General features: G+C 39.9%; 1 protein-coding gene across 2 annotated transcripts; it reads right to left on the bottom strand.

Moving 5' to 3' along the window:
* Window positions 1-12,923: 12,923 nt before the first annotated feature.
* Cd28 (CD28 molecule) lies at window positions 12,924-45,417 on the bottom strand. Of its 2 annotated transcripts, XM_075951813.1 has the most exons (5): window positions 45,272-45,334; window positions 29,612-29,829; window positions 26,676-27,032; window positions 24,527-24,642; window positions 12,924-19,423 (listed from the first exon to the last, which is right to left on the bottom strand). In XM_075951813.1, exons 3-5 carry the CDS (start codon window positions 27,001-27,003, stop codon window positions 19,295-19,297), a joined length of 573 nt encoding a protein of 190 aa, XP_075807928.1. In that variant the 5' UTR covers window positions 27,004-27,032; window positions 29,612-29,829; window positions 45,272-45,334; the 3' UTR covers window positions 12,924-19,294. The 2 variants fall into 2 exon arrangements, with proteins under 2 accessions (XP_075807928.1, XP_075807927.1); XM_075951812.1 differs by lacking the exon at window positions 29,612-29,829 and having other exon boundaries at window positions 45,272-45,417.
* Between the last annotated feature and the right edge of the window lie 26,672 nt (window positions 45,418-72,089).

Below are 72,089 nucleotides of genomic sequence, written 5' to 3'. Positions count from 1 at the left end.
CTGTTTGGTCATAACTGCTCGCAGTTAAGATGTCTTGAGCACCCATATGTTATACTCAAGATATAATCAACTATGAAGAATTCAGTAATCACTAGGCTTGTTAGGGAAATATTGAACTTTTAAAAACAATGAAATAGGTTTTCATGCTATTACATGATGGTGATTTTTAAACTAAGTCCACACCAGAAAACCCACTAATGTCACAAATATTTCTAGTCTAAATCCACAAATAATTGACTATTTCCTTAAGAAAAAGTGACTCATAATTTTTAAAAAGATTTATTTATTTAGTATACTTTGCTCTGCCTGCATGTATGCCTGCAGGCCAGAAAAGGGCACCAGACCTCATTACAGATGGTTGTGAACCATCATGTGATTGCTAGGAATTGAACTCAGGACCTCTGGAAGAACAGTCAGTACTCTTAACCTCTAGTGAGTATTATGTGTACAAGAAATTATAAGCTTATTTAAATAATCCCAACTGAAAAATCTCAAAAACATATGTGTATATAAGTCATAATATGAAAAAATAAGATAAAGCAATTGTAATATGGAATATGAAAAGTATTAGGACCAGAACTCACTTTGTCTAACCCTTTCATACACAAGTAAGAAAAAAATAGAGATCTGCCTTTGTGCCACAAGTTAACCCCTAACTTGGTGTTCTACAAAACACAATAGCACTAATTTTCCTTCTGAGATCTAGACTAGGAAGTTTATTCTTACATTTCTAGCCTCACTAGATGGCAACAAAAAGCAACACTCTGAAAGAGGGCAGAGTTAAGGGGCAGGGAAGATAAAAACAACCCAGGAGTGAAGTGTTTATAGTCGTCAGGACCACTCCATTTCTGTTTTGTTTTTAGTGGTTTTCATCCTAGGTCATTTCCATTGGAGGATGGTAGTATGCCTCACGCTATAAAGCTCATTAACCAAAGGGTAGAAGTATCTCACTGGGCACAACATGAAGCACTAAGGATAAGTATGCTCTTTTTTCATAGCTTCCTAAGAGGAGGCTGAACAGATTTCAGTCTATCTTATCCTTTCTCTAGAGAGGTCCCTGTGCGGGAAGTATATAGTAATCCTACATTACATGTAAGAAAAGTCTTGAGTTCCTGAGGCTGTTCACCTGAACTTTAACTTGAATGTGTGTACAAAGTCGGGATATGCCACTCTTACAAAGGCATATCCACTCCTGAGATTCTAGACTGTTAGCATAATAAATCATAGGTTTCTGACCTTTAGGTGGCAATTTCCTATTCTTGGCTGCACAAACGAAGCTGAATCTTACATTTGACCCTATTTTTAAAATGTCCAGATAGCACCAAAGGGTGGGTGGCTCAGAATGCCCCATAGACTATACTGTTTCCAGAAAGAACTATTTGTACCTTGGGTGTAACCAGCAGTTGTAGACAGGCAGGGTGGGGTGATGATAAGGGGTGGCAAAGGTCAGACCAGTGCATTGTTGATCTGTGTAAAACTGACTTTGCCATTACCTGTGAAATGCTAAGACTTAGTTTGGACTTGGGGTGGGGTGCTACTCCTGGTCATCTATAAATAGTAGCTAAATTTTGATTGAAAAACTCATGGAAAGTGGTGGGAGGCTAGTCCTGGGGCAGCTACTTCTGCTCCCGTCCCACCCACTGTACACTGGAGAGGAGCGTGCTCCATGAGGAAGGATTTGCAGAAGAAAACAATCTTTTTCATTACTTTGGACACAGGCCATATTCTCCCCCTCCCCCAGCCGACTGTGAATACAAATTTACTTTGTTTCCTTGGAGATTACAAAGATTTAGACACAAGAGAAAAGAGCAAGGGAAATGCAACAATAGTTCCTAAAAATTTTTAGACTTTTAGCACTCATTTCCAGAGGAATCTCCTTCCCTTTACCTCTGAATTTCTGTTTCCTCGCCCCAGGACAACTTTCTGAGAGGTGAAGTTTCTCCTTCATTCTCCACTGATCTTTCCAAACAGTTACTTGGGCACTTACCACTCTCCAAAGATCTTTGCACAAATCCAGACTGGTCCCTTTCTAGATGGTGGCTGGTGTTCAAAGCTTGAAGCAGCTTGGTTCTATCTTAGGGGCCACCGAACTGCACCTACAGGCCAAGTCCAGCCACTGTCTGACTTTGTACAGTCCATGAGTTTAAGAAAGGATTTTACATGTGCATATGGCTAGAATGAGTGCTGAGGAATCAAGGGAATCATAATATCTGATAAGAAAATTACATGGAAATCGAATACCAGTATCCACAAATAAAGGTTTGCTGAAATGAATAGATAAGGTAATCCCACTAATTTATGTCTATGTTCATAATACAATGACAGACTGAAGTAACTACAAGAAACTATGCATTCACCAACCCTATTATATGTACTACCTGTTCCTTCAAAAAAAATCCAATTTCTGGTCTGAGAACATGAAGATGTTAGAGATATTAAGCAAGACCATCTCAGAAAAATAAATTTCAGGCAAACCAGGAAAGCAAAGGTGAACAAGTATACTCACAGGGTCTAAGTTCTACAGTTGAGACTAGGCGTCTGCCGGAAGAGCAGAGAATAATGAACAGGGAGTGGGATGTGAAGAGTTATAAAAATATACTCTGTTTAGTAAATGCAGAGATAAGAAAAACAGTGCTGCTTTCTATTATAGCTCCTGGACCCAGCTCACTTTTCAGAAATGGGAAAATGGTCCTTGAAAAGTTGTTGATGAATGAAGAGGAAGACAGGAGAAAGAAGCATAAAGCAGATGAAGCATGAGTTGCACACTGTTGGAAATGAAAGAGCAACCTCCAGTTAGTCTGCTATGTAGAACATACATCACTGGTTCCCAGAAGTTAGCAAAAATCCCCACTTTGGAAGCCAACATATCAGATGTTCAGTGTGTACACAGATTGAAAAAATATCCATATGACTCTGGCTAACTTCACTGATGCTAATTCAAACTCACTTATTGTACCCTCTCCCTCCCTCCCTCCTTCCCTCCCTTTCTCTCTTCCTCCCCCCCCCTCTCTCTCCCTCCCTCTCTTCTTTCCTCTCTCTCTCTGCTTGCAGGTGACACCCACACATACCCTTCAGCTCTGGCAGAGATGCTCACTCAGATAATAACTGGATTTTCATCTATGTGTGTCACCATCGCCGTGTAAAACCACAACTATAGGAAAACAAAGCTGTTTGCTGCTCTTCTGTCTCAACTGACATTTCCACCCAGCTCACAGTTTGCTCTTTGGAGACAAAGGAGATTATCTGTCAGTGAGATACCTTTGACTGAAATGCAAATTACCCTCTCTTACAACTTTTTGTCCCCTTGAGTTTGTAGCCCATCAAATCCTTTCACAGAGTCAAATGGGCCAATGGAAAGGCATGGCCTGTCCAAAGCATGGATTCGATTTTGATTTGGCCCCAAGAATGAGGTCAGCTCAGGAAATCTAGCATATTCTTGGACCCCTTAAATTTCAACGCAAGTGATTTCAAGCATTTCGTTCGATGTGAACCTTGAAATGAGCAAAAGGCACATAAGCTGGTGCCCCACATCCTGCTCTGAAAGTGATCTGGAGTTTAAGAGCCAGAAATTTGTGAATCTTAAAACAAAGCAAACAAAACAAAACAAAATAAAAACACACCTTTCTTTCAGGATGCCAGATGGGGAAAAATGTGTTTTTGAAGAACCAAACTCCTGAGGACCACTGCCAGCAAGTCAATTGAGCCTCAGTGGAGGAAAGCTAAGAGGGCTCAGGAGAAGCACAGTCCCAGCAAGTTTTAGAGATTGTTCCCGGGCCATTTCTATGCTGCTTTTTACTGTGGTGATCAGACCTCCGTCGCAATGAGTCCAGATATTTCTTCCATTTGTCTTACCTATCCATTATCTCTGTTCCAGATACAACGAAAGAAGACAAACAATATTGTTTAAATAGGAATGTGGGTCTAGGGATGTGGCTCCGTCAGTGGGGGACTTGCTGCACAAGCACAAGGATCTAAGCATTCACATAAAGAGTCGGGAATTGGTGCTTCCCTGTCTGTCATACTAGGGCTGGGAAGGTGGAGGCAGGAGCCTACTGGAGCTCACTGGCATGAGTTCCAGATTGAGTGAGAGTCTGTCTCAAAACATAGAGTGCAAAATAATAGACCAAGATAGTCATCATCAACGTGTATAGGCACACACATGTGCTTATTCATTCACCCACACATGCAAGTACATGAAGATATGTATACACTTTACTCTCCCCACTATCAAAGGAAATTGATCTGGGTTGGACATGTTACTCAGCTGGTTGTGTCCTTGCCTACATGAAGTCCTGGACTTAATTCCCAGACAAAGGAAAAAAGTGCACTTGGGACTGATATTTGTAAATTGGCACATTTGTACAGTTAAGACATGGCAGAGGGTTCTGTCTGGTGATGTCATAAAATCTGCATTGTGTTCCACCTTGAAGAGGAATTTGAAGGTACTTGAACTTTTCTTTTTTAACAGAGATGGGTTAAAGGGGTTAAATCAGCTCCCTTTAGAGGGCGGGGTTTGCCTCAGGCAAATCCCTGCCAATAAAGAGTGCGCGGAGAGGCGGTCGGCCCTTTTGTTCCTCGCTACCTGTGCTACGCTGGAACTTTGGTTCAGTAAGTTTAACAATAAACTGGTAAATATTCTTTGATATCTGCATTGCCTTTATTCTGTGCCGGTACATCTGGCGCCTCCCCCGTGGGGCTTTGCCGAGAACCGGCCCCGAATTGGAGTCTCTTGCACCCCGAGCCGCTGCAGCGGTCTCTCTGGGCGCACGCTGAAACGGCTGAGATTCTGAGCGGCCAGATTTCCCGTGCGCAACCGCCCGCCGGCGCGCGCGCTGCCTGTGTCTGCTCCCCCTCCCACCCCCACCGCCGCCAGCGCTCAGGTCACGTGACAGCGGCCTGAGAGCCCCGGCAAAAAATACTTATCAGCTTGGTGTCTGTTTCAATTTTGTTTTTGAGTCCTTTTATTTCAGATTTAGGACACGTGGATTCAACTGGGCTCTTTCGCCACCACTGGCAGGAACCAGTTATTACAGGTAAGAGAACTTTTTCTTTTCTAAATAATGTCTGACAACGTGACCTCAGCCTATTTCAATAGTTCTTTTGAATGCACCATTTGGGAGATCTTACAAGAGGTGTCTACCACACCACATATATGGATATTCCTGGGATTCTTAATTTTCCTTAGCACTATTTGGTTTGATAATAGGAAAATGATCAAATCTCTTAAGGCAGAGGTTGAACGTTTAAAAACTATTGAGAATGACAACAATCTTCTCAAGAATCAGTTTGAAGTTCTCCAGGAAGAAAACAAATCTTTGTTTAACATGACTCGGTTAACTGAGAAAAATCTAAAAAAAGTACAGGTTGATGTTAAGGAGAAATTCATTACTATGGAAGAAGGAACAGCTGAATTGGATCGTAAGTTTCAGCAGTCCCTTTCTGATGTTAAGGAGAAATTCATTACTATGGAAGAAGGAACAGCTGAATTAGATCGTAAGTTTCAGCAGTCCCTTTCTGTAGGAACTGAAACGTTAACTGAGAGAATCAAAACTGCTGAATGTGACAATCGAATTTTGTCTAAAGCGTATGACAGATTGGCGGAAAGATTGTCAATACAAGAAGGCACGGTTTATGCCATAAAAATTATGTCCAAAGATGACAAGTTATCTCTACTGGACAAATTTCATACTCTAGAATCCTCAATGAAGGCTTTAGAACATAATTCTGGGCAGGAGATTCAGACATTACAAAAAGCAATGGTGAATAGAATTGAAAAGATTGAGGAATTTCTAAATTCTGAAGAAGAAGAGCAAAGGGTAGAAAGGCAAATTTTAACTACATCTGTGGATAAATCCCTCCGGGACAATTTTCACAAAGCTCTACCTACAGCTCTACATGCCTTTCCTGTAATAACAACAGAAAAGGTGGTTGGTTCCAGAAACCCTAGGGTCATCAAGGAAGATACATGGGAGCCTGTCCGTATGAATGATCTCAAAGAAATTAAACAGGCCATCATGTCTTTTGGGATGCACTCCCCTTTTGTTAAAGAGATGCTAAAATCTTGGGCCACAACAAGCAAAGCAACCCCCTTGGACTGGCTCCAGCTGAGCTCCGCGGTCCTTGAGAGTGGACCGCACTTAAAATGGAAATGCTTATTCAGGCAAGAGGCTAGACTTTTAGAACAGCAGGAAAAGGCGAAGGGAATTGATGTTTCCCTAGATAAAATTCTAGGTGAAGGGCTCTTTTCAGACCCTCAGGAACAAGCTAATTTGGATGAAAACATACTTTCTATGTGTACTACAGCAGCCTTAAGGGCTTGGGACAGAGTACAAGACCCAGGACAGAGAATGGAATCATTTGTCACAGTTAAACAGGGTCAGAGAGAACCCTTCAGTGACTTTTTACAAAGATTAACTAAAGCTGTACAAATGGGGATACCTGACCCAGAAGCAAGACGTATAATAATTGAGTCTTTGGCCTATGAAAATGCTAATGTGGAATGCAAAAGGATCTTGAGGCCTTTAATGTTCAGATCAGCGTCCTTGGAAGAATGGGTCTTGCATACACTAGATGTTGACACATTTGACTATGGCACTGAAGCATGGGTAGAAGAAGCAATTTCCAATGGTAAAAGGAGACACCAGAATACCAAATGTTTTAATTGTGGCAAAATGGGTCATATGAAAAGGAATTGTAAACAACGGGTTTTCAGAAATAATAATAATGCGTCTTCTAGAAATAACAGGAATAGAAGGAATCAGCCTTCAGGTTTATGTAGAAGATGTGGGAAGGGCAGACATTGGACGAATGAATGCAGGTCTACAAGAGATAGACAAGGCAACCTGATACAGACGGGAAACGTGAGAGGGGGGCCTCTCAGGCCCCCATGGCAAACATGGTTCAGACATTCCCAGTTTCTGCAGAGAACATGCCTCGTCAGGACAATTAGAAAGCCACATGCCTACTGTTACAAGCAATAGTAATCAGAAAGATGAGTTACGTGTGTTTTGGCAAACTTCTATAAATGATCAAAGACCTAAGCTGAGAGTGTGTGTAAATGGCATTTTTATTACTGGCCTACTGGACACAGGTGCTGATGTAAGTATCATTACCCCAGAATCTTGGCATCCATATTGGCCTCTTCAGAATGTAAATGTTCAGCTCCTGGGAATTGGAACCCTATCTCGAGTAAGGCAGAGCACGAGATGGGTTGAATGTATAGGGCCTGAGGGACAAATAGGAAAATTAAGGCCTTATGTAGCCAATATTGCAATGAATTTATGGGGTCGTGACCTATTACAACAATGGAATACTCAAATTAACATTCCTGCTACTTCTAGAGCCCATATTTCTGAAAGGAATATTAAAAGTTATTACAAAAGGACAAAACCGGCCATTAGGGCTGTGCAGGAACAAGCAATTGATGTCCCTTCAGAAATACCAACAGCCTTGCCTCTAAAATGGTTGACTGAGAAACCAATATGGACAAAGCAATGGCCTTTAGCTGAGGAAAAGCTACAGGCTTTAGAACAGCTGGTACAAGAGCAACTAGATGCTGGACATATAGAAGAATCTACCAGCCCTTGGAATTCTCCTGTATTTGTGGTTAAGAAAAAATCAGGTAAATGGAGAATGGTGACAGATCTCAGGGCCATCAACAAGGTTATTCAACCTATGGGCCCTCTGCAATCTGGAATTCCGTTGCCCTCTTTATTACCAAAAGGATGGCCTCTCATAGTTATTGATTTGAAGGATTGTTTTTTCACTATACCTTTGCAAAAAGAAGATAGAGAAAAATTTGCCTTCACAGTGCCTACTTATAACAATTCTCAACCTTCGAGGAGGTACCACTGGACCGTCCTCCCCCAGGGTATGTTAAATAGCCCCTCCCTGTGCCAATATTTTGTGAACCAACCATTGCAAATAATACGCAAGAAATTTCCCAAATCTATTGTATACCATTACATGGACGACATATTGTTATCTGATTCAAACATAGATACCTTGAACAGGCTGTTTGAAGAAATACAGATACTGTTACCTAAATGGGGATTGCAAATTGCTCCTGAAAAGATTCAGAAGGGAGATTCTGTTAATTATTTAGGTTATAGAATAGGTTTGCAAAAAATTAAGACACAGAAGGCACAAATTCGGAGGGATCGCTTACGGACTCTTAATGACTTTCAAAGACTGTTAGGAGACATTTCCAGTTTACGACCAACTATTGGGATAACACCTGATCTAATAATTCATTTGAACAAGACCTTGGATGGTGATAAAGATTTAAACAGTCCCAGAGAATTAACAGCTGAAGCAGAAAAGGAACTGACAATGATTGAGGAGAAATTACAACAGGCACATGTGGACAGAGTGAATCCAGAGCTCGATTGTATTCTCGTCATATTACCATCGAAAATTTCTCCTACAGGAATTTTAATGCAGAGAGATGATATTATCTTGGAATGGATCTTTTTACCACATAAACCAAGTAAGAAACTGAAAACTTATGTGGAAAAAGTCTCTGAGTTAATTATAAAAGGCAAGCTGAGACTTCGTCAACTAGCAGGCATAGACCCAGCAGAAATTATAGTGCCTTTCACTGCTGATGAACTAAAGAAATTATGGGAAGATAATGAACCATGGCAAAGAGCTTGTGCTAATTTTTTGGGAGACATTAATAACAACTATCCAAAAAGCAAGCGGCTCAACTTCATAAAGAGAACTTCTTGGATCCTTCCTCGAATAGTCCGTGATGCTCCAATAACTGGAGCCCGTACATTCTATACTGATGCCAATAAATCAGGGAAGGCAGGTTACAAATCAGAAGACTTGGGTAAGGTGGAACAAAGTCCTTATGATTCTGTCCAGAAGGCAGAATTATATGCCATTCTTATGGTACTAAGAGATTTTAAAGAACCTATTAATATAGTTACTGATTCACAATATGCAGAAAGAGTTATTTTACATATTGAAACTGCTGAATTTATACCTGATGATACAGAACTAACCTCATTGTTTATCCAGGTTCAAGATTTGATCAGGAACAGGCTTTGCCCTATGTACATAACACACATCCGATCCCATACGGGTCTGCCAGGTCCTCTAGCACAAGGTAATGCAGAAATTGATCAATTATTGATTGGTAGTGTGCTTCAAGCCTCTGAATTTCATAAAAAACATCATGTTAATAGCAAAGGTTTGAAGAAAGAGTTTTCTATTACATGGCAACAGGCTAAGGAGATTGTGAAGAAATGCCCTACCTGCTCTTTCTATAACCAAACGCCACTGCCAGCAGGAGTTAATCCAAAGGGCACTCATAGAAATGAAATCTGGCAGATGGATGTGTTCCACTTTCCAGAATTTGGCAAATTGAAGTATGTTCATCACACCATCGACACTTATTCAGGCTTTCAGTGGGCAACTGCTTTAAGTTCAGAAAAAGCTGATTCAGTAATCACTCATTTATTAGAAGTCATGGCTATCATGGGTATACCTACACAAATAAAGACAGATAATGGTCCTGCTTATGTCTCTAGGAAGATGAAACGGTTTTTTGATCATTACAATATCAAGCATGTTACAGGTATACCATACAATCCTACAGGTCAAGCAGTCATAGAAAGATCAAATCGAACTATAAAGGATATGTTGAACAAACAGAAAGGGGTGGAAAACACCCCTAGAAATAGGTTACATAATGCTTTGTTAACCTTGAATTTTCTCAACGCTAACGAGAAGGGAACGACGGCTGCAGAAAGACATTGGATAATGGAAAAGTCTGCTGAACTAAATCAACCAGTTTATTTCAAAGATGTACTAACCTCACAATGGAAGCCAGGAGATGTGCTGCGTTGGGGAAGGGGTTTTGCTCTTATCTCCACAGGTGAGGAAAAATTATGGATACCGTCAAAATTAATAAAGGTTCGGTTTGAGGAAGAGAAGTCACTTGGAAAAGATAAATAACAATTCATTCACAAGGATGACCGACATACAGATGGTAAGGATTACTAATAGGATGGGGGCAGGGTTCTTTTCTTATCTCCACAGGAAAATATTCATCTCCAAAGAATTTGAGGGACCCTGAATATTTAATTACTGATGGATGGAAAATAGATACGACCCATTAAACATCAACAATAAAATTCTATACGTATAGTAAGTATTGGTTTTATATATATTTATGTATATTTATATGTTTTATTGAACACTTCTTTATAAATGTGTAGAGCTGGTTTTGGAGTTGGACTATGGCTCAGTCCTTCTTCAATTCCAAGCCTGTTGATAAGAGATATTTCAAAGTTTCTGTCTCAGGTCAGGAGCCATGAAATGGGACAGAATAAGAATAATTTTATACTTGATAAACTTTCTTTGCTTTCCCTCACATCTGTGTCTTTCTTTATACGTCAGTATAAGTCCTTGTTGTTAATGTTTAAATTTCCCATAACAAGCAACATATTTTCCTACAGTAATTTTTGAAGTTTCCAGGATGAAGATGGGGCCCCACAACATCAACTCAATCTGGTTTTTATGACGTCATGAATTTTTTTTTTTTAAGCACTAATTTTGGATCTGTTTTTTGGTACCAATTGCAAGAGACAATTTCATATGATGCACATTTTTGACAACACTCTGGCCGGACCTTCTCGAAACACACAGAGACTAGTTATAGTCTTCTTAAGTCAAAGGTTAATTTGGAAATTTTACCATCGTTTGCTTTCACAGGGGCCCCTAAGAAGAACGTCGCCCCCATGTCAGCTAGAAGCAATCTAAGAGGACGACGTCCCCTCTCCCAACAGAGTTTGCCCACAGGGTTAGGGACATCTTTTAGTGGTTGGTTTAGGGGTGAGGGGATGGGGAGATATTGTATGGAATTAGGGATATATATATAAAAAAAAAAAAAGAGGGGGATTAACTGGGTTGATGGGATGATTGGTATTTGTGACTTACTGTTTTTAGAAAATTATGTTGGTACTGTTTCTTGTATATTGATATATTGAATATTGAATGTGAGTGTTCCTACCTCTATTTTGGTATAAGAGTATGCTTATATTGTATGGATACATCTATCATATCACAATGTACATTTCTACCTCTGGTCCTATTTATGTAATAACATTGTTTACATTTGATAAGTAATGACATTGTTTACAAGTGAAGATCATTGTCTTCATACATTGCACAATTGTTTATTCCCTTAGTTTTCAAATTAGATAGGTATTGAGAATTACATGTTTGTCATATTATTTTTAGGTTAATCAGGTTTTTTAGATACATAGAGATTATTTTCAGTATAGATAGTATAATCTTCAGCCTCTTTGAAGAGCTGTAGAAAATGGCCTTTAATCTAACCTAAAATTATGTGCCATTGAGACACAATTTACTCCTGGAAACACCACTCTACTCCCGAGAGAACGTTGAGCACCAAAGACACTCCACTGGGAGCTTGTCTTCCTGGCAGAACTGGCCTTTGGGTTAAGAAAAACCCATACCTCAACTACTGACTAAGATATAAACAGGATTGTCTTATCTTGCCAAGACAGGGTAGGATAATCCTAAGAAAGTTCCTTGCATTTGAGAATGGTATGTCAGTTATGTTAGGCCTTAGCCAAAGTTGGTTGACTCAACATTGCAAACGAGATTTTGGGTGATTGCCCAGGCAGTCAGTTGTCTCTGTCATTTGTTGCACATTTTGGATATCTCTTTTTTGTTAAGTAATATTTACTCCCTTCTCAGATCTTTGATGGAGTTGAAGATTATTTAATTGTAGTTACTCTTTAGCAAAACTTTTGCTCTCAATATTGTTTGTTATATTTATCATTTGTTATTATTGTTATAGTTATATTTGGTTTAGTTGTGTCTTATTTAGACAAAAGGGGGAGATAAAGGGGTTAAATCAGCTCCCTTTAGAGGGCGGGGTTTGCCTCAGGCAAATCCCTGCCAATAAAGAGTGCGGCTCGGCCCTTTTGTTCCTCGCTACCTGTGCTACCTGGAACTTTGGTTCAGTAAGTTTAACAATAAACTGGTAAATATTCTTTGATATCTGCATTGCCTTTATTCTGTGCCGGTACAATGGGTTATATAATTTTCATCAATACAATAAAGATTTCCTTGCTGAGATTTGTAGTTGAATTTTTCACATTTATCAATCTGGTACCTTTTCAGTTGATCTGATTTTCTGCTGAAACATCTGTGAAGCTAGCTGAGTCTTTCTTGAATAGTACCAGGCATGTGAGCCCATTTTTTTCTCAAGATTTCATTACATTTACTATATTTAATGTCTTGTTTCAAGAAAAGAAAAAGTGTGTTTAAAGATGAATTAATTATACACCTTTTTTTTACTCCAGGTCATCTTCAAAGTAAAACTTGAGGCCAAGCAGAAACAGCTCCACGGATTATCAGGCACCAGACAAGCTCTTGTGTCTGTGGTTCCAGGCTCTGCCTACTCTACGCACATTCTTCCTCCCCCAGCTCCCCTTTCTGGTGACATGTGTGTTAAATATTGATTTGGTATAAATTTTAATCTTGCTCCAAGTTTTATTTGTTTGTTGTTCTCTTTTGTTGAAGCTGCTGCAAGTGTTTCAAGCATCCACTATGCCACAAACACGACAGGTGAAGATATTGGCATTTTGTGTCCTCACCAATGAGATCTTTTTGAATCAGAGCCAAACAAGGCATTTACAGACTTCATTGGGATAAAAATCACTTCATAGAAAAGAGTAGTAATTCAGCTGTAGGGTGAGTTTTAACTACAAAAGCCATATTTTCAGAAATAATAAGGAAAAATAGGTTTAAAGCATTGACAAAATGCATTCCCCAGAAAGCATGGATTCTCAGTGAAAAACCTCAGTGCTAGGCCTGGGATATGTCTCTACAAATTACTAGTCACGGAGACTGCAGAGGCCCACAAAGCAACACAGGCTGTTGTCATTGTTCTTGGTTGCTTACCTTAACCACATGGTAAAGTCCTATTGCTGGACATACAACATGCTTTGATCACGGAACAGAGAAATCAACCCAGAACTGAGCTGAGAACTTCTCTCTGGTTGACTAACTTTCATAGTGCTGAGAAGTGCTTTACAAGTGACTGGGGGTTGGGGGGGGGGAGTTATAAATGGTCTCACTTAGAACTGGATCCTGAAGGCTACACTGTCAACCTGCCAGACAAGATGTGCCCACAGATGTAATAGTGGCAAGAAGATTATGGGAGCTATCAGCTGCTTTTCTTATTTGAGTCCTACTTCACAGAAGGAAACTGAGGCCTGACACTATAAACTCATGGGTTACAACAGGGAAACTACTACTATTGTTTTTCCAAATGGACATGAGGACTGCCTTCTAAATATTTCCATTTTTACCCATATCTTAGTGCTGCTCTCAGCTTGGGTAAACAAGCCTCTATTCTGCACTGGGTAGCAATGCAAAGATTCATAACTAGTCATACTGGTGAGAATGAGTGACTGTTGAGTGCTCAGGGACATTTAATCAACCTTTCCCCCAAAACTCAGGGCACATCATAGACGAGGGAACTAAGAGAGTGTAAGAGCTGGAGTGTGTGAGGAGTGTGTGAGATGCTGTGCTCCAGACAGGGCACTCGTGAGCTTATAGCAGCTATGATCCCCTGCATAAGACCTGGACAAGGTCAAGCCAATAAGACTGGCAAGCATTCCAGCAAGTAGCAACTAAATGGATTTAGTGGACTACCAAAAAAGAAAATAAAGAAAAAGGGGAGGACATGAAAATGAAAGGGAGATGCCTTGAGGACTATCCAGGGGACATGGTGGTGAGGAGTTTATCAAGATACATCATATACATATATAAAATTGTCAACAAATGAATTATTTTTATTTATTTGTTTATTTTATGTATATGGATGCTTTGCCTAAATGTACTTCAGCTGCACTACAAGAATTCCTGGTGTCCATGGAGGCCAAAGAAGAGTATCAGATGGAGGTGTTTGGAATTAAACTCAGGGTCTCTGGAAGAGCACCCCATGCTCTGAGCCACTGACCTATCACTCCAATCCTATTAACAAATAAATAAAATGTATCCAAAAACCCATTAATACCACTCTTGAGCATATACCAAAGGATATTCAGTCAACAAGGACACTTCCTCAACAATGTTCATAGCAACATTATTTATAATAGCCAAAACCTAGAAACAAAGTAGATGTTCCTCAACTGAAGAGTGGATAAAGGAAATGTAGTACATTTCCACAATGGAATATTACTCAGCTGTAAAAAAAAAAACAATGACATCATGAAGTCTGCAGGCATATGGATGGAACTAGAAAAAAAGACATCCTGAATGAGATAACCCAGATTCAGAAAGACAGACATGGTATGTACTCACTCCTAAGTGGATATTAGACATAAAACAAAGGATAACCAGACTACAATCTACAGCTCCAGAGAAGCTAGGTAACAAGAAAGACCCTAAGGGGGACACATAGATTGCCCTTAGAAGGGGAATTAAATGAGATCACCTGAGAAACTGGGGTGAGGGGAGTGGTAAAGAGGAGAAGAGATGAGAACATGAGAGAACATGAGGGCACTGGATGGTCGAGGGAAGAGAGGGACAGAGTGAGAGAGTAGTGAAAGAGATTTTCTTTCCTTTTGAGACAAGGTTTCTCTATAGCTTTGGTGCTAGTCCTGAAACTACCTCTTGTAGAGTAAGTTGGCTTCGAACTCACAGAGATCCGCCTGCCTCTGCCTCCCAAGTGCTGGGATTAAAGGTGTGTGCCATCATCACCTGGCTTGTAAGAGAGATCTTGATATAGAGAGCCATTATGGGGTTAGGGAGAAACCTGGTGCGAGGGAAATTCCCAAGAATCTACAAGGATGACCCCAGCTAAGACTCCTAACAACAGTAGAAAGGGTGCCTGAACTGGCCTTCCCCTGTAATCATATTGATGAATACCCCAACTATCATCAGAGAGCCTTCATCCAGTAACTGATGGAACCAGATGCAGAGATCCACAACCAAGCAACAAGCCAAGTTCCAGTAATCCAATCAAAGAGAAGGAGGAGGGGAGGTATAAGCAAGGGAGGTCAAGATCATGATAGAGAAATCTACAGAGACAGCTGAACCAAGCTTGTGGAAACTAATGAACTCTAGACCAACAGCTATGGAATCTCCACGGTACTGAACTACATATATAGGAGACAGTGATGAAACTTGGATTGTCTGAAGGGCCCTTGGCAGTAGGACCAGGATCTATCCCTGGTGCATGCATGAGCGAGTTTAGAGCCCCATACCTATGGTGGAATGCTATGTTCAGCCTTAATGCAGGAGGAAGAGGCTTGGTCCTGCCCCAACTTAATGAGCCAGACTTTGTTGACTCCCCATGAAAGCCCTTACCACTTGGGAGGACTGGATGAGGGGAGAAATGGGGGAAGGTAAAGGGAGACAGGAGGAGGAGTGTGATGGAAAATTGTGGTGGGAATGTAAAATAAAATTTAAAATTAAATAAATAAATATTACAAAAATAGATAAAATACAAAAGCCTTATTTGCACTTGACATTTGTCTATGAAATAAACATTTATTTCAAAATGTAAAGATAAAAGAAAATAAAACATTATCAACAACCTATTAAGAGAGAATTTGAAAATTTTAAATGGAAAATCAACTTTCTCCTAATAGGTTTGTTTAGAATACCATTTTTAGAATGATTATAACTGTACTTTTTCAGATTATACAAAAATTTCTAAATTGTAAATTAACTTATATAAATTAGATGTTATTCCACCAGATTTTTTTGCATATGCTTTACCTCTCACGTTTCTAATAAGAAGCGGAAAATAGAATTGATTCTTTCCCCCTCAGAGTGTGATTAGATCATTTAGAGTCACCATTAATTCATAAGCCCATGGGAAATCCGTTTATTCAGCCAATAAATACTTATTGCACACTAAGCATTATTCTAAGCACTGGGAAAACAGCAAAGAAAAAAAACAAAGAAAATGGAGTTCTTTCTTTATGAAGAGTCAGTCTAGATTAGAAAGAGAAACAATAGACCAGTGAATAAGAAAAACATCTAGTATAAGAGATGGTAACATGTTATGGAGGAAAATAAGGCAAGAAAACAGGATGTATTGGGTAATTAATTACAGTTGAAAGTTGAAACATTTAAGCTAATATGTAAGGAAGTAAGAGGAAACCAAATAGATATCTAGGGAATAACATCCTAGACAGAGAATGCAGTATATCTAAAGTCCCTGATATTGAAACATGCTTTTGATATTTGCATAGGCATATCATAGCAAGAAAGATTTAAGCTTCAACTGACTTTTTGGATAGGAAAAACTCCCTTCTCCAAGTCCTGAAAGAATCCACCCCATTTTGTATGACCTGGGTTAGTGGTGGCTAAATGGAAGTAAGTATGGTGGTTTCAGATCCAGCTCACGTAGTTGAATTTAACATTTCTAGGTGAGAACACAGTCAACTGTAGTTCCCATGTGCAGTACAGAGACTGGGATGAGGGATCAGACATCGAATTGACCCTCAGTGTGCCCATTCAAACAGTCATGCAGATTAGTGGCTCAGTTAGTTGGCTAAATGATTGAAGAACTAAATGTCTGAAGGCTCAGTCAAGCTGTAGGTGTCCCATGGCAGACACAGCAGACAGAGCACAAGTCAGCCCGACATCTCGAAGAGTCAAAACATTGGCCTGTTGACACACTGCCCTTGAAGCCAAGCCAAGAAACCACAAGTTGCATTTTTTCCAACAGAAACCAATATTTGAAAATCTTGATAGAGATAGAGTTGAGGAGGAGACGAGAGAGAGAGAGACAGAGAGAGAGAGACAGAGAGAGAGAGAAAGAGAGAGAGAGAGAGAGAGAGAGAATAAAGAGATGTAAAAAGATTTATGATACACTCTTTCAAATAGCAAAATATCTCCAGATTCATTGCATAACCGTCCTGGGGACAACATTAAAGCACGAGATTAAAAACAGGCACATGTTAGTGTGGTTATTTTATCATTGGATGCAGATATAAGGTACACCGGGCCTCTTTAAATTGGCATGCTCAATCCCAAACAGGTGACCTCACAATTAAAAATTATAGGCACACCTTTAATTTCAAGACTCTTGCAATAATAGCAGCAAATGACACAGTTTTCCTCATAAACACTACATCCAAAATGGCAAAAAGCATTACTCTAAACCAGTGTTTTTAAACCATTTGTTGGTTCATTTCAATAGTGAAACATCGATGACTCCTGTACTTTGGTTCTTTTCAGAGAGTTATGAGAAATCTTGGGTATGATTCACCTTCAGTCCTTTTCCAGTAAGAAAATAAAGTTATTGATTACCAAAGATTAAATCTTTCCATTAAAAAAGTGTTTGTTATTTGCTCTTGCCCTTTCTAAAAACTCTCCAGTGATGTCATCTTCAAATATAATTTTGTAACTTTGATTCAAGAATGCCACATGTCAAAGGCTGGCTGTGATCACAAGCGCCAGGGGCAAGCCAGCAGTCTTTCATCACACAAGTCAGGCTGATCTTGGCCTTTGCTGGCTTAACTAAAGGCACAGAGTGGAAGCCAACTTAAAAGAAAATCTATCAGAGCACAATGTCATCTGTCTAGAATGAAAAGATTCCTATCCCTTCCTCCTCATGATATTTAAGAATAATGTTTAAAGACTTCTTTATATACAAAGACAGCAGTAGGGGGAAATGCCTTATGTTTGATTGCAAGAGAATCTATTCTAATTGGCTAGAAAATTATTGAAGCTGAGAGATCCTCATGAGTTTGGGTATAAATTTATATTACAAGATGAGCATGATTGTGGGCCCCTGAAATCCCAACACTTGGGAGGTAGAGGCAGGAGGATCACAGCAAGTTTCATTATGTTCATTTTACAAGTTGAGGAATCGTAGTCTTAGATGAACAGTAATTTGCCTGAGGCCATTCAACTAGTAAAGAGATTTTTACCAGGCCTACTGGGCTCTAAAACCTCTGAATAATTCAAAGCATTAAACAAATGAAAGATGGCTATAGACTCATTCTTTAAGGTCCATAGATGTTTTCCAGTTGACCCAAACTGGAAGCAAAGAAAAAAATGTTTGTAGATGCTCATGAGAACTTTGATGTCCCTAAAGACACAGTCCAGAATGATTTTTCATGTCAATGAATCCACAGGGTACAAAGCAGCTGGGCTCACAAAATTCTGCAGTTCTGAGCCCTGGTGCAAATACATTGCCTCTAAACTTTTGAGTCTAAAGGAACACATAGCAGGGCTCTCTAAGATGCAGTCTTGAAAACATCCATCTCTTGAGTACATACCAAGAGTTTCCTCATCCCCTTCCTCAGAGGAAGCTCCCTGGAACTCATCCTGACTGCCTACTAAATGCTAATATCCCCTTTTCACAGTATCATGACTAGCACTCTATAGATGCAATTTCAGTACTCCACTTCAGGTCCCAATAAAGACAACAAGGAAACCATGCTTTAAATGGTTTGCCTGGAACAAGCTACTAAACAGATAATCCTCCACAGCATTCAGGATATATATAGTGACCTTATTTCCTCTCACACGCTTCCTGGTGTGGGAGGGCTGTTTAGTTTTGAAATCATCTTGTGACTATTAATAATATTGAATTCCCATGACAAGGAATGAGAAAAGCAAACCCTGGGGGTGCTTTGAGGGCATTCCACTGGTCAAAGTGGTTAAAAGTGGTCAGAATTCATTAAATATGTGGCTACATCTTCCTAAACTAACAGAAAAACACTAAAGATGGAACTAAGTGGCTCATTTTGTGGGTGGGAAACAGTGTTTTAGTTATTTTCAAATACTTCAGTCTATGCTCTGTAACTGTACCCTTTCCCCACATTAAACACCAGCTTAGCTAAGAGAAGGCTGCTCTGGCCTTTCTACTCCATCTAAGACATCTTTAGCTATCACACTTCACATGACTGAAATGAGCCAGTGAGTGAGACACGAACCAGGCTCAATGCAGCCTGAAAATGGACTTCCACAGCTGAATGAATCCTCTTGCTTTTTTGTTTTCTCTACTCTAACTTTTCAATCAAGTCAATAAATATACTAAGCTTGAATATGGGTCAAGGCATGCAGAATTTAACCTGCCATAAAAGTTTCTTTGAATTCATTCCAGAGTCTCCAGATGTTGGTGATGTTGGATCTAGACACTCCAAAACAATTAGCAAAGGTGACCCAGGAGAGGTCCAAAGTGGCCGGCTGAAGATGAGACAGTCCTTTCCTATCCAGAGCAGTGGTGTTGAGCAGGTGGAGGGGCACCAGCCGGCTGGCTTCTGGATAGGGGTCCCTGTCAGGGACGGTAGGCTGCGAAGTCTCTCGCTGGAGCATAGGGCTGGTAATGCTTGCGTGTGGGCCCCAGTCTCCGGGGAGTCATGTTCATGTAGTCACTCTGAAGGAGTCTGTTCCTTCTGCTATTTGTCTGCAGAGGAAAGAAGTCAATACGGAAGAACTTAGAGGAGCTATTATGGGAGAGGTCCTAAGACTTTAGGGTTAGTTATTCAGAACAGCAGCTGCCAAATGACCCTAAGAATTAGCATTGGATTGTGATAGAGATTAAGCAAAAGCTGGCTGCCAGTCTACTAAAAATCTAGAGGAAGCTGATTTATAGAAATGGGCCCATTTACTCACAACGTTGTCACCTAATCAAAAGTCCAAGAGCATACTTAAGAACATATTACCATCGCATTGATCTAGCAATGATGCTTTTGATCCCCAGTCAAAAACTTGGTCAAGATTTGAAGTAAGTAAACTCCAGGTTCAGGGTCATTCCTTTTTCTCTGCTCCTGGTAAAATTCAACCAGATGTTGCTAAGCCTGGGGAATAGTGGTGACAATTAAATATCATTGATATTTAAATGCCCTTCCTTTCGGATAAGTTAAGCAATTTTACTTTAATCATTCATTAAGTAAGTTGTTTTTCCATAATTAACCAGAAAAATCTTTCATTCCTTTCAGGATCTGAAATAATAATTATAAATTTATGTCAGCAGAGACCAAATGAATGAGGTTTTCTAGTTCTGAATACTATGTTCCTATTCCGTGTGTGTGTGTGTGTGTGTGTGTGTGTGTGTGTGTGTGTATTCTTCAGAGGCAATAATGTCACCCACCACTATTCCCCAGGCTTAGCAACAAAAGCAGGAAGCCATGTGGATTGTCTATTATGGAATTCTATTATAGATTTTCTACTATGAAAAAAAAAGAATGCCTATTTCTAAACACATAGGTCCTATGCACTAAGTATGAGTAACAAGCTTTCCCAAACAGATAAATGAGAGAGTGGCGATAGCCTTGGCTTTCTTTCTACACCCAGAGGCTTTGGGTAAGCAAAGAATGCACTGATGCTACTCAGGTAAGCATCTCAGCACTGACGTTAACCTTTAGGGTTTCCTTACCGACCCCCAAACGCTAATAGAAACTATAACTTAAAGAAAGAACTCAATGAGAGAGGTGCCATGACTGAAGACCTCCAAGTTACACACAAAGATAAAGAAAACCTGTTACAATCAATTCCCATGCTTACCACAAAACCATTATCAGATAGAGGGTTTTGTTTGTATCATCCTGACTCTAAACTAGAAATGAATGGGAACTCAATCTGGAAGCTACAGTGCTCATGTGCACCCACAATGTGTGTGTGTGTGTGTGTGTGTGTGTGCGCGCACGCGCACGCGCGCGTGTGTGTAGAGTACCCACCTCCTGTGTCTGCACATGGGTGCCCCTCTACCTTTGCCCTTACTTACAACTCTACCCACTTGTTTCCTAGACAAGGCAGCAACAAACAGGGCATAGAGAAACCATGTACTCCAATGGTCACGAATGTAGTAGATTCCAACCCTAAACACACATTATCCACTCATTGTAGTTCATGCTGCCAAAGAGCATGCTAAAAACAACCAAACAAACATAACCTTCCTCTAAGCTCAAGAAGGGAAAGAAGTTTGACAGCTCCTCAGAGGGAATCCAGAACTGAGAGCGACAGGCGGCAGCCTGAGAAGCATTTTCTTTACTTAAATGCCCACAGCGGGTCAAGTACAGAGACAAACTGAAGCTGCTCCTAGGAACCCATACAGCCTAGGAGCATGTCATGGGCTCTCAGGAAGCTCTGGGAAACAGTTGACACCTACCAAGACACACTACTGAGCAGCCAAAATAGGATCGCAGAAAGTGGTTAAGCTTACTAAGATTCTTATTGATCAAACAGTAGAAAGAGAGAAAGATGAACCCAAGGTAAAATTGTTACATTGTTCTGTGAAATGTAAATTATTTTTACATGCTCTATTTGGTCAGAGAGTACAACGACCTGGGTTTGAGGTCCAAATAAGTGATGTTCTTATTAGACAACCTGGGTTGACTCGCAAAAGCCACCGATGACAAGACACTTCAAGGACTAAGACTATCCAAGTCACAGTGACCTTGTGAGATAAGCCAAAAACATCTCTCTCAAGGCAGAAATGAAACTTACAAGGAATTATGGGACTGCCAGAGAAAAACTCAAAACATTTCTGATGTCTGTTTTGAAATGTGAGTTGTTTTAACTCATTGAAAGTGAGAAGCTTCTTTTGTTATTTTGATGATTCTAGTCACTCAGTAAGTTAGTGTCTCATTTTAGGAGCTTGTTTCTAATGCATATTTACCATCAGTTTTAAAGTGGTTCCTGTGAGACCACTGAGAGCTAAAGCAGTTCCCAAAACTACTGCCCACGAAGCTAGTAAACTCCTTTGACCTAGGTCAACATACAACAAGGGAACCCCTTTCCTGGAAGAGTACCCATAGGGCCACTGCACCCGGCCTTCAAATTAGAAAATTGAAGTTCTCAGAGACTTTGAAAGCCACACAGCAAGCAAGAAAGCCAGGGGTTGAGAATTAGTAAAACCAAGCCAAACCTTAGGATTCTAAAATCATTGGTAACCACCGTAGAGCTACAAGATAACAAGGAATGCACATTCAGAACTCCAGAAGGGAGAAACTGCTAAAGAAATACCAGAGGTAGGACTTGAACAATATTTTCCTGTAATTCATATCATAATTAAACAACTTATAGAAGCCAAACTAGGCAGATTCCAAAGACAATAGAAAGAGTTCTCAAACACTATGTTCCCTTACTGTGTAGAAGTTATTGATCAGTCAAAAGGTAACAGACAAAGATCCATCTGTTCTCTGTGGTCTTGTGAATACAGAAATATGTGATGAATACTAGATATGAAAATAATTTAAACCGAAGACTGGATTATAGAACTTGGTGACTTAACTAAGGTTGTCCTGTCCCCATTCCAACAATATAGTAAAAGTAAGATAGCATTACAGGGCCTGACTTCCAGAAGTCTCTGACTGTACATTGCTCAATTATATATATATATATATTATATATATATATATATATATATATATATTATATATATATATATATATATATATATATATATATAGCCTTGAAATGGGTATCACATTTCAAGCAGGCTTATTTAGGTCTTTATTTGGTTTCTATGAGGGTTGCCTATTTAGTATCAGGTCCAGCCCAACTTGGCCATACGTTCCTGATAAGGGGAGTGCAGGTTGAGGAAAGAAATAGAAAAGAGACAGAAGATAGAGTTGGGAAGCTTCCAGTAAATACAAAAAGCCACGAGTTCATTGCTCACAGTCCTTCTATGCCCCAATCAAAAGGGGAAGGCACAAGACTCCCATGATACAAAGAATAAACAAGCATAATAACCTCCTTACATCTCAAAACACCCAGTAACCTCACCCTAAGTCAAACATCCTATTGTCTGACTTTTGAGGGGCAAAGCATCCAGTAGCCACACCTTTGGTCAAATGTTCTGCTGTCCATTCTTGAGGAGAAAGAATAGGTTTGAACTCTCTGACCTTTAATCAAGATGGAATGAAAAAGCATGTGATAAAACCGGACTCGCTGAACATAGCAAACAATGAGGACTACTGAGAAGTCAAGAACAATGGCACTGGGTTTTGATCCTACTGCACGTACTGGCTTTGTGGGAGCCTAGGCTGTTTGGATGCTCACCTTACTAGACCTCGAAGGAGTTGGGAGGTCCTTGGACTCCCCACAGGGCAGGGAACCCTGACTGCTCTTCGGGCTGATGAGGGAGGGGGAGTTGATTGGGGGAGGGAGAGGGAAATGGGAGGCAGTGGCGGGGGGAGACAGAAATCTTTAACAAATAAATAAATAAATAAAAAGATGGAATGGATACAAAACTCTAGGCCTTCACAATTTAGTGACAGAATAAGCATTCATTAAATCCTAAGTGTTCTTAATAGCAGATGGGTTGAGAATAACAAGAGAAATAGCCCTTTCCTCTTGCACACAGCATGTATTTCTTATCAAAGAAATTACTTACATGTATATTCTGGGAAAAAATACAGAATCATGTGAAATCAATACACGAGCCATTCTGTTCTTTGTACATAAAGAGGTTTCAAAGAAAATCTTCAGATAATCCTTGCTAAGGTTGTTCCTTCCTAACAGCGAATGTATTCATCAAAATGTGTTCAAAAGAGAGAGGAAAGGATGGCTCAGAGGTTAAGAGCACTGGCCTCTCTTCCAGAGGACCCAGGATCAGTTCCCAGCACCCACATGGTAGCTAACAAACACCTGTAACTCCAATTTCAGGAAATTTGATAACCCTCTTTTGGCTTCCATAGGCACCATACACACACAAAAAGTGATGCACAAACAGGCAAACACTCATACACACAAAATTTGAAAATTTGAAATATGTTCAAAAGACAGACACGGTGGCACACACCTATAATTCCAGCACTTGAGAGGCTGAGACAAGGCCAGTCTGGACTGCATAACAAGGTCCAGGCCAATTTGGGCCACTAGTGAGCTATTGTCTCAGAAAAATGAAACAAATAAAAAATTCTTAAGCTTGTATCAAAAATTCCACATTGAGAAAGGTGGATATATATATACCAACCTTCTTGCAGAACCATCCGCAGAGGCTGGTAAACTCTATTCAGTGGGGAGAGCTCCAAACAGTCTCCCTCCCTTTATGCTTTCATAAAGACAGCGCCATACTTGGCCTCACACACTGCAACTGCTTCACAAGAGACAGAAAATAGGACTGACATAAATAGATTTGTTTCCTTCTGGTTTGAATACACAATTTCGGCAGCCTACTTTCTCCTGATTTTTGACCCTGAGCTGAAGCTGTTCGTTGGTTTCATTTCTTAGCTTTCTGATGAGGCTTAGATTTTTATACTTTATGTTTGCATTTATGTGTATGCTTTATATGCAATTATTATATTGCAAAAATAAGGATAAGAAATTTAACTTCTTCTAATCTCCTACTCTTATATCCCCATTTAGTTTCTAATTCTTCCTGGCCACTTAGTGCCTTCTAGAAAACAGAACTCACATCAGATCATTACTTCACATAAAGTCGAACAGTCTAAAAAAAAAAATCTATCTCAACATTGCAGTAGAAAAGATGCAGGCAGGATTCTTAATATAGTCAGAGTGCATGTGCAGAGAAGTTACATAAAAGCAATGTTGCTTCTCTTACCCAGATAATATAAAGAGCCACTGTCACTAGCAAGCCATAACAAAACAGGACTCCAGCAGCCCCGACCAGTGCCCAGAACAGCCTAGGTGTTGTCTGATCATGACAAAGATGTTTCTCTGAAAAACATAATAGAGTAGATTAAAGAACACAGCAACAGCAGTTGAGTACATTTCTGTCCTGAACATCAGAGAAGAATTTGAAAGTACTAAAATATGCAAACTATTACCAGCATAGATGCTCTAGTGTTGCTATTTTGGAACGTATTCAAGCCCACCTCTGATCTCAGCATGCAGCATACAGCACTGAGGTTGGAAACCATTGCTTTGGAGTGGCACACTGGTGACACTGAAGTCATTGGATCTTGTTGAACATTGTGCAATTCAAAATGGCAATTTTCAACGACTTTAACCTGACCCCATCCCCTTACCCCCATTTATCTATACACTAAACTCTATCTTTGAAATAAGTAAAATGATATAAATGTTTTTAACCCCTAAGAAAAACCACCAGCTTAACATGGTAGTCAGAAACCCAGCCTGGAAAAATTACAAAGACAAATGTCTGACTCCAGCTCCAACAGGTTACCTGAAGCTGAGTGAGACACAACACATCTCTAGTGTCAGAAAGAAGTGGGAAAACAAGCAGCTCTACTGAAACTCACAGGAAATTACAACTAGGAAGAATACTTCATAATTGATTGAAATAATCGGAATTTAGGTCTGATTATTTTCAATGCATAACATTGAAAATATTTGAAAGCATTTTTATTAACAAATTCTTTATAATTAAGTTGTAATAAAAATACATAAATGAAAAGAATACCAACAATACTCTAGTTTTAATGAAGTTAATCCTGGCTACGCATCTGACAATATTTGAAAACATTATCTATTTCACCTTTCTCAAGCCATATTGATTAAGTCAGAAGCTCAAAGTTGAGTGTTAGCATTTTTTAGTTTACCTACTTACGTTTCAAATATACAAAAAAGGTTGAAAGCTGATAAGTACATAATCAGTAGTATCTTTTCCAGTTCTCCTAAATGTGTATATGTGTATACATATGCACAAAATACTAGCCTAAGTAGTATATCATTTACATGGAAGAAATGTTTTGTTCTTGGCTTCCAAAATAACATATCGTTTTTATCCTTTGACTTTATCCAATCAAATATTTTGCTTGAGCAATATTGATATTAGAAATCTGAATTCTCTCATTATTGCTTCTATCTTTGCCAGAACACAAAAGCTACTCTGCCGTATTAAGATAATATTTTTTCCTTGTTTAGTATTTGATTTTTCTCAATGACAGTTTTGTTCTGGCCTAAAAGAAAATGCATTTATTGCAATTGTGCTAGAATTGAATATAAAATGGAACATGTTTTCTTATTTATCACTCTGTGGAAAAGAAAAGTTATAATATAGGCATATACACAATAATCTACCTGGCCTCTCTCAGCTTTATGTGTTAATGCCAATAACCATATCTCAAGTTTAAGAATCCTATTATTTTTCTCCCCAATGACTAGATAGAACATAATCTCAATATAGACGTAGTACACTTATTGCTGCTGATTCATGAGTACTGCTTCATCATATTGAGTTTGGGGCTATTAAATAGTTGGTTAACTTACCCAAGATTACAAATTTAATATCCCCTAAATTTCTAATTCAGCATCCTTTCCATGTTTTGGAAAATGGAAAGAAAGCTAATGGAGAAAGAACATGGATCACAAAAAAAAAAACAATTAATTTGTTATCCAACCCATTCTTCCTGAGTCCTGATCCATCAGGCTATGCTTCCTCTTAGAGGACTCTGTGTTCAATTTTATACTTGATCTTAGCCAAAAGGCATTAAAAAAAATCCAGGCTAGCATTTTAATGACAAATTTTTTCCTGACATGACCTACTTGAATTGAGAATTATCTTATAGGTTCTATTCCCATGGTCTGTAACTTCTTCCCTCATTCTTCCACATAATGTCAGTGAAAAAGGCACAGGCATTCAAAATATAAGCTGGAATTATTTCTAAAGTAAAAGGAAAACAGGTTTAAAAATTATTTGTCTTTAGTCTCAGATCATTGATGAGTGTTCCAGCCTAACCATTTACCCCAACCTTGAGTTTAGCATTGCCAGACACAAGTACAGTTACCTTTCACGTGAATAATCGTTCCATTGCTCTTCTCATTGTCTAGGTAAGGAGGAGGGTACATGACCTCAACTCTGCAGAAGTATATATCTGTTTGATTGACGTGCAGATTCCGGAGGTAGAATGTCACTGTTTCATTGTTCAAATTCCCATCACAGGTGAACCCCACATTTGAGTGAAACTGAAGCTGAGAGGTGAGATTCCCATTCGCAACACAGACTTCCACATCACTGTTCACTCCCTTGTACAGTGATGCCCGGAACTCCTTCAAGAGGAGGTTGTGAGAATACCTGCAGCTGAGGGTGACGTCATTGTTATCCACCACAAGCATGGGTGACTGTTTCACCAAAATCTTGTTTTCTGAGGATGGAAAATTTTTAGTTACAATATAAGAACAATAATTCTCTTTTGTCCTGAAATCAAAAGGAATTAGTCAACTTAATAGATCTCCAACAAAATCTCCTGACAGATAAAGATATGTCTTCTTGGAGTGATCAGTTTATATTTTGATTATGTTGGCATCCTTTTGTGAAACATGGCAAAATGTGACCCTTCTGTCATCACTGAGCTATGCACTATGAATTTTTTAATCAAATTGAGATTCCTAAGATGTTAATCAGGCCTTAGGTTGACTTCCTGATTAAGTGATATGCTTGGAAGCAGCCTGAAAACCTGATACTGGTGCCCAGATAAATTTGTTTTCAATCATGTGACAGGTTTCTATAAAGGGATTTAAAACTTTCAAAACATTTTGACTTTGCTTATTGACTAAACCAAGAGTAGGATAAAGAGGTGCAGAAATCTGTAGTTCAAGTGTTGCCTTTAATTTTTCTTCCATAGCAAATTCAGAGAACAGGCTCCTAAGAAACTTGCATGTTTGTTGTCTTAAATCAAGAGAAGTTCTACCTTTGTGCAATAAACAATCAAAGATCTAGATATTATCTCATTCAATTTCTCACTTCAAAAGCAAACTAAATGAAATCACATTATCAACTCTGTTAGGGAGGAGACCACATTGATACCATTTTCCAGTGTATTCCCATTTCACAAAATATAATTTCATTTTAAATATTGTGTGGAGGGTGGAGGACAACTTGCAGGAGTTGGTTCTCTCCTTCTAATCAGAAATCAGGCTTGGCAACAGGTGCCTACAATGTCTTTAGCTCTATATTCACTTTTCTAAACAAGCAAGCAAACAAACAAAGAAAACAAAACAAAACAACATCAAAAAAAAAAAAACACAGGGTCTCATTCTGTAACCCTGGCTGACTTAGAACTCACTACACAGATCAGGTTGGCATAGAAACTCAGATTCACCTACCTCTGCTTCCTGAGTGCTGGAATTAAAAGTGTGGGCCACCATGCCTATATATTCCTTTGGGAGGGGGTGGCCAAAGGGGGGTGAATGAGGTCTAGAAACATGAATATTCATTTACAGTCATTGAAGAAATGTTAAATAAATTCAGAACTGAAACCAAAAATCATATCACATAGATAGCTGACCCCTTATGCATGGAGAATCAACTTCACAGATCAAAGACCCTACAACCTCTTTTTGAAACATAACTTCAATTATTTAGAAGTAAACACATTACTATTTTTCTGTAAAAGAAATTTAATATAAATAAAATCAATTTTTGCTGGGGGCAAGCTAATAATTACCTATTTATGATTTTTTTCTTGTGAGCCTAGCCTTCACAGTTGAGCAATATCCTAAGCCCACTGTTTACAATTTTTAAAAAGTTATTTGTACCCCAAAGCCAGCTAGAATTGGAAGTTGCTAAAATAAAATTTGTTGTTTAATCTGGAATTGAATTCATGAACATAGATGGAGTTTTCTTTCTTGTTTGTTGTATAATTATCAGTATTTCTATACATCAAAAACCTTACAAGAAAACCCATATCCATGCCTTTTACTCCCAGAAATTTTGATATATTTTGTATAAGTTAAGATGTGGTTAGTGTTGGTATTGGTGTTTGGAGTAACTTTACTGAAATGTAATTCACAAGCTGTAAAGTTCTCCTTTTAAAGAGTAATAGTCCAGGAGTTGTGAGGATCCCTCTACTATCTGTAAAGTACTTTCATTACATGAAGAAGATGCTCAGTGGCTGCCACTTCCCATAATTCTGTCTTTCAGCCTCGGGCAACCACTCATTTACTTCTTGTCTCTACTTGCCCATTCAGGCCATTTCATATGCATGGAATCATAGTATGTATGTCATTTTGTATATGGCTTCTTTCAGTTAGAAATTATCAAGTTTCATCCATGCTGTAGGAAAGTATCAGAACTTTATTCTATGGCTAGACAATATATTGTGTCAATATAGTCAACATTGACTCTTGTGAACAATGCTACTATGGGCATCTGTGTAGGAGTTGAGAGGGAGGAACGAGAAGGGAAAGGAGAAGTCCTAGAATAAAGACTCCAGTGTTCATTTAGTGATCCCTGCCTGATTCAGAAGGTGACATCTTCCCAAGACTCACACATCAGAGAGAAAACTGATTTCCCAAACCTGAGTTCCTTGGGCAGGTCACAGTCTAGGAAGAAAGAAAAATGTATAAACAGATAACTAATTTTGACACAGTAGATAGAGACCTACAGGTTCTGGGAACAATTGAAGAACCAATCACAGATTCTGTACACATGAAGACTGCTGTTCTGGGAGATAAGGGATGATGCCCACATTGACTATCAAATGTTTCTCACGTAAAAAAGTTAGCCTTGATAAGACGTGTCCTCAAGATGGGGTGGTGGGGTAAGTATGTGCACGTTGAAACTAAAAGTAACTTGGTGAAGTGGGGAGGAAAAAAGAGAAAAAACAGCAAGGAAAATAGTAATTGAGAACGAGTATGACACTCTGGAGAGAATTACAACTACCTCCCCTCTTTCTGACCAAGGGTTAGGAAAGACAAGAGTGGAAAAGCAAGCGTTGCTCACCTCATCAGAGACCTTGGTCCCTCTCCTGCCAGTGATGGAGACCTAGTGAAGGCTTTGAAGCAGAAAAGCAGGCGAGGTGAGTGTAGTGTTTTCACTTATGGAGGTCACGTTAGCAAACATGAAGCTACTTTGGAGTGTGCAAGGGTGAAGGTGTGGAGAGCAGCCAGGATTCAGTTGTCTTCTGGGTCAGAGCTGAGAAGTGTTTACAGCCTAATGCTCTGGTTAAAGAGAAGAGGAAGATTTTAAAATGACTTCCTCAACCTCGCAGACGAAGGAAAAAGTATCTATTTTTTTCTTTTTTGCCCACACCTCTTCTTCACCCATTTTTTTCTACTTCATTACAGTACCAGAATAGACAGATCCAAAACCAAAGAAAGTTTGGACATCTGGACTATAAAGAAGACAGGTTTGCAGCCTTGGGGGTCATGACACGGAGTGGAAACTTTCAGAAGGAAGAGGCAGCAGTCATTCTCTGAAACGGTTTTTCTTCACATGGAGTAATATAACGACTAGAGGTAGCTTGTTCTTCTTCCCGTCATGGGGCCTCTGAGCTCAAGCCTCAGCGTGGTTGGGGTTGTCTGATTTCTTCTGAACCCATTTGATCTCAGATTAAAAATCAAGAACATTCTCACCAGAAACTCAACGGCTCCTGTGTCAAGACTGTTTGTTACACGCCACTGTTCTGGTAACACAGCCTGCCACTGAGCAAGGAAAGGGAAAATACTTCATTCTGTGGCTGTGCCAGAATTTTGTTGGAAAAGAGTTTGAAAACATCTATGAAAAAGGCGGGCAATTCATCTGTTAATGTTTACATATTAACATTTTTAAATTAGCTGATGCTTAAAGAGAGATACTATATTTGAGGTAATTTCTTGTCTTATGCTAATATGTGGCTAACTGCTTCCTGGCATAAAATTCAAGCTGATGAAACCTCTTTTTTAAAGTTAATATTCTTTCTAGGATTTGGTCTCACTTTAATTTATTCCAATGATTTAAAAAGTCCATGTGAGAGGCTATCTGACAGGACTTCAAACTCTACATCTGTTTAGTGTGGAGACACACTAAATAAAATAAATTTATGCCTGGTATTAAAGAGAGGTTACAGTTATCCTAATGATATTGACACATAGTTATCCTAAATATGTGATCATTGTGGTTTCTAGAACATACAGTATTGCTAGCTTCTTTTAATTTCCCTTAAAATGGAGCATGTGTGAGAAGACACACCCCTCACTCTACAGCAGTAGAGTACAAAGATTCTGACAAACCAATCAAGTGATAGTGTTCAGCTTGGCTATGGATTTTGGTTGTTGTTGTTGTTTTATTTGTTTGTTTGGGTATCTGGGAATCTGTGGTGTTTCCAACCACTTAAGGCATACCTAGGCTTAGAATAGCAGTTCTAAACCTGTGAGTTGTGACCCTTTTGGGGTCACATATCAGATATCCTGCATATCAGATATTTACATTACAATTTACAACAGTAGCAAAATTACAGTTATGAAATAGTAACAAAATAATTTTATGGATGGGGATCACCAAAATCTGAAGAACTACATTAAAGAGTTGCAGCACTTGGAAGATTGAGGATCATTAACTTAGAAGAAACTAGAATGCACTCAGCTTTCTTACACTGGCTTCTGTTTGAGGATTTGCTGTTTTTAAATCATACTAGGAATGACCTTTCTTTCCTTTTGTAAACACTTGATCTATTTTCCTTCTTGTGGGTAATTTGTCGAGGTTACACCTACCAGAAACACTGATACCCTCCCAACTGCATTTGCTTAACACAGTAAAATACTGCTTTGGCTGTTTTTCCTTCACTAACTGGCAGGTTGTTTTGATGAGGAACTTAGCGCTTTGCTTTTCAAAGCCTGTCCTAGCAGCTAAACGAGCTAAAGGTGTGGAGACAGGAAGCAGTAACCTCAAAACTCTTTCCCTCACAACTCCAGTTCAACAACAGGCAACTCGCAAGATCAGAAATGAGAAGGAACTTATCTGCAGCCCATGGCAAGGCTGTGAGAGCCAGATTTGTGGTAGAACAAGCTTCTGGAAGGTTGAAAATTAACTGTGTTTCCAAGAAAATGGGTACCTACAAAAGTAACTTCTTTCCTTTGCATCAATTCTAAGTGGATCAAGAAAGAAGTTACTATATTTAGGGACTAAGCCAGCCTCTGTGCAGGTGCTGTGGAGTACAATCTCTAAAGGATAGCTCCTAGCATCAAAGAACCTTGGCCTTAAAGTTTGCCCCCACACCCACCCCTCCCAACTAAGCCAAAGCTTGTATTTACAAAGAATATGAAGCATAAAGTACAATGTAGAGAACATATTGGCTTAGAATTCTTGAGACTGCAAAAGGATTTCAAAGAGTCCAAGGTTCAGGGCAAAAGTTGTGGACCTCTTTAATACACCTACATGCATATGTAAAATTATGAGTGCGACCTTTAAGACTTGAGATGAAGTCTTCCAACAGATCTTGATCTATCGTTCTGTTCCATCTACCACAATACATCAAAATTGTAACATAATTTCAGTGCTTTGTTCTCCATCCCCTTGAGGCTGGACTTGGTGAAGAAGCTGGTATTGGAGTTTCAAATGAGAGCCAGGGAGAGCCATTGGATAGTGGGGAAACTGAACGCAAAGAGGCCTGGACCAAAGCAAATTTCACTTTCTCCCCCATATTAGTGGAGTACTATATGCAAAAATTACTCAGCTGGAAGGAACTTGAAGATTATATAAAACCAGTCCCTTACTTATAGAAGAGGCTACTGAAAACTAAAGCAATAAATGAATTTTTTAAAAACAAGATCACACAAATAACTGAAAAGATAATGTGTATAAAAACTGATGTTCTCCATCATGAATGAAGAGGAAAAAAAGACAATTTTGTTCATTCGACAAGACTGAGTTGATTTTGTGCTCATATTTAAAGGAAATGTGTTTCCAACCAATTCTTCCTTGTCTATGACTTTGCTTTCTGTAGTCTCAGTTGCCTATTGTCAACTACAAACCCAAAATATTAAATGGGAAAGTTCAGATATAAAGTCTATAAATTTTGATTTTGCATCATTCTGAGTATGGTGGTGAAATGCAATGTTAGTCACCTAAGGCGTAAACTACCCTTCCACCCAGTGGTCTGCAGTGCGTGTGCTACCAGCACCTCAACAGCTGGTCCTGTAACTTTTCCCTGTTGTCAGATCATCCACCGAGGTAGCTCACAGCTTTTGTTCAATCAACTGCTTTTTTTCTTAATAATGGCCTCCAATGTAAGACCAGTGATTCCAACAAAACTTCTATACTTAATAAAGAAAGAAGTCAAATGCTGAGGCACTGAGGATATACGCTGAGGGAAAGTCATGCTACTTTGCTGCTCGCCTCCAACTGCAAAAGCTGCCGTCACATTGCGTGGCAGGCATGACGAAGATAGGAAGGATTCATTTACAGAATTCGTACTATCAGAGGTTTCAGATGTCTACTGAGGGTCTTGGAACATGTTATTCATGATAATAAGGGATAACTATACGCAAAGAGTTTGCTCACAATTTGAGAGACTGCCTAAAGGTGGTTCGCGAATCTCAGGTGAGGCCAACAGACGATATGTCTCTCATAAATACAATTTCCATTTCACCAGCAGTGATTATCCATTGCAGCCCTTCTATTCCAGTCTCACTTGTGTACAAAAGGGATGTCAGCCAGCTCATAAAGTCACTTTTCAGTCCAACTTTTAATGAATGAATCCTTAACTAAAACAATATGTTTTTAATCATGTTTAACTTTATAATATTCATTCTTTCCTTTTTTATATCATAAGCACAGTAGTGAAATAAAATGGCCCACCAAGGCTGGCAGGACTCAAGATTGAAGAATGCACCTGGGAAGCTAAAGAAGATATTAGAAAGATATAATAAGTACAACTAGAAACTGATTTTTCTTCTAGGAGTTCTAATGGATTCTATTTATTCTTGTCACACATTTCTATCACATTAAAAAAGTGAAATTATAGCTTATAACTCTGATTTCTTTTTTTAAAAAAAATATAATTGAACAGAATATGATATGTTTTAACAAGTTAGGTAAGGACCAAAAAAAAAAAACGTTTTCTACATTTTCGACCATATTGCACTCTGGGGTTTATGAGCCAACTGTGAAGATGCCATTGGCTGCTCTGGTGGAGAACTCTTTTGTTCTGACCACAGAGTTGATTAAGTTACTTTAACATTCCTCTGAGTTTATTTCCTGTTTGGGATGAGGAGGTCATTCAACTTCTAGCCCTCTGACCACTTGCTTCCTTTCAAGCTCTGTATGGCACAGGCTCTCTGATGAGTCAATCCGGAGCTTGCTCTGGAATCTGTAAGTCGAACTGAAGACTCAACAGCTTGGGACTCAGGGAACTCTAGTTGGAAGCTTAGCTATGTTCAAATATCAAGAGAGAAAGCACAAATGCCCATCAGACTATAATGTTTTCCACTATTCTCCTTGATCTACTAAAATGGTAAAAAACAAACCTGTTAATTACCCACAGCTTTGGATGAGCCCACACTCTGAAATTCATACTATATTTTCTTTTAATTTAAGTTAAAGTTTCAAAATAACTATGGTCATTTTTTTCTCATTTTCCATTCATTGTTTTCTTGAAATTCTCATTTTTTAAATAAGAAATAATGGTATAAGTAAAGTATTTTTTGAAAAAGAATTTGAACAATATCATATACAAGTATGTATATTGTCTCCTTCAGGATTCTCACAGTAAACAAATGGTCTTCTCAGTCATGGGTACCAGTCAGTGAGCTTGTTTATAAAATATGCATGGTTTAAGTTGTGAGAGAACAGAACCCTTGGGAACAGGGAACACCTGTGGTATGCAGAGCACAGCTGTGACCACTCTTAGATAAGAAGAGAGGGTTATGAGAGCCAGAAACATGACAAAGCATGGCTTCTGTTGACAAGAACAAACCAAACAACTAATCTTGTCCAAGACTGTGTATGGCACACGTATCAATTCTATTAAATACATTAACTTCTTATCAATAGAACATAAAATTTTTAAACAAAACGTAAATATTGCTCAAACAATAACAAATGGTTATAGGTGATAATGAAAACAAAAATAGAAACCTAATAATAAATTTTACTAAATGAGTTACTTTAGACCACCACTGGTCTAAGCCATACCCTTAACTCTGACCAATGTTCTTATACAGGCAAACACAACAATGTAGAGGACTCCTGTCTTTGTCTCTTTAAAACATTGTTGTCCCACATGCAATTGTCAGACAGTCACTCAGGGGTCAAATAGTTTGATACCAAAAAGTCTCATCTGAACACTGAGACATAAAGCTTTCATTTATAAGAGAGAAAAAATAACAGAGTAATTGATGTATACACTCTGAGACAAATTTTGATCAGTCAAAATATTATTCTCTGATATCTTGAACTCTTACATGACAAAATAGTTTACTCAGCAAATAAGTAGTAGGCTGTAATATGTTTGTTTCTTTGGAGATGGGAAGATAAGGAGCAATCCTGATAAGTACACAGCTATATTCCATGGATGATGTAAGGACTATATAGAGAGTGATTGACAGTCACAACAAAAAGCTTTGGTCACAGATAGAATGATTCTGGAGGTTTCTATACAGGATAGCCTTTAGCTGGACCATGAAGTCTACAGCAAATTTAAATACAGTAAGATTAAGGAAACGACCTTATTGCAAGTGTTTATTAAGAAGTAGCAAAGAATTTTAATTAAGGAAGAAATAGGTAAGATGTCTATACCAATCATGAGGGGCCTTTGATGACAAGAGAAGGCACATAGATTTTACCAGGAAGGGAAACAGAAATTCTCTACATTTAAGGTGAAAAAACAGAAATTCTCTACATTTAAGGTGAAAAAGGAGCCTCCTGGGGTGAGTTAATCCAGCAGTCAGGACTGGTTCACAGTTAGATTAAAGACAATTCAGAGACTAGTGAGAGACTGCTGTCCTAACATAGATATGAGCTGGTATGGCTGGAGCTGCAATGTGGAAGCTGGGATGAAAGGGATGAGCAAAGACAGTGAGCAGGAGTGGAAATTGACATGAGTTCAAATGATGACTAAAAGCAAGACTAGAGGCCTCAGTGACAAAATTAGGTAAGGTAATAAAAGAAATCTATTAGGAGAAAAGAAAATGATGGATTGTTTCAGAAATGTTAGAATTGAAGAATGAATAAAGCCCCTTGAAGAAAAATCAATAAGAAAACAGGATAGGACTAGAGTTTAAGGAAGCTGATCAGAGGTTGAAATGTACGTAGGTCACCTGTCTTATGGTGAATGGTCATTTTAAGATGCCTAGAAAGTCACTGCCTCGTCTTGTGCTGTAATTCATCCCCACCTCTAGAGCAGAGACACCACTATAGGACTGGAACTCCTATGTCACCTATCATTCATAGGTCAACCATTGTTCTCTTATTCCCTGGAGCTAGAAGCACATCATAGCAGAGCAATTTAATTAAATGGAAGTGGTATCACACTAAATACCACTGAACCATTTGCAAGTCAAGGACCCAAAGAGTAGGCAACATTTATTCACTTTCAAAACAAACATTTTGACAATAATCCAATTTTCAAATCAAAGAAAAACACAGATATAAAAGAACCACTTACATCAATATAATATTTTTAATCACTGTGTTGTATAAACTCACAAAAGAGATGATTACACAGATGATTAAGTTAGAGTGACTTCCTTAATCTGGCTACTTTCATAAGATGTTTTCTACGTGTACATTTTAATCCAATGGCCAGATCTTGGGAGTCCTGAACCATCATCATTCTGCGCTTTCATTCAAAACAATTATGTAAAGAAGACAACAGAGAATTTGTCTGATCTGCTCTGTTCTCTGTAAATCTTTTACCTTTGAAGAGTCTGTTCAGGGTTATTGTGGTGTACACAGACTCTTCCGGGAAGGTAGCATAGCCTGGAAGTTTGGAAATAATTAGTGTTTTAGTCCTTAACTTTAAAGTGGAAAATAGGAGTCAGCAAAAGCAAAAATTGCTCCCAAAAACACTGCAGTCATATCTAAGCACATTGGCATTTAAGATCCTAAATAACAAATCTAAGAGATTCCAGAGCTATCTGGGTTGCAGTTCTCTCTCTCTCTCTCTCTCTCTCTCTCTCTCTCTCTCTGTGTGTGTGTGTGTGTGTGTGTGTGTGTGTGTGTGTGTTTGTGTGTGTGTGTATTCTCTAATCCAACCCTTCACGTATCAAATGAGGAAATCAGTGCCTAGACAATGTATATCATGTTGCGACAAACTAAAACTTCTAATCACACCTCCTTACCTTGAGAATCCTTACTTTACATTTTGAGTTGGGGGTGAGATATAAAGTAAAACAAGCAAACAAACAAACAAAAAATAGCGATGCTAAGATTAACGTCTCTAACGGAAACTGGAAGTCTACCCACGATGTTTATTTGAACTTTGTGATCCTGTTGTCACCCATGAGCTGAAGTCAAGCCCACTCACACTGTATACTTTGAGATTTGTGCTCTCTTTAGTTTCCTTGTCTCCTTGAGAAAACTGCCCCACCTCCCTTTTCCTCTCCTCCTTTCTCCTTTCTCTTCTAACAGTATTTTCTCCCCCTAGCTCCACAGACCCACACACATACACTTATGTCCAGCTCTCAGCTCCCTTCACATAGCCAACACAATCAAGTCACTGAATCACACCAGTTACCACATCACTGCTATGTACAAAATACCACGGTACATATTTCAGGTGATCTAAGCTCCTGACGGTCTTGCCTTATCTGCTAATTCCCTCTTCCTTGTACTATCTATTTTGTCCCACTCAGCTTTCTCTAAATCTTCTGAAGCTTTATCTTCTTTCCTGAAAGCGCTGCCTAAACTCAGAAGTCTGGCTGGCCTCCCTCCTCCAGTCTGGAGCCCCCGTCCCTTTGACTTCAATGATGTTCCCTTAGGTCCCTCCCCTCCTCGCTCTGAAGCCAGTACTCACTCCAGCTGCCTGTTAACCAGAGGACCCTGACTTTATGCAACTCACTTCTCCTGCTTCTGTTAATTAGCCTGTCATTCCTGTGCCTTCTATTCCATTCCACAGATAAACATTTCTAAGTGCTTTCTTCTTATTCACTTCAGCTACTTCAAGATACCTTGAAAATCAAGTTTCAACATTTTTATCAGTATTTTAAACAGCACTTTGTTTGACCTGGTTGTACCCTACCTCCCTGGACCTCCAAGGCTGACTTCCAAGAACATGGAACCTATTCCTGACTTGGTTTCCTTACTAATATTCCTTCTTTCTCAGGCAACATGAACTTGGTGAGACCACAAACCTTGAAATGACACCCTAGACTTTTACATATTCCCTAGCCGTGTGACAGCAAGTTAGTTGTACTTGTTTGACATTTCAGTTTTCCCATCTGAAAATTGGTATAATTATGATTAATTACTTCATAGGATTTGGGGGGAGATTGAATGACTTAAATAACGGAAACCCAAGTGGAACAGTGTCTACAACATAAGTGCAAACTAAATATTAACTAGCAAGTTTCATCAGTAAAATCATCCATTAAAATCCTACCTATCAACAGCATCAATTCCCAACTCTTCATAAAGACTTATCATCCTACATTAATTTGTTGTTGGGGTGAGGTTAAAGCAAGGTGTCATACTGTAGCCAGGCTGACATGAAATTTACTGTGAAAGCCACACTAGCCCAAAGCTCATGGTAATCCTCCTGCCTCCAATCCTGAATACTGGGATTGGAACTACAGTTCCTACCTTAATCTTGACAGAGTGCTGCATACTTCTCCATTTTCCATGTTCATTTCCCTTTTCACCAAACATTTGATTATTAGTACCTACATGCTTCCAGTATTGTACTAAACACCAAGCTTACATGAGTGAATGAGACAAGAGCCTATTCCCAAGGAGCTTACAGTCCAGTATGCAAAAAAAAAAAGTTATCAATCCACAGTATCAATTTTAGGAATTCTAACTAGAAAATAAGTCACTTGTTTTGATATTAGGACTCTCAAAGAAAAACTTCAAGTGATAAATAGAAGGGGTATTCCAGACTATGAGGATAGTACATGCAACACCATTAAAGCATCAAATAGCACGGTGAGGTGAGGTGAGGTGAGGTAGAGGAATGCCAACTGTCATCATATATCTGTTTCTAGGTGTTGGTCCTATTATACCAAATTTCTGAGCCCATGGTAAGAGAGAGAACTAGAGATACAAGCAGGTCTTGTATGCTATGCCTTTGTGCTTCTTGTCCTTCTCTTCTCTTTCCTCAGAATCCAGGAGGGATTAAAATACAAGAGGTCTAATAAATATTTGCTAAAGTAAGCTACTTTACCATTGGACTATCTCTTAACAGATCCACTGTAAAGGCAGAAGTTTCCTCAAGGAGGTAAATCTTCCAGAGCAGCAGGGCAGCAGAGGAGGACTCACAAGGAAGACAGCTCAGTGTGGGCATAAAGGGGAGGGGACAGGTGTGTGACACAGGGAAGGATGTTAGAGGTGAGGGTCTTTTATTAGGGCACAAAAGAAATTAGCTTGGATAAATTAAGACAAGATTCCCTAAAGGCATCCAAAAATGCCAAGAAATTTGACACTGTAATCTTTCTCTAACATCTTCTAGGGACGATCTACACGGTTTTGTCTCTGCAAATTGAGAAACATCTGTTTTCTCCCACCTCTAACATCTTCTAGGGACCATCTACACAGGTTTGTCTCTGCGAATTGAGAAACATCTGTTTTCTCCCACCTCTAACCATCTGTGGTTTATAATTATTTTCCACAATAATGAATTAGTGTGGGTAGAATACTACTCATAATTAACTACAAGAAAAAAATTAAGAACTGTATCATTCTCGTTTTTACTTTATCACATCTTAAAGTGTTTTTATAGTCTGTCACAGGAACCATACACATAGAAGAAATTCAATAAATACTTACTAAAGGAGCATACAAATGAGAATCTGTCTTGCCAAAGTACATGAAGAAGCATGCACTGTATAGAAGAGAAACTTACCAGCACCCTGTTTTGGGGTCCCAGAAGTGTCACAGTGGAAGAAAACATTCTCCTCCTATATGGCCTTTCATACCCACACTATCTAAAGATAGAATCTATGTTTTAGATAGATCCCTGCTGATCTAAAATTGTGTATTAGTAGTACTCAATATTAAAGACAGTTGTCAGATCCCAAACATGTTGCAAATATATCTAAGGTATGATCTGACTCTTTCTCCCTAAGCAACAAAAAATCACAGCCTTGCCGGGCGGTGGTGGCTCACGCCTTTAATCCCAGCACTCGGGAGGCAGAGGCAGGCGGATCTCTGTGAGTTCGAGTCCAGCCTGGTCTACAAGAGCTAGTTCCAGGACAGGCTCCAAAGCCACAGAGAAACCCTGTCTTGTAAAACCAAAAAAAAAAAAAAAAAATCACAGCTTTTTACTTGATTGCTGATTCCAAAATTAAATTATTGAGGCTGAGAAAAGATCTCAGTTGGTAAAGTTTTGTCTTGCAAGCACGGGGACCCAAGTTCAAAACTCACATTTAAAAAACTAAGTGATGGGGGCTGGAGAGATGGCTCAGTGGTTAAGAGCATTGCCTGCTCTTCCAAAGGTCCTGAGTTCGATTCCCAGCAACCACATGGTGGCTCACAACCATCTGTAATGAGATCTGGTACCCTCTTCTGGCTAGCTGTATACATAGTAAATAAATAAATAAATATTTAAAAAAAAACAACTAAGTGATGGTACATACACTCGAAGTCCCAGTGCCAAGGAGATAGAGACAGGCATATCCCTAGTGCTTACTGGTCTGTCAGGGAGGCCTATTTGGTAAATTTGGGGGAAGTAAGAGACTTCTGTGTCAAAAAAAAAAAACAAAAACAAAAACTGGCAGTCAGCACCTGCGAAATGGAATCTGAGGCTGCTCGCTGATTTTCACACACGTGCACACATCTGCACATACACCTGTAAATACACAAACATACACATACAATAAAACATGAAAACCAAAGATAAAAATCCAAACAACCATCCAAGTTTCAATAAAAGGACCCATGTGTTGTCAGAATGAGAGCCACGTCAGCTAATTCAGATGTCTAAATGACAGTGGATGATGAGACGTAGATGCTGTGATTATACACTGTATGTTGGATTAGGAGCCAACAAAGTGATTCAGAAGTTGCGGAAAGGATCTCACAATTAAATAAGAGACTAATGTGAGCTGTAAGTAATTCTGAATGACACCATTAACCTGGTTACCTTGTCAACCAACATCCCCAAGATAACAAAGATGGTGACAAAGAGATGACGGTAGTCATGATGGATATAGAGATAAAGGAGCTCAAAGTTAATCAAAATAAAAAATCTTCACCACTGTGGGGTGTTTCCTACGCATGAAGAACACAAATACAGTTTGCATAATGACACAAAGACAACCTATGACATTAGTACTAAATCACTCAGGCCAAAAAAAACCCTGTTGCCAAGTCTCTGCCGAGCAACTGGGAACTTCTTGATCCCATCCAGAATACCTAGAACTCAGGGTCATCAAACTGAGAGTCACAAGCAAAAACATGAAAACCTACTTTGTGAACTCTTTTCCCCTGAGGCCTAAATGTCCTTCTCTCCTCATCCCAGTTTCAGGAACTGATTGCCACTCACCAAGTCTTCTGCTAAAAGTTCTGGGTATATTGAGCTTGTGTTCTTTTGGCCCTCTGTTTTGGTTGGTTAATTGGTTGATTGGGAGGGTGAGTGGTGGCAGGCGGTGCAATTACCACATCACTGACCAAAAGAGTCCAAAGAAATGTGATTTAGGAAGTCAGAGCCCCCTCAGTGACTCACAGAAGCAGGGGTCATTTGTCCCCAAGTTTGAGTAAGCTCTCAACAGAAAAGTTCCCACATCTGTGAACAAATTTCATAAAGAAAAAGGCAAACTATAATTTATCTGAGATGACTTGTGAGATAATAATGCTTTACCAAAGCCGCCAGCCTTCTGATCTCTGGACAAGTAAACCCTGTGTCCTACCACCATCCCAGCCACTTAATAAAAAGAACTACTTCTTTAGATGATAAATCGCAAATGAAATTTTCTTCTGGGATGTTGGTGGCATAATTTTTTTCACTTTGTAATGTAAAAGTCAGCACACTTTGTGCAAGAAACACTTGAAGGAAGATACCCACACATGGCACACATAGTCACAGAAAATTTCTTCACTGGGGAAAATAGGAAGAAAGGAAGGCATTGAAAAGGAGAGCCCATATCTAAGTCAGGGAGGCAGTGAGGTCCCTTCCCCCATAGCCAAACTTTGCATACACAAGCTTTTCACAGTTAGAATCACAGATTCATTTCTTCTGATCGTCTGTGGTGATGACTCACCTTACTTCTGGGAATTGATAAATCAATACTAATTTTAACAGTCTTTGCTATTAAAGTCTTTGCTAGATGGGTTGCCTTTAAAAGGGGGAAGACAGCTAAAGAAATAGTGTATTAATCAAGAGCATGGTCATGAAGCAAATTCTTAGCAAATTCCACATTTTGGAAATAGCTATCAAATTTACTTCAAGTGACAAAACACTCTGTTAATTTTTAATGTCCAGAAAAGCTGGCTACAGTGCAGTCAAAGCTGTGTGACTGCAAGTGTCTGATGCTTACATTGCATTTTTTGGCCGTTCATTGTTTTTGTCTCACTTTCCCAAGTCCAGCCTCAGAGCAACGCTTAACCGTGAGAAGTCAAGGGCTTCTTTCTGTGCATCTACCACAGAGGAAATGGTTTGCCAAAGACTGAGCAAGATAAAGCTTTTAATTCTGTTACTTTGCCAATCATTTTATGTGTCTCTCTGAGGAAAAGAAGTGCTGAGGAGAAAGCATCGTAACTGGAGGGATCATTCTGGTTCAACAGGCCAACCTGACATAGCTCATCAGTTAAGATTTGGAAAGAAGGGAACAGAAATGCTCTCATGGAGAAGTGAACATATTTCCCGATTTTAGTCTCCATACTATGCAGTCAGTTTGCTGGAAAAAAATAAGAAATATTGACTAGAAAATGTTTATATGACCAATACACTTCTACACAGATGATTTTGCTCTCAGGAGCCTGCAGCTATAAGCTAGAGTCACAACCTAAAATGTAACAAAATCCTGTCTTCGGATCTCACTAGCACCGTGATCCAATATTCATAAAAGCATGTAACTTTAGCAGAGGATATAACTAAGGTGCAACTTCCTAACTCTTACCTTATCCTACTTCTTTAATTGAGCTTTAAAGATCTTTTTGGCAGCATCACCCAAAACATGAGAATCGGGCTAGATTTAACCATCATCAAGTAAGTATGTTAATCCATGCTGTGAACCAATGAATCAAACTTATTAAATTATTGAAAATAAAGACCCGCCTGCATGCACACACATACATTTTAATGCAGATATTATAGCAGTTTCTTACACTTCTAGGAAGATCAAGGACAACAGCTTTAAAAAAAAAACAGAGTTTTATGTAGCTCAGATTAGCTTCATATTTGTTCTGTAGCCAACCTGAATCACTCTGATCCTCCTGCCTCCACTAGATTACAGGAATGTGCTACCATACCTGGTTTATGCTGTGCTGGAATTAAACCAAGATTCCATGCTTGTTAGACAGCACTCTGCCAATTGTGTCACTTCCCTAGTCTGGGATAAAAACATTTGACCAGAGCATTTCCTTATGTATAATTTCTTTGTGGGAGGGGGTAAACGTGAAGGGAGAAATGAAAAGCTCACAAAAGGCTTTGCACCGTTTTGCATGGGTCATTATTTTGCATGTTGTAATTATATTCCTTTTCTTTCATCTTCCTTCTCTAAAGCTCCCTCACTGGAAGAGGCATTTCAAAACTGCTCCCTCTACCTCCTCTCCGTCTTACTTCATTAATGGCCTCTTGGCATCAAATCCTAAGAGTTAGTAGGAAAATGAATTGGTGTCTAAGAAGTAAATATATATTAAGGTAAATAAAGGTCTGCATGTGTAAATGTTCCAACTTCTCTGTTAGCTATCCCTCTTAATAAAGGTTCTAAAGGAAAAACATACAAAGCTTTGAGTCCAACCAAAAGAGTTTCTAAAGAAAATAAATAAGCTTGTAACCGATTGTTATCCACAGAAGGCATCAGAAAAGCATTTTGTGTACAACTACCAATGTTGAATAGCATCTAATCCAGGTAAGGCTTTACTATCTAATAAATTAGCTTAACTATAATGTCTTAACTATTCCTTTGAAAGAAACTTAAGGTCCCTTAAACACAAAGCTCAGAAACTTTTTCACAATAAGTTTCGAGGACTCCTTAGCTCTAGGTGTGGATGGCCAGACATGAGCTCATTTTTTCCCAGCAGCACTTTTTATAGTCATGGTCACTGATGCGTCAAACAACAAAAGTAGGTGGACATCTATGAGTTACTACTGGATTTCTGCAAAATTTGGAAATGATATTCTTTGGAGTGAGCATTCATGGTATTTAAGAATAACATCTACCAAGAATGCAGTCTGTACCATCAAAATGTATGAGAAGGAAACCGGAGACATTAACTTTATAATTTACCTTTCCCAGAGAGATTATCTAAGTACATCTATAGACGCCTTGCATTTTAGTGTCAAACTGAGTGTGATTTGTGTTCCAGTGCTAATGTATCTATCTCCTTCTGTTAGGGATTATAATTTCTAGAGATAATATAATACTGACTTTGTCTAAGTCTGTAAAAATACAAATCTTATCATGCTAGCTGGAAGAGCATTATGGTCAAGAGCACAGGTTCTCGAGTCAGGCTAAGGTGGTTTGAAATCTGCAGTCCATAGCCGGGACCTGCATCCTCTGGGGAAATTATTGAACATTCTCTTCAGTGGGTGATTTCTTCATCTGGAAGGGAGTTTGGAACAAGAAACAACTCTGAGTTTTGAGAACTGAAAGTAGTTGAGAGTGAGCTTTCTAACTGATAGGTACAGACTTCTTGCCATTGCTATTGGAAGTGTGAAGGATTTTAACCTAAATAAACATGTTTCAGCCAACAGTAAAAGGAAACTTACTGGTATTTGTATTAGCATCTGTGTTTACTACTGGAATCTTCTTGGCTCTTGCTAAATTCAGGTAGTACTTAAATGAATCCCATGCTTACTGGCCAAGGACTGAGTAACATAAGTTTTTCACAATGATCATTTCATTTTATCTCACAATGAAGTTGAGGTGATAGTTACTAAGGGTCCCATTTTATAGAGATTTGGGTAGTTTAAATACTCTCCCAAACTCACCTAGGAAGACTTGACTCTGAGATGCAAACTGAGGCAAACTAATCCAAAGCCTTCAGAACTTACCTACTTATTGAAGTTTTCTGGATTTAAAAAATAAAGTCCTGAATATAACATAAAAGTGCTTGGAACAGTATCAACATGTTGTTAAATAAAATGCTATCTCTTTCCAAAAAAACTTTTGGAAAGGTCTTTTTGATAAACTTTTTTTTGATATACTGTATTATGAGAATTAGTTTCTCAATAGTAGTTTGTCATATTAAAGCAAAACACTTTAAATGTGCTCAAATTTCACAGGTCACCACAGTTTTAAAATAAACCAGGCTGATCACAAGAACATGAATAAAAAACAGAAAAGAAATAAAATCAAAATTGTTTACCTGTTGCTTGAACTGAGGAGAAGCTGAGAGCCAGGAACAGCAGCGTGAGTGTCATTGTCCTAATGAGGGTCAGGACTTCAGCCCCTCCTCCTTGAGCAGTGCAGAGTGTGAGATGAACTGAAGACACACCTGCAAAGGTCTTTGAGTATCTGTCATCCAAGGCCACTTTACAGGGCACTTGATCAAAGGACTCCCACCACAAGGCTTCGTGACTTTCACACAGGAAATTACATTGTTTTTGATGACTAGACTTTTACTTCTTTTAGCGACAATTTTTTTCTTTTTTTTTCTTTCTTTTTTTGGTCACTGAAGAGTGTCAATCACAGGATAATGTGCTCGGAAGCTTTATTTGTCGATGAGTAACAGCACTGTGAAAGTGGGTACTTAGGGTCTAGCAATGACAAGAGCCGCCAAACAAAGCAATCTAAGGCAGAGAGAAGACCTCACAGAAGAGAAGTTCTCACAGGGAGTTGTTTGGGGACTTGGAAGATTTCTACATGAGTGTTTAAATTCTACATAAATGTTACAGAATCGATGTTTGTGATAGTCTTAAGGTAATCTTATGGAATATATGTACAACTCACTTCTACAAACTTTACAAAATGCTTCCAAGCACCCACTTGGCAAGCACTCAAGCATCTGTGTATCTGCAGAAGTTTCCAAAGCAAAAAGCAAGTTGTAAAAATGCCATATTTTCTCAGGGAGAGAGGAGAGCCACCAAAATCCCCTTGCTGCCTCATGTTCCTTGTGTCCCTCAAAGAACCATTCTAAAAGCAGACCATGAGAAGATGCTCAACATAGGCAAACAGGGCCTCTATAGTACCCCATACCTCTCCCCCGTTTCTGGCCTTCCGTAGATAGGGTTTGTGCCAACTTCATATTCCTCTTCTGGAGCCTTCCTTGATCTCCCTGGCCAGCATCTGTACTCAATAGCTTTACTGATAGTCTGGCTTTTATATAAGCACCCTAGTTTGTGGTTGTATATATCTTATACTCATTAGCCTTTTCAGAAGTTCCCTGATTTGTGATTTTGTGTATATTTCTAAGAGTGATTTGTATTGCATTTTATTCTGACTATGGAAGTATGAGCTATATTGCATACAGAAGATTTATAAATAGAAATATGAATAAATATGAATATAAGTAAATGAAGGTTTACTTATATTCTTATTACAGTGGAAAATACTTAATATTCAGAGCCGTTACTCTTTATGTAGCTTTGTTTATCATTTTCAAGAGATAAATGTTACCACTTGTTAATTTCAAATGCATCCCTCTATGATATAGTTATTTTTATTAATTAAGTGTTATCTGGCACTTAAAACTTAAATATTAAACATATGAATGGAGCACCATATGATGTTTTGATATAGGTATACATTTTTAAATGTTTAAAACAGGTTAAACAGTATCTTTCAAGTATTTCTTATATCTGTGTGTGTGTGTGTGTGTGTGTAGATGGCTGTGTTTATGCATATAGGTTGGAGGTAGCTGTCAGGTGTCTTCTAATGCCAATCTCCACCTTATTTGTTGAGACAGAGTCGCTCACGGAACCTGGAATCCACCTATATTCACTCCTTCCCCACCACACAGCACTGGTGTGTGGACACCAGTATGGCAATACTGGATTTTACATGGGAGCTGAACATATGAACTCATGCTTACATAGAAAATATTTTACAAATATAGCCACCTCCCAGCCACATTTATTATTTTTTCATGATCAAAGTATTTAAACTCTTTTTTCTAGCTTTAATTTTCATTATATTATATACAGTCATTCCATTTTGTAGTAGCACACCAAAATTTCTTGCTTTTATCTAACTGTGGCTTAGTACCCATTAATCAACCTTCCTCTTTTCTTCCCCAGTCTTTCTTCCCCTCTCTCTTCTTCCCATCTTTTTGTAACCACTGTTCTACTTCCTATTATTTTTAAACAGTGTCTCCATGTGTGGCACAGACTGGCCTCAAACTTGTAATGATCTTGACACACAACCTCTTGAATGCTGGTATTATAGATGTGTACTGCAATACTTGGTTCTACTCTAACTCAGGGCAAACAATGTTTTATTATATTTTAAATTGTGTGTGTGTGTGTGTGTGTGTGTGTGTGTGTGTGTGTGTGTGTGTGTGCAAATGCCCAAAGAATTGAGAAGAGAATGTCAGATTCTTTGGAGCTGGAAAGTCAGCAACTCAATGTGGGGTCTGGAAATTGAACTCAGGTCCTCTTCCAGAGCAGCAAGTATTCTTAACCACTGAGCCATGTCCCCAGCCCCCAACTTACTTCTCTTAATGTAATAATCTCCATTTCTGCCCATACAACGGCATTTTGCTCTTTTTCACCACTGGGTCTGTGTTACCACATCCTCTTCAACCATTTATTAAGAGACATGTAGGTTGTTCCCACATCTTGTCCGTTGTGAATAGTGGTGCAGTGTACTTTGAAATGTAATTATCTCTTCTACTACTGATTTAATTTCCCTTAGTAGGATGGCCAAATCACCCTTACTAACATTTGCCATTCTTCTTTTCAGCAATATATGTTCTGACTGTACTGAGGTGGTAACTTTCTGTTGCTTTGGTTTGTGTTTTCCTGATAATTAATGATGTTGAGCATTTTTCCTATGTTTGATGTCCGTTTATGATGTCTTATTTTGGGAAATGTCTATCACTTTGAACTCACAGGACCTCTTTTAAAAAGTCAATTATTTTATTTGTCAATTCACATTTGCTCTTGAGACTCAATGGCATTCACGTAATCCTAAGAAGTAGAAATGACAGAGGTGAAATAAGGAATCTTAACCCTATTGATACACAAACTACCCTGCTACATGTCTGAAAATAATATTTACCAATATAACCAACATATGTGTTTATAGACCGGTTGACCACTAGAGGAACACCAACATCTAGGTACCAATTACTTTACATTCCTGCTGTCATTTGATAGTCAACAGGAAGTTGTAACCATCTCCACTTGCAGAGAGAAAGTTGATCCCAGTAAGGATAAAGAGACTCAGCAAACAATGGATCCCAGACCAAAATCGAGACATTTCAGAGTTGTTATCATGTAACCAAAGCACTACACTATACTGGCCCTGTAACTTTCTCTGGAATCAGAGATTCTTCAGAACAACAACAACAAAAAGTAATATTTATAACATCATTTGGCTGACATATAACATATTATCTTATCAGTAACACTAGTCATTCAAGTAGAGGAGAAAAATTCCAATAATATTTGAAAACTTTATTAAAATGGGTCAGTATTTTACTAAGATAATTCCAGACACTGCAAGTCTACATATTCTTGAAAATTAAGAACATATACAGATACAGATATAGATAGTGATGAAGTAAATCAATTTAATCAATCAACTAATGTATCAAAATTCCAAGCACAGCTTTGCTGGAGGAAAAATACATAATAAAAAGTAACTCGATTGTACATTTTCTTTGAAACAGAATAGGAAGTAAAAGTGGGCATAGCCATGAAGGGGGTGAAAATGAATTCCAGAACTTTCTCTACTTATTGTTACCTGGTTGGTATATTTCTCTCCAATCTGTCTAGGTAACTCATACTCAATCTTTCAAGTTCAAAGTAAATAGGACCCCTTCAGTAATGCCTTCTCCAACCAACCAAACAACAAACCAACACACATACCACTTCCAAACATATACCTCATCCGCCAGCAATAGCCTATATCACACTATTCATAACATAGTCTAATAACACATAGCACCCACAAAGTACTCTGTGCTGTTATTTGCATAATGTCTCTTCAGCACCATGTAAGGATGAGGACAGAATTCACACCTCTGTCATCCGCAGCTGCATCCCTATGTCTAGTACTCAGTGAGTGCTCAGTAACACATTGAATGAAGGAACAAAAGGCATGAAACACCCCCCACCCAATGATGCTCCCAATCTTCCAGTCAATAGTACTGCAATTGTGAATATCTACTTTGTCTCAAACTGGGACCTCAGCATGGTAGTCTTGTCTGCTCCTCTACCCTATGATGTACTTTAAGATGATAGGAGTCTCAAAGACCTGCTTCTTTCATGAATCATTCGTCTTGCAGCCCAAACCAGAGTATCATCTAGCCACTCAGCATCCCCTCCCCCTCTCTCCGGGATCCTCTGTGGGTCCCTTATGATTTAGGGAAAATGGGATGTTTCCTACACAGGACACACACTCAAGATTTGGTTTGCCAACTTGTATACAGAGGGGGAAAGATGGTGAGCTTGAGGATTCTGTTAGCTAAATGCACAGTATTTGAAACTGCACAGAATTAGGGGCTATATGTTCCGAGAGAGCTACAGCCTTCATCTCTCTTACATAAAAATATCTCACTCAATATGTTGCTCATATTCTACACCCTTAAAATAGAGATAGATTTAATCTCCATTTCACACTGCTTGTAGATGCTGAATAAATGTTTGCTGGATCAATCAGAACAGATCATTGAATGTACGTGTGGCCACTCTATTTAGATGAATCTACTCTTCTACTACACAGGTGGATTCCTCCAGAACTCTGCTTTGGAAATTATCATTGGGTTTCTTTTTGGACACTCTTGCAGTTTTATCACATATCGGTATAACTATAAAGTAGCCTTGAAAGCTTCCAAGAGTTACAGTTGTCAAGCTACAAATTATCAATAAGAGGACCTATAGCTAGTTAACTGGGTGGTGGTGGTTCACACCTTTAATCCTGCCCTTTGAAGGCAGAGGCAGGAGGATTCCTATGAGTTCAAGGCCAGCCTGGTCTATAGAGTTCCAGGAAAGCCACAGCAGTTACACAGAGACCCTGTCTCAAGAAACTAAAGAAGAGGAGGAGGAGGAGAAAGAAGAGGAATGGCTACGGGCTCAGGGAACAAGCGGAACAAGATCTGGGTTCCAGCTGGAAACTTGCTATTCTTTTTCCTTTCTAATTCTTCCCACAACTCCTTACAGAGTTTCAGATGCTCCCATGATGGTTGTAAGAAAAGAATGAAGCCAGAGATTCTGTTTTTGAGTTTTATAGTATTATTCCAGGTACTAGAGTCTTTTAAAGAATGTATTTAAAATGATAGACAATTGTGATGTTAAGAAAGTGGTAGATATTACCACAAACCAGCAGCATTGAAGTCTTACAGCAAAAATTATGCTAAACCCAAAAAGGAATGAAAAGCAAGAAAATGCTGCTACACTGATCGTCTAATCCTGCTGAGTAGGGTTAATCCTAGCATTAAAAGTTTTTTGCAAGAACAATTTATGAGGGTTTTTTTAATCAAGAACTACATGAAAGAATATTGAGAAAATTTCCTTAAAACAATTACCTAAACATTGACCACTTAGCGAGGTAAGCTTATCACTCTGATAAAAGCTAAAATTTATTAGAGGCTTCCAACCACTCTGTGCTGAACACTAAGCATGCTTCATCTCACATAATCCTCAGTACTACCCCAGAAGCCAGGACCAACATTATCTCCATTCTATGGTTAAGGAAACAAAAGCTCAGAGTGGTTAAGTAATGTACCCACAATGCAACTCTAAACAGTTGTCTTAGTTTGTTTCGTTCTGCTAAATGTGACTCTAAAGCAGTGGTCTCAACCCTCCTAATGCTGTGAACCTTTAATACAGCTCGCGTTGGGGTGACCCCAACCATAAAATTATTCTGTTGCTATATCAGAACTGTAATTTTGTTTCTGTTACGAGATGTAATGTAAATATCTGATATGCAGGATATTTGATAGACAACCCCCAGAGGTTCTCGACCTGCAGGCTGAAAACCACTGCTCTAAAGTCTTCTTTAGTCAGGAAGACATGGTTTTCAGCACTTCCATGCTGACTTTATGTTCATGTGGACCCCATCAACAGAGGAAGCAATGCCCATACAATCTTGCTATCATCTTAAACAAAGTTATCCTGAGCAGACAAAGAACTCACATACTGTCAGCATGACAGATATATTATGAGCCCAGCCAAAAGTGCTCTGACAAAAGGTTCACGTACTTATCCGTCTGAGGAAAGCAAAGGAAGCAAGATATCATGAGCGTGGAGAAAGTGTGCTGCCCCAGAATTCTCGTTAGACCTCTACAATGGGCTGTTCTTACTTATCTGGCATCATTCACTAAAAAGGTAGTTATCAGTGAAGTGATCGACCATTCCCTAAATTTTGTATTTCTGAATATCTGGTGGTTTCACTGAGTTCCCTCTAAAAACAGCCATGTACCTCCAGGCTGGCATTACACAGAGGCAGGAAGAGTCCTGTGTCTGACTGATTTGTCATTAAAAAGAACAAAACAAACAAACAAAAACCTGGGATATTTGGGTATTTTTTGGAGCCCAGAATGGTAATTCAATATGACTGGCAATAGGAGGGTACGGTAAGGAAGGTATTTAACCCTGTTTCTTGTGTTGAACCCATCTTGACCCCTTCTATTCCCGGCAGTGCAATCAATGCGAGGGTAAGCAGGCTTCCTCTGACCTCTTCAGGAACTACAATCCTGTCTCTGTCTTGGGAAAACTCTCATGCTTTGGCTTCCTCCTCCACTGCTACAATTTTTACAGCCCTTCCTTCCTCTTAAGCATTGCTTGAAGCAGCACCCCTAGAAATAAAGCCTTTAGCTTCAACATTGCACTCCGTGGTCGCTCATGTTACTGAACCCCATGGGAATCTGTTCCTCCTCCCCACCTCTCTGTGGCTCCATCTCCTACCCTTCCCACAAGTTCCCACACTCAGTGAATAAGAAGGGTCAATCTGAACACATCTGTCCACTTTCCGGAATGTCACAGAAGAGTAACAGCTGTTGACCTCTGTTCCGAACACGTTATTCTGTTTGTCCCAAAGGCAGCTTGGATGAACTCCAGCTAATATATACAATCTCTACTTCCTAGGGGGAATGTAGGGCCAGGACAGTGCACTCCCCAGGGCTCTAATTGTGGCATAAATGCAACCTGCTTTTAAAAGCTGTATCCAATTACTAATATTTAATTTTATACTTACAGTTAACGTTTATTAAGCATTCGTTATGTGTCCAATGTAGGACAAAGCTAGAAGCTTCTCAAAATTTGAATACTTAATTTTTCTAAAAAAAGTCAATATTCTTTTCTTCTAAGTAACCATGATTAATTAACTTTATACACATACACACACATGCACAGCCACGTGCACACACACACACACATACACACATATGCACATGAGAGACAGAGACAGAGAGAAGGTCTTTAATGATTTCCCATAGGTGCACAGGATGAAATTGCAATTAGGTGCCTCCTTAGAAAGGAGAGGGGCTTGTCTAGAAACACACATAACACTACATACGGTGTCTTTTACATATTGCCCAAAGAACACCTCCAGGCTACTTCTGTGCTCACAGAATGTAGTTGCCCTGATAGCGCAGGCTCAGATTTTGGAGTGCCTGGCACTCTGTTCATTACAGACGCAGGATGGAGACTGGAAATATAGGAAAGTCTTACCCCCGCCCCAGGAATTGGTTCTGGGCTCTTCTCACGTGCTCTTGCTCCTACTGTGACATTTACCCAGTTTGCCGCACCAAATTTTTACAGGTCTCTTCTGGTAAAATGGCAGTCATATGGCAGACGTCTAAACAGAAAAATAAGACTAGAAATGTCTGGATGTCACATAAGTCACTTAAAAACACATTGATTCACCCAACTGACAGTTCAGAGAACATACACGGAAGACAAATGGAATTCTGTATGCCCAAAGAACTTAAGTCCTGGAAAACTATCAGGGAAGAAAGTCCTAAGCTACCTGGAGAGGCTCGGTGGGCCGAGTCACCATGATGAACTGTCCAGACCACAGTCAGGAGGGGAACAATGTGCACTACCAATAAAGGCCTAAAGCTGCCTGACCTGCTTGCAGACCCACGGAGTTCAATGACGTCGCAATGACTAGACACTGAAGAAGGCCTGAGCTGTAACAGGCTAGTCACCACGGCTCTTTGTGCCATGTGGAGAGCTTGCTATCTGAACTGAGCTCACTTGCGCCTTGCAACAGGGCGCAGCACACACCTGTTTCTCTGCCACAGACTTAGAAAGCATCAGCTTTGTAGATCTAATATTTGGAACATCAGCTTCATATAATTGATATCAATTACCTTAAGCTCTGTGTCCAACCTGATTTCTGAGTGCTCCTAGAATGGGAAAAAAAAAAGATGGAGCTTAGGCAGTGGCAGGGAGGGGGGAGGGACTCCCAGCTCAGGACCAGGGTAAGCTGTAAACTTGGATCAGATTGCAAACTGTTCTTCCCCACCTGTCCCTTACATCTTGGTAATTTTCCACTGTGGACGTTTGGAAAGGATAATAAATTACTGTCTTCCCCCTTTCAATTTCAGCTTTAAATCAAGTAAGAAAGGCCAAGAAAGGCAAAGGAGCCAGGCTGCTGGGCAGAAAACTATCACTGAGAAAAATACTGGAGACTGTGGCTGAGCCCTGTGGCCAGAACACACATTCCAGAATTCAGCACGTCTCTCTGCCAGCCATAGGCATTGCTAGGGAACTGCAGGCATGGCCTCCAGGGATGGAGTCTTTACCCCTAAGCTAGCACATGGTACAGAGAAAGGTTGACCCCAGCAGTGGGAATGAGATACAAGAGAGTCAGTCAAGATGTGAAATCAGAGATGGGATTGTTTAAGTTGAGAGAAAAAACAGCAAGATTTCAAATCGACAACAAGACACATCAGAAAGAGGAAAACTGGGGGCCAGAGAAGGAGATGGTCTCAGAGTGGGGGTGGGGGAGTCAAAGAAGTAAAGAAAGTGGTCCAGAGCATAAGTTTCTTAGTGCTCGCTGTCTAGGAAAACAGAAACTACAGACTGACAGGCATTGATCAGGCACTTTTCCAATTAACCCTTATTATCTAAGAAAAGTTCTACGTGGGAGCTTTTAGCTCACTTTATCCATGAAAAGACCTAGGAAATGGCCACAAAGAACTCAGGCATGTTTCTCCCAGCATGTGATCTGGGAGCTGGTGGGTGTCTTGACTTCTTGGTCTTTGTCGTTCATTCACAACTTCAGGATAAGCTTCCACCAGGCTGTGGGAACTGACAGGAGAAGCATCATCAGAAACCAGCATTATATGCCTGTGGATCATGAGTTCAAAGTCATCCTGGGCTACATGGAACCTGGAAGAAAGGAAGGAGGGAGGGAGACAGGGAGAAAGAGAATGAAGGGAGGAAGGGACGGAGGGAGGGGTGAAGGGAGGGAGGGAGTTTTCCTCCCAACCAAGATTATATAGACCCTGAGGCAAAAAGTCCTGGGTAAGACAGAGGATCTGACAGCCACCAGCATGTCATCTACCTACATAGGAATAATAAACACACACCCCCCACACACCAAGCACTGTATTATTTGAGAGCTGGAATCTGAAGCCATCTTAATGACATCCATGAACAAGGATGCTTCCCGGATGGTTTTCATACTAAAAGTTAATGAAACAGACAGTGTAAATAACATTATACACTTCAGCATCAGTATGCTCATAATCCTCCATTTCCAAATGCTTGTTGAATGTGGATGGCAGCTCCCACCATGGTCTTGATGCTTGGGACAGAATCACAATCTCCACCAGCTTCTTGTCTGGGACCTGTTTTCTCTTGAACTTTAGGTAAAGTACAGCTTTCCATTCTAACTACTATCACTCAGCTGAGACAAAAACTTAAACCCATGGTGGGAGGACCTCACTCAAGCTCAAAAGGGAAGCCCCCATTCTAGCTTTTTGTCTGTTTGTTTAATAACTTTTATTTTTATGTGTACGTATATGCACACCATGTTTGTGTGGAGTATCTATGGAAGCCAGAAGAGAGTGTTGAATCATCCGGAACTAGGGTGATAGGCACCTGTGAACCCCCCAATGTGGGTACTTGAAATCGAACTCCGGGCCTCACTCTTAAGCACTGAATTCTTTCTCCAGACCAAAAAATTCTTGTTCTAGATATTGAAATAAAACCCCCAACTTCTTGTACACATTCAACACACACTTTTGTATATTGTGTCATGTGGATCTAACAGCCTTGGAGATTATCTGCCAGTTAGGAAGCAAAACCCTTCACACCTCAGGAGACTCCTGACATTGTGTTTCCTTTTGCTTTCTCCTCTAAAACACCTATTCTTTTTAGCCTCATGTTCTTCCCTTTTTACTCTCCCCAAGGCTTATGTCTTCTCCTGGTAGTTTTCATTGTTGAGTCTTTTATTTTTGTTTTTACTTTTTCTTCTTATTTGTCTTCCTTCATTAAAAAAATGTATTATTCTTTGACAATTTCATACATGTATACAATATTTATGTTTCTTTTTACTGTGACAGTTAGTTTTTTATTTGTTTGTTTGTTTGTCAATTTGACTCTAACTAGAGTCTTCTGGGGAAAGGGACTCACACTTTAAAAATAAAATGCTTCTATTGGATAGCCCATAGGAGAATCTATGAGTCATTTTCTTGATTAATAATGGATGTGGGAGGGCCCAGCCCACTGTGGGTGGTGCCACCACTAAGCAGGTGTTCCTAAGTTTTATAGGAAAACAGGCTGAGCAAGCCATGAGGGACAAGCCAGTGAACAAAATTCCACTGTGGTTCTGCCTCAGATCTTGTCTCTGGTGTCTGTCTTGAGTTCCTGCTCTCATTGCCTTCATGATGACTATAAGCTGTAAGATGAAATAAACCCTTCCTTCCAAAAGTTGCTTTTGGTCATGGTGTTTCTTACAGCAATTGAAAGCAAACCAGGACATTCACATTCACCCAGGGCACCCTCACAAGTCCTGCCCCTGCTGATTGACTGCTTCTCAGCACTTCCCCCTAGTGGTTTTGTGTATTTTATGTTTGTTGGAGGGTAGGAGATGTGACTCATTGAGTCTAAGTAGGATTGCTTTCATGAGCATGGGGTAGGTTAACTTAAGAGTAACTACACCCTTGACGAATATGAGTCTCCCTCTCCTAGCAACCACTGACTACCAATAACTCCTCAGAAAGGGGTGGCGGCCTCATGATACTAATGTGATGAGCCTTCATCTCATTCAGGTCTTATGCAAGTAACCGCACCTGCTTCATTTGTGAGTATAGTGGCCATGTGATATGCACAGACAGCATCTCGTTCTTTCTAGTTTCCCCACTCCCTGTCCACTTCTGCAATGTTCTTTCATCCTTGAAGAGAGTGACCTAGATATCCCATTTAGAGACAACTACTCAGAAGCCAGTCTTAGTGCTTGAACCAATTTTGAGTCTCTGCATTAACCACTGCTTACTAAAAAGAGAAGCTTTTCTGACCAAGGCTAAAAACAGTGGCACTCTATAGGTATAAACACAGATATTTAGAAGGGAGTTTGACACCATTATCCCTATGCCTCCTTCCAGCCATGAGCTTTTAACCAAGTTTACAGTACCAGACATTAATTCTTCCCTGTGGAACCAAGCTCAAATCCTATCAGGAAACAGTTGGTTATTACTATAACAGTCATACCACTATCACACCAGTAGGCATATCTTTCCCTAACAGTCATTTTTCACCACCTTATGAATTTCCACTTATTTCCTACCTCAACATGTGGTTTGTTTTCCATAAATGAATGCAATTTTTAGTTATTTCATGTATTTTTAGGTATGCCTTCTGTCAGAGGCCAAGTTTCTTATAGACAGGAATCATGCCTGACTTGTTCACTTCTGCCTGCCTGCACCACCAATATATGCCTGCACCTGACAGGTACTCCACAAAAAAATGAGTAATTGCCGAACATTCTCTATTATAATATGAAGTTCTATGAACTGTAATGTGTATTCTAAGCTTCTATTCATAGCAGTTGAAAAAGCAAAGCAGAATGAAGTGTATCAGGCAGTGCCTATCCAAAGTCCTCTAGTACATGAACCAGAAGTGGAATCTTACTTGATTTGGTTTGATGGTCTGTCACCTGATGATCCAACTGTCATAATCAGTACCAATATCTCACAAGGTAAGGGTAATTCTTGCCTACTTCTCTGATTCTTAGAAGGATGGGTTTAGGGCCAAAATTATCTCTGGGCCTGTACCTTGAGGACTGTACAACAGAGGAAAAACTTGGCTCGAGTGTGAAGGATAGTCTCAAAGCTACCAAGTGGGGATGAGACAGCAAAATCTAGGTAGATGCCCCTCCAGCCAGAGGGAGGGCTCGTCTGTCTCTCATTGGCTGGAGGTACGCCCACATCACACAATGTCACTTAACCTATATAAGCTGATGCTTAAAAGTAATAAACTGAGTTCCTGCTTTGACTTGACTCCCTATTGTGTCTGATTGTCCTGCCTCGTGGGGCTGCAGAATGGGTGGATGGCACACTCACCTTTCCCTGGGGAATAAGGCTAAGGAGGCCTGGCAGATGGCTATATGAAACGTAGAGTTACTTCATCTCTAGAATAATGGAGCTTGTTGCCTGAGGCAAATTCTAGTCCTGGCTAGCAAGGTAAACTTTCAGCCAGATTTAGAGTACAGAACAGGTCAGAATGGAGGTACAAATCTCTCCACTGGAATCGACTTCCTTGGAAAGCCATTCGTTCACCTGAAAGTGGTTAATGAGATTACTTAGGCCCTTTAGTATAGGCTGGGAAGATAAAGGCAAATAAAACATCTCAAGTGACTCAAGGCAGACAAGTACAAGGTAAATCTCTCCTACCAAATTAATGGTAACAGGACATGTTGTATTCTGGCTCATATAGAATTATCTTTCTAAAACATCCATACACCATGTAAATGAAACCACTTTATAAGTGTACCCGCAGAAGAATGAATGAGTCTGTGAAAATATATGTATACAATCATATTTGTTGTCTCCCATGTGTCCCTGAAAGTATAAAAAAGAAAAATGAACCCGTCTCCCACAGAAGTACAAACCAGACTTCACCATTTAATTCAATAACTGTTCCTTTAAGGGATGTCTGGAGTCACTGCCCCACCCAAGCCAATAAGCACAATGGAACATTTTCCTTGAGATTACCTCACTCTTGCCGACCCGCACAGGAAATAATTATTTTGGTAGTCTCCCATAAACAGTGAAATATACTTGCTTAAAAAAATAAGCTCTTTGACCCTGTAAGTCAGTGGCTTCATGAGCATACCAAACCTAGTACCCTTCCAAATCCAACAGTGTTATACGTAAATGGCTCCTTATTCTTGGATTGTGGGTTCCCAGTCCCTGGCTGCACTTGAGAACTCTGCCAAAATGCCACCACAGACAGTGGTTTCCTTGTATTTCTGCCTAAAGAAGGATGTAGCATCAAAGAAAAATTATATTTTTTTCCTAAGATAGAATTTGGAAATTCAACGGATGTCCTAGCAACAAATTCAAACACTGTAGTTATGGCTGAGAAACCAACCCTGCCCTTTCAGACATCCATCCCAGGGCGCAGCACAGAAATGTAGCAGCATTTAAAAGAGTGGAGTTTTTCTGCAGAGCTTTTGAGCCTAGGTGACAGCCAAGATCTCCATCCCCTTTTCTGAGGCCAGCTATCATGGCCCAATCTTTCATTATATAATCCCCAAAAGGCAGCAATCTAAAACAAAGCCATGAAGAGTCGAAGCAACCTGTCTGTGAGAGAAGGTAGGCTGCCTGTGGAAAACAGAAGAGTTGGAGCCCTAAGGCCATGTTCCTAACTGAAACTGACAGGATTGTACTAAACTCCCAAGTCACTACCTTGGGATGAAAGCCTGTCGGGACTACCTGACAGACACTCAAACTGGCAGACACTAAAGATAATGAATGTGTTTTCCTACCTTGTTCAACAGTCAGCAACTGAGCAACTTAGGCCTCAAAATGTTGACTCAAGAGTCAGAACTCAGTTACCTTCCACCAAGTAGCTATGCCCTTCTCTTTCAGGTCACAACTCAGGAATGGCAGCATTTCTGCTTCTTTCCCAGAGACCAAAGATTAGTCACATGACCAACATGGCATGGTTGTTCCTGGTTGTTTCCATTTGCATGCTCAGAATTCTGTGACTATAAGATAACCAATGGGCCGGGCGGTGGTGGCGCACGCCTGTAATCCCAGCACTCGGGAGGCAGAGGCAGGCGGATCTCTGTGAGTTCGAGACCAGCCTGGTCTACAAGAGCTAGTTCCAGGACAGGCTCCAAAACCACAGAGAAACCTTGTCTCGAAAAAAAAAAAAAAGATAACCAATGTAGGAGTCAGCCGGGAGTCGGCCACACTTGTCAGTTTTCAAGTCATTTCATGCTGTGTAAGTTGTCAGAAGATGTAACCTCCTGCCTTACAAAGCTATGGCAGTACCCATGCCTCCCAAATTACTCCATGAATCAGACCCCTGTGCTAGCTTGATACACTGGCATGCTAAGGAGTGAACAACCGTGAGGTAACAGCTGGCCAGATGTGTGGGCAGGCTTTTCTCCCACCTCTGATCCTGTAGACCAAAGACTCCACCTTGAGGACCATAGCCCAGCCATTACTCCCATGCTTGTGAAGGTCATCTGGTTTAATTTTATTTTTCTCTATCCATAACAAGGGAACATCCAATAATGGGTCAAGGACTTGACTCCCAGACAATTTCAACTTTGGAAAGGAAATATAACTTCTCCAAACTCCAAAAGAAGGTAAATTAGTACAAGAAAGGACCTATGTGTGTCAGCTTGGACTTCTCTGAAAGCTCCTGGGACTGTTCCAAGAAAGAGGTGTAAGTGCAAAGGAGGCTTGGGCGTGACTGGGTCAGATCTCTTCGTGTGTCATTTTGGAGTGGAGCTTACTGACTTCCAAAGGTAGAGAGAATTCCTCACCGGGACTTCCCACACTTTCATTCAGTAAGGAGGAGTGAAAAAGGGCTCTGTGCTGAGTGGATTAGAATCCCACCTGGTGTTTACACCAACTACAGGATGTGTTTAATATCCTGGCATGAATAGGCCATCTCTTGGCAGCATTGAACAGCACCTGCTTTCAGTGTCCACTCTAGCCAAATAAATTTAATGAGGCTCTTCTATCAAGTAATATAAGAACCAAATACATGAATGCTCGATACTTCAAAGATAGACTGAGAGACAAACCAGTAATGGGAACCACACTGAAACAAGTTCTTCCTCGAGGGATGAGACGGAGAGGTAAATTTGTTTTGTGCAATAAGTAGAAATCATTTGATATTGCTACTAAATTATAACTGTCATGGGAAAAAAGAAAATATTTGATGTAAGAAATATTGACAAACAACTTTTACTCAACCTAGACCTATAAACCACAGAAATGTGAAAATTTAATCAGTCATACACCTGATGTTTGTAATTTTATACAGCACATTCATTATGACATAAAAATGCAGATAGTGCTTATACATGCCTGAGAACTTTAACAATATTTTAATTACAAAACTCTTCTAGATTCCAGCATAGGTCTCTAGTCAGGAAACATTAGCACATCCTTTTCCTGTTTCTGCCTTGTCCAAAAGCTGGAACAAAACTCTTGGAAAAGATCCAGGGTATGAGGAAGAGATTATTTTAAGTGTTGTTATGTATGAGAGGGGCAGCAAAGAACGTGAATTGACCTCCATATTTGAAGCTATGCTAAAGTAATACTATCACATGTCCTAAAAGGATTCTGGTATGCTCGTTTCTGGCAGTGGGCAAGGGGATTTGTAGGAAGGACTGACTCTCAGATCTGTTCAGTCATTCCTTCTGCTGCTTCCTACAGCTCTCCTTTAGCGCTTACCTCATTCATTGGGCTGTAATCATCTGCTCTTCACAGAGCAGGCCTGTGGCATGGGAAGGATAAGAACGTCAGCTCAGGAGCCAAACTGTCTGGATATGAATCCTAGCTCTGCCACTAACTAGTTTCCGTGACCCTGAGCAAGCCCCTTAACTGTGCCAAGCTTCTGTTTTACCCTCTGCAAAGCCAAGTTAATAATCGGTCATTAGACTGTCAGCTGTGAAAAATCTCATGACAAATGAATGAAAAACACTTTCCAGCGATGACTCCCGTTCTCACTTAGGTCAGGACCATTCATCTGTGTATTCCCATCCCTGAAAGCGTGAGAAAATGAAGGGAAGGACAAGCATCTCCAGCGTCCTCACTTGTCTGATACAGTGTACTCGTAGGACTTCTTTGCTGAGACTTTCGAGACTAATAATTAGGCTTATGTGAGCCACCTCCAGAAATTTCTTTCCTAGATGAGAGGTCCTCACAGAGTACTAGTGGGCAGACAGACTCTTCGCCAGCAGAAAACAAACATTCTCTACTTTTCCTCGGGAGGTTGCCCTCCCACGTACTTTGGTGTTATCTCCAGGTCTAGATGGTAAAGATGGAAATTCTGGATCCTGCTGGCAGATACCCACGTCCTCATGCTAAGCCCTTCCCTGCAACTGGAATTGATCAATCACAAGCAGGATAGTTTGGCTTCCAGCTGTCGTTTGTATGTCATTTCCCAGCGTGTTCTATTTATTGCACCTTCTCTAAGACTTACTGGGGCTTAAAAGCAAAAAGGAATTTCGCATCCAGATTCTAGCACATACCTGCAATCCTAGCAGTTAGGGGGCTAAGACCAAAAGATCACAGGTTCAAAGCCAATTTGAACAGCAGATCAAGACCCTGGTCTTGAAAAATTAAATTCGTATTTCTAAGCCTTCAGAATTTAGTGAAGTGTTTCTCTCGGGAGGAACTGAAAGGTAAACTTTTGAAGGACTGAAGTGTTGACGTGGCTAGGTTTGGCTTGCTCTGACCACTTTCCATGATACAGCCTGGACTCTTGAACCTTCCAGTTGGATTCCAACAGTTACATGAGACTCCATGGGTAGAAACAAAGAGACCCTTCCCCTGACCCTCTACACAGCCCTCATCCTGAGTGCATGGCCCTCTCTATAGAAACAGCTCCTGCTGGGTTCTCTCTATTCACGTTCACTCTCCTGGTACCCTCAAATCTAAGAGCAGTAATAGCTTCCCAGCATTGCTAGTCTCCCTGGTCCTTTAATACCATTGTTAGCACTAGTAACACTTTCCCCACTCCTTAAAAATATCCATTTCTTCTTCTTCTTCTTCTTCTTCTTCTTCTTCTTCTTCTTCTTCTTCTTCTTCTTCTTCTTCTTCTTCTTCTTCTTCTTCTTCGTCTTCTTCTTCTTCTTCTTCTGCCTCTCTCTCTCTCTTTCTCTATCTTTGGTTTTTCAAGAGACAGGATTTCTCTGTGTAGCTTTGGTGCCTGTCCTGGAACTAGCTCTTGTAGACCAAGCTAGCCTCAAACTCACAGAGATCTGCCTGCCTCTGCCTCCCAAGGGCTGGAATTAAAGGAGTGTGCCACCACCACCTGGCTGTTAAAATCTCTTTAAGAATGCCAAACACAGTAACTCATGCGTATATTAAGGGTACATGTTCAGGAGGCAGGAGAATCACTGTAAATCCAAGGTCAGCCTGATCTACGTAATGAATTCCAAGTCAGCTAGGGTTATATATCTATCAAGTCATAGAAAGAAAGGAAAAACCCCACAAACTTTAAAGTTAAAAATAAAGTCTTTTCATGAAAAACTAATTTTTTAACTACCAGAACCCTCACTGAAATAAGTGACCAAATATAACAGGAAGACTACTGGAGAGGAAGACGATGGACCTTCACAGAGTGGTGTCATTGAGCATTTGTCTTGTGCAAAACAGAATGGTCTTTAGTCTCATTACACCTTGCTCCAGCAGCCTTCTGACAGCTTAACTTTCAGCTTGTTTCTGCTTAGTGAGATAGGCCTTCATCAAAACAACCAATACTCAGTTCCTTGTGATGGTTCTATATCTCTTCTCAAATCAATTAACAATAATGGTAACTGGAAAGTCAAAAGGAAGTAGAAGTGACAGAATTAACTGTTAACTTTTAGTTCAATGGGAGACAAAATCACAGATTTGAAGAAAGGACATCCTAATGTCGCCAGCATTCAGATTAATACACAAAGATAACATCTGAAGTTTGCAGGACACAAACTTCTGAGACTGTCACCTCTAAGTGGACATAGATACAAACTCGGTCTTTGTTTTCTGACTTCTTGTAGAGTTCATCTTCCCTCTCATGTTTTAATGTGTTTGACTATTAGTCCATATTTACAACTGCAGGCACACGTTCCTCAAAACCTAAACCTTCAGATAAGAATGAACTCTTGCAAGGACAACATCAATAACTTACAATCTACTGGGGGAGATAGACTCAAACCAAAAAATCATCATACAGAAACATGTGGGAAACAATGTCTGTGTAAGGGGAAAGAGACAACTGTCTCTTGCAGAAATCTGAATTGTGCTTTGGCAGGCAACCGTCTAAGGATGAGAGAAAATAAACCTTGCAGAATTGAACCAATTCATTGAAAATGAAACCTGTGATGTTAATTTTATGCCAACTTAACACAAACTAAAATCATTTGAGAGGAGGGAACCTCAACTAAGAAAATGCCTCCAAAGATAGGTCTATAGGCAAGCTCGTAGGGCATTTTCTTAATTAGTTATTACCCACGTGGATGGCGCCTTCCCTGGGCTGGTGGTCCTGGGTTCAATAAGAAAAGCAGGCTGAGCAATTCATTATGAACAAGCCAGTCTGCAGCACCTTTCCAGGACCTCTGCATCAGCTCTTGCCTCCAGGGTCCTGCCCTGCTCCTTTCAATGATGGACTACAAGGTAGGAGTTAAAGCCAAATAAACTTTCTTCCCCAGCTTTCTTTTGGCCATGGTGTTTCATCATAGCAATAGTACTCCTAACTAAGACAAAGCCAAACTAACTTTTGAGCTTTGTTCATATAATTCCTTTAAGATTTTGATTTCAGCATCACTTAGAAGTATCTCCACTGTGCGCGCGCGCACTCACACACACACACACACACACACACACACACACACACACACACACACGAGTGTTAGGGAGCCAGCCAATCCCTTCCACTGGATGGTGAGCCCATAAGGCCGAAGAATGCCCCTAGTTTCTTGATTATTGTATCTCCAGAGCTTGCAATTGTTTCTCACGCAGAGTAAGTGCTCAAGAAATATTTTATGAAAAAACTCCTTTACAGTATACTTATTTTCTCTTTTTGAATGCATTTGTCTCATTCTTTCATTCAACTAATAGAAAATTATTTCCCTCCCTAAATAATATTATTTGACTTTTCTTTCAAGATTTTTTTTTCGCTGATTGCCCCAGATAATGGGAATAAATTTCTTTTTATGGATCTCTACTCAGAGAAGAATTGACCCTGAGGATCATATATAAGGATGCTTTCTTTAGGTGGTCACGAGAAGCAGGTCTATTTGTAGGCTCCTAGAATTTTTCCCCATGGGGTTTCTCTTGACTCCTGTATACACAGAATCCAAAGAACTTAAGCTGAAAAAACAGGAATTTCCTTTGGAGAGTAGTTAAAAGTAATGTTCTCGGAGGAATGGCAACAGGTCAGCAATCACTTTCTGTGCCCAAAACTCATTCTTACCCTCTGCTTTCGCTTACACAAGGGGAGAGGGGAGAGTAAGGTCCTGGTTTGAGGCTGAAAGTGGTCCAGGTGTTTAAAAATAAGAACATAGGAAGGATCCTGAAAGAGGGCTAGTCCTAAGGCACTCATGAGTCTCTACAGTCAGTGGATCCTCAGTTTGCTGCCTCCTTGGGCCATCTGGCAGCCAGAGAGGGTTATTTTAAGTCATGGCAAGGCATGTGGCAACCTCAGAAACCACACCCTTTGAAAGTTAACCTTGCCCACCAGCATGGGACATGTCTGACAGGGACACGGGACAGGAAACAAGGGTTGTGCTATGGGCTTGCCAGGTCCACGGAAACACTGTTGACTCCTTAGAAACATAGTGATTAGGACAAGTGCCTTAGTCTTTTATGTACTAAATGTTCTAAAATCTGGAAAAGCCAATCAAACTTGGATGTTTCCAGCTGTCCAGATGTGTCCTAGATTCGGCCTGGATGTCAGGAACAGACTTAGATTGATTTAAATGTGAAGTATTTTTTTTCACTGTAGAAATAACTATTATGCATTTACACAGTCTTTCACATGACCCTTGAAGGAAATAAGAAAACATAGTTACTGAGGAGGAATGACGTTGGTTCTTACGAGTATTAGCTAAAAGTAGACATAGCATTAAGCAAAGAGTTTCAAGTTTCTCTTACTATCTCAGGGTTTCATATATGGGATGAACTGGGTATGGTGAGGAATGTTTGCAATCCCGGCACTCAGGGGACTAATGCAGGAGGATTGCTGGACAGTAAAATGTCTTTAAGGCTAGCCTGGGCTACAGAATAACACCTTATTTTGGGGAAAAAAACATGAGTAAAATAATTACCAAAAGAAAATATGGAATTTTCTTAAGTATTAGATACCTATTTTCTGCTGCAGTTGCAATACATAAACTAACGACTAAAGGAACAAGAATGGCCTGAACTTTCATGTTGGTTCTTATTCCAACCTAAAATGAGAATTACTCTTAGTTTATTTCTTTTTTTCCAATGTTTGGCCATTTATTTGTTCCTCTTAATATTTATTTTATACTGGACTCAGCTTAGAAGTTGGAAGCTATCAGTAAGGACAGCCTGCATCTCTTGACAGTCTGCTCCTGGTGTTTGTCTTTGGCCTCCTTCATTCTCTTGGCGAAGAGTTCAGCACATTCTGCAGCCTCCTCTTTGTTTTCCTTAGAGCATTGTTTCTTCAGAGCAGCACACCAACATCTGTGATGCAGGACACATGGAGTAACAAGACGCCGAATCTTGGGTGCTTTGGTCCTGGGCTTCTGGCCTTCTTTGTTTAAGGGTTTTCTGACAACATACTAGAGACATTCACCTTTTTCAGAGAGACTGAAAACTTCAGGCTTTGCTAGCTCTTTTGAGCTTAAGCTGTGAGGCAGTCAGTTCAGAAACATCCTCTCTCTTTTCTTTCTTTCTTTTTCTTTTTAATAACCAAGTTGGCTTGAAACACTCAGATCAGCATCCACAATGCATCTTTGAACAGACTCACACTTCCTCTCTCTAGTGCTCCTTGGTGTGTGTGTGTGTGTGTGTGTGTGTGTGTGTGTGTGTGTGTGTGTATTTAAATATGCCCCTTGCTCAACAGCAGGCACACTCTGCCATGGGGAAACCTTGTTTGCCATTCTCACCACTGATTAAGGCCACAGAACCCATTCACCATTCAGTTATTTCTGCTGCCATGTGCTTTTGATTGTCCATTTCAATGAGTTTCTGACAGCTGGTAGCCAGGAAGGAAACACTCAATTTCATCTTGATGTGGTGAAGTGGCTAACTGCCTAGGAGGCACCACAACAAGAACAACAAATCTTACTTTCTTTGAGTTAAAATAGCTCAAATTTAAGGGAGAAATGATGCCACCTTATTAGCTCTTGAGTTGATGGCAGCAAGTGGGACGTTTCTAAATGACCCAGATTTTAGTCTCAATTGTGATGCTTTTCGCTACAAAAATGGAAACTGATATAGCTATGTCCGCAATGTACAATAGATGAAACAAATCATCAATCAGCCTTTCATTTCAAACATGTATAATTTGATTTGCTTATTAGAGATCAAATCTTTCTCAAAGATTCTTCTGTGTGTGTGTGCGTGTGTGTGTGTACACGTTCCTGTATGTGTACATGTGTGTAGGGTGTGCAGGTCAGAGATAGACAGCAGTGTTTTCCTCAGTTGCTCCTCCACCTTTTTTAGACATGGTCTTTCCCTGAAGCTGGAACTCCCTGATTGGGTAGCCAGGGGGCTTGGCAGGAGTCCCAGGAGCCCTTCCTCTCCCCTCTCTTCCCCACTCTACCCTCAGTGCTGGAATTATAGGTTCACGCCTGTGTGATGAGCACTCTCCCACTGAGCCATCTCCCCAGCTCCAATATTCCACCTGTAGTGCTTTGAATGATAATGTCTCCCATAAGATGCCTCTAGTCCCCAGGAGAGGGCACTGTTTGAAGAGACTTAGGGGGTATTGATGTTTTTGAGGAAGCATTCTGTCACCTTACAGACTCTTGCCATTTCCCGTTCACTCTCTGCATCTTGCTTGCAGCCCCAGATGTGAGCCTTCAGCTTCCTGTTCCTGCCACCATGCCTGCTACCAGCTGCCCCCTTCTGCTATCATGACCTCTAGTCCTGTAGGCTGAATGCCAGAATAGACTCTTTGACCATGACCATGATCCTGGTGTTTGATCAAAGCAATATTTAAATGTAACTAATATGCCAACTGCAGGTTGGAAACAACTTGGGTAGCACTCGGCCCAAGTGTCTGCCTCCATTCACCATCCAGCAGGCTCTGGAGCCTCAGAAGCCAAGGAACTCCAGCAACTTCATTTTGTGTTTGTTTTTGTTTTAACAAGGGTTAGCAGTAAACCAAACAGAAGGGAGGAAATACCAAAAATACATCTGATGCTTCAAATATGGTAATATTATTTAGAGGTATAAATTTTGTACCTTATAAAACAGTGTACTTGAGTCTAGAATGAAGTCACCACTGTAGATAAATGAGGAAATAAACTAAGAAAAGGAGTAAGACTGGAGTGTGAATCCTCATTGTTAGTGACAGTCTGAACCAACTTTCTTTACTGTGAGCTAGAGAGAAATAATTCGCAGTGACAGCTACAAAGGTGAAACCTTTTGAAGTTTCAAGTCTTTTTGTTTGTTTATTTATTTGTTTTTGAAGACAGGGTTTCTCTGTAGCTTTGAAACCTGTCCTGGAACTAGCTCTTATAGAACAGGTTGGCCTCGAACTCACAGATATCTGGCTACCTCTGCCTCCCGAGTGCTGGGATTAGAGGCGTGAGCCACTACAGCCCAGCTGGAAGTTTCAAGTCTTAAACTATAGTCAGTCGCTCTTGATTTCCACCTTAGAAAGTGCTGATAAACAAAGCACACTTAGGCTCTTGGGTGAATCCTGGCAGAGACATCTGAAGCACAATTGGTAACTGGTGGTTGATACTGGTTTTTAACCCATGTAGACTATCCCAGAAGCAAGCCTGTGGCCCCATCTTCAAGGGAGTTCTAGTTTGAGCTAATGAGATGGAAAGTCTACCCCCAGTTGTGGGCACTCTAAGGACAAATAAAAGAGAAAGTAATCTGAGACCCATCGGCTCCCCCGCTGCATCCTTATTCCAGATAGTACAGAAGCTGTCTTGTGTTCCTGCCGCCATAGTCCCTCACCCTCAAACTATGAGCCAAAGGAAATCCCCTTCCTTGTTCTTGTCAGCCATTGTTACATCAATAGGACAGACACATTTTCAGAATTATCCACAATTATTTTAAGGAAAAGCAATCCTTAAAATGTTCAGAAAGCACATTAAATGGAAACTTAATTCTAGGTTCAGTACAATAAGTATATGGCTCTAAAACTTGGGTGGATGTGTGTGTCAATTCTCTGTGGTTGTAGCAAAAGAAGAAATCTGAGAAAAAAAATTGAGGAAAGAAAGATTCATTTTGACTCATGATTTCAGTGGGTTTTGTCCATGGTCGTTTGACTCCTTCACTTGTGGACCCACAGTGAAGCATGTGACTGAACAGAAGTCACTTCCCCAACAGAAATCTTCGTCTCTTTAAAGCTATAAATACTGTCGGACTAAGGGTCACTCTGGAACTCACTCCCAGGTACTGATGCTGTCCTGTTTGGAAGAGGGTGTAAATGTTACTTTCTGTTGCTGTGAGATAAGACCCCATGACTGGGGCAACTTTAAAAAACAACGTTTAATCTGGACTTCCAGTTTCAGAGGACAGGAGTCACTGAGAGCTCACATTTGGATCAACAGGTAGGAAGCAAAGAGCACACCAGAAATGTCTCAATACTTCTGAAACTTCACAGCAACCCCCAGTGACACACTTCCTCCAACAAGGCCATGGCTCCTAATCCTTCCCAAATGGTTCCGCCAACTGGGAACCAAGAATTCAGGTATCTGAGCCTATGAGGGCCATTCCATTCTCACTCAAACCACCTCAATAACAAATGGCAAGTGCAGGCAATTGTTTCATTTCAGGACAAGTCAGTCTGTTTCGTGGGCATTTAAATCCCTCCTCTAGACTGAAGAGACTACTTGACTATACTGACATAAGAGAACAGCTCATCTTCCAGAACATACTAATGACAGGTCTCTCTACTCATAAGCCTAGGAGGATTCCCTTACATATATTTTTATATTGTCTCATCTAATATTTTCTTTACCTATGGATAAGTTAAAGACAGACAGACAGACACAACTTGTAAAATAATTTTCTGTGAGTTAAACCCTTAAGGAATCAGGTAACCCATGGTTAAAGACAGACAGACAGACAGACACACACACACACACACACACACACACACACACACACACCCCTTGTAAAAATAAGTTTCTGTGAGTTAAACCATTAAGGAATCAGGTAACCCATGTTATCCTCCAAGTATTTCTAGGTCAACTCAGAAATTTATCAGCATCAAGTCCTTGAATAGAAATATCCACGTAGGGCTGGTGTGATGGCTAGTCTTATGTCAACTTGATATGCCAACCAGAGTGATCTGAAAGGAGGGAGCCTCAAAACTGAGATGATACCTCTATAACATTCAGCTGTAAGACATTTTCTTAATTAGTGATTGACAGGGGAAGGCCCAGCCTATTGTGGGTGGAGCCAGCCTGGGCTGGTGGTCCTAGGTTCTATAAGAAAATAGGCTGAGCAAGCCAGGGAAAGCAAATCAGGCCCCTCCATGGCCTCTGTATCAGTTCCTGCATCCAGGATCCTGTCCTGTTTGACTTCCTGATCTGGCTTGCTTTGATGATAATGGAAGTGTAAGCAAATAAACAAAAACAAAAAACAACCTTTCCTCCCCAACTTGTGTTTTGGTTATAGTGTTTCATCACAGCAATAGAAACCCTAACTAAGACAGCTGGGCAGTTGGCTCAGAGGGTAAAGTACTTGCTACACAAGCATGAAGACTTGCTTTCAGATCCCCAGAACCCACAGGAAGCCAGGTAGAGCAGCAGGCCTAGAACCCCAGTGATTGCTGGAGTGGGCAGACAGGTGGATCCAGATGGCTTTCTGGCCAGCCAGTCTGGCAGAAACAGGAAGCTCCAGGTTCAGTGAGAAATTTCATACCAAAAATAGGGTGGAGAGCAATAGAGGAAAGGCACCCAGTGTTGACGTCTGACCCTCACATGCACAGACACAGAGAAGCATATCTAGAATACATGTGTGCTTAGACAGAAATACACCATCCGCACATGCACACAAAAATGTCTGTCAAATCGTGAACCAACATTTACCATGCCTAATGAGAACCTACTAAAATGGCTTCCTCTTTTTCACCTTCATTTGAAAGGTCTCAGAAATTCCGGCCAAGAGCCCCAGTGGAGGTTAGATTGTCACTTCAGTGCAATGCCTATTGGGACATGTTAGAGCTTGTTGTTAAAGGTAATGTTAAATGTGCTTAAATACCAGAAGAAAAATCTCACAGTTGGAATCTAGCGAGCTTCCAACCTCTGTTTTCTGTAGCATAGCAAAGTAATTTATTCCCCACGTAAAATAATCATCTGTTTTCTAAATCAGTGGTTCTTCAAATACAAGGTTGCTAACCCAGAAACACCATTATTACCTAGGAGCTCCTTAGAAATGCAGATCGTCTGCCCCGCCTCCACCTGCTGAAGCAGAAGTTCCAGTGCTGGGCCGAGAAATCCTGTTAGAACAAGTCCTCCCGGGAACTTAAGGTTTGACAGTCACAGCTAGAAGTGGTCTGTGAACTAGGGCGTTCAAATCCCCGGGACCTTATCACATTTTCAGGCACTTGTCCAGACCTATGGAACCAGAGGCTCCACTGTGACGCTCCCTGGATGATGTGTATTGTACACTCAAGGATGAAACTGAAAAATCTGAGTAATTAAATTAATATGACACTCTTGTACCTGCCTTAGTGTGTGTGTGTGTGTGTTTGTACCTGTGGGAGTACATGTATATGGAGGTCAGAGGTCAACTGTCTACTGTCTTCCTCAGCGGTTATCCACCCTTTTGTTTGTTTGGTTTTCTTTTGTTTTGAAGCAGAGTTGCTTACTGACTACCTAGAGCCAGGGGTCAGTGAAGTCTAGCTATCCACATATTTCTACTCCCGTTAGAGATAAGACACGTTAGCATGCCTGGCTTCTACGGAAGTACTGAGGATCTGACATGCCTTCATGTTTGCTCTCGGGCACTTTACCCACTGAGCTATCCCACACTATCCTTACTTAATTTCTCAATAAGATGGTAAACTCCATCTTATCTGTAAAACACAAGGAGAGTAGACAGTTGACCAAATGTCACGAAGCCAGCAAACCGGGAAGCCAGCACTGGACTCAGGCAGTTTAAATCTAAAATGCAGGCTCTTAGCCACCATCTACAACAAGTAACTCTGATTGTAATACAGCAAGTTTTCCCCAGATAAACAGCCTCTCTAACAATTCATTCATAGTAACCAATTAAGCCTTTCCCTAATACTAAAATTAATATACACATATGTTTTAGCTGAAAAAAAACATTTATAGAGGTCTATTTTATGACAGTTCTGCCCTGTTCAAGTTTAAGAGAAAGATTAATAAACATAGGCGTGCCTTAACGATTTTCTGAACCAATGGGTAAGTCAATGATTTTTATTATAATATGCTCAGTTATACAGAAGCAGAAATGAGAAGCCTGTTTACATACTGGGAACTCAGATGTTTCCTGCATATATGAGCACTGAGCTAAACCCATAAAAAGAGAAAGATGGTTCTAGACATTCTGAAGACCAAGGACTTTATGTGAGGATGAATATTCACTAGAGTATCCAAGAGAGGGCTACAGACTCAAGTAGAAATACATGAGCATACAAAATGGATATACACAAATAATTAAGAAATCAAGATTAGTCCCCAAAGCATAAGAACTTTACATCTGAACCATT

Source organism: Microtus pennsylvanicus, chromosome 17, assembly GCF_037038515.1.
Source record: "Microtus pennsylvanicus isolate mMicPen1 chromosome 17, mMicPen1.hap1, whole genome shotgun sequence".
Classification (NCBI taxonomy): Eukaryota; Metazoa; Chordata; class Mammalia; order Rodentia; family Cricetidae; genus Microtus; species Microtus pennsylvanicus.
This window is presented reverse-complemented; position numbering and strand designations above follow the sequence as displayed.

Excerpts from the sequence above, each read along its gene's own strand:
- Cd28 (XM_075951812.1), bottom strand. The coding sequence starts at position 45,326 with ATGACACTCACGCTGCTGTTCCTGGCTCTCAGCTTCTCCTCAGTTCAA. Across the intron at positions 24,643-26,675 it reads AACGATTATTCACGTGAAAG|AGAAACATCTTTGTCATGAT; the intron begins GTAACTGTACTT and ends TATGTTTTTCAG. Across the intron at positions 19,424-24,526 it reads TGGCTCTTTATATTATCTGG|ACAAATAGCAGAAGGAACAG; the intron begins GTAAGAGAAGCA and ends TTTCCTCTGCAG.